General features: G+C 36.3%; 2 protein-coding genes across 2 annotated transcripts; both read left to right on the forward strand.

The window, feature by feature from the left end:
* Positions 1-35,169: 35,169 nt before the first annotated feature.
* Positions 35,170-37,131, forward strand: LOC127242565 (uncharacterized). The gene is made up of 5 exons (XM_051262146.1): positions 35,170-35,312; positions 35,469-35,637; positions 36,148-36,318; positions 36,416-36,712; positions 37,015-37,131. Exons 1-5 carry the CDS (start codon positions 35,170-35,172, stop codon positions 37,129-37,131), a joined length of 897 nt encoding a protein of 298 aa, XP_051118103.1.
* A 2,499-nt stretch (positions 37,132-39,630) lies between these two features.
* On the forward strand, positions 39,631-40,125 carry LOC127242566 (uncharacterized). Its single transcript, XM_051262147.1, has one exon. The coding sequence runs from the start codon at positions 39,631-39,633 to the stop codon at positions 40,123-40,125; it is 495 nt and encodes a 164-aa protein (XP_051118104.1).
* Positions 40,126-72,089: the final 31,964 nt, after the last annotated feature.

The following is a 72,089-nucleotide window of genomic DNA, read 5'->3' on the forward strand; positions in this document are numbered from 1 at the left end:
TGGCTCAATAATTGTGGAGAAATCAACGTTACCAAACAAGTGTTGGTGGGAATCGAGCTATAAGGTTACAAGGATAAGGTAAAATGCGATGTAGTTTCAATGCAAGCATGTCATATTTTGCTTAGGAGACCATGGAAATTTGATAAAGAATTTGTACATGATGGCCGCCGTAATCGATATACTTTCACACATGTCGGATGGACCATAGTTCTAAAGCCATTGAGTCCTCGGGAAGTAAATGAAGATCAAAATACTTGTACAAGCAGTTTTCCGCTGAAGCAAAAGATAAAAAGAACCAAAAGAAAGACGACAAGATGGTGAGCTATGTTGCTGAATCAACTCGACGTGAGGAGTCCAATTTAAGTCCTCCTTAGAATCACCTGCAACAAAAGGTACTCCGCATACAAGTGCATCTACTCTTTTATATAGCCTAACTACCCCACAACCTCTCAAATCTTCATTCTCACCAATAAATACATCTACCCCGAGCCACTCTCAAATACTCTACCCTTCTACTCAAAAATCAAACACGAGTATAGTGATTTAGGGTGAAACCAGCTGGAATCTCAAACACAAGAGTGAGAGGTCTAATCTTTTTATGTGTATGAATGAAGTTTTATTCTCAGAACATGGAGTTCATTGTTTGCTATTACTTTCTAAACCTACTTATTTTTCCATGAATAACTCTAACAAACTTCCATCTAGTTTTGCTAACTTATTACAGGCGTATGATGACGTTTTTCCTGATGAAGTACCCCATGGTTTACCAACCACTCATGGAATTGAGCACCAAATTGATTTTGTCCCGGGAGCATCAATTCCTAATTGGTTAGCCTATCGAGCCAACCCGGATGAGGTAAAAGAAATACGAAGGCAAATGGAGGATCTACTGAGCAAAGATTGGATTCGTGAAAGCCTAAGTCCTCGTGTTGTACTTGTCCTATTGGTGCCAAAAAAAGATGGAGGTTGGCGCATGTGTGTGGATTTCCGAGCCATCAACACTATAATAGTTAATTATCATCATCCCATTCATAGATTAGATGACATGCTTGATAATTTGTGCAGTTCTGAATTTTTTCAAAAATTGATTTAAAAAGTTGTTATCACCAAATTCGGATGAATCAAGGTGGTGAATGGAAAACTGCCTTCAAGACTTCATTTGGTCTATATGAGTGGTTAGTTATGTCATTTGGACTTACTAATGCCCTAAGCACGTTCATGCGATTGATGAATCATGTTTTAAGGAATTTTATAAATAAGTTTGTGGTAGTATACTTTGATGACATACTTGTTTATAGTACTTATATTGAAACGCATGTTGAACATTTACAAGCAGTTTTAGATGTTTTACGGGCTGAGAAGTTATATGTTAACTTAAAAAAATGCGACTTTTGTGTCAACAAGTGTAACTTTTTGGGTTTTATTGTAGGAAAAGATGAAGTATGTGTAGATCCTGCGAAGGTTGCAGCCATCCAAGAGTGGCCTACACCTACTAGCGTACGTGTTGATGTCTGCAGTTTCCATGGCCTTGCAAGTTTCTACCATCGATTTGTGCGGAACTTCAACACTATTGCAGCGCCCTTAACTGCAATTACCAAAATAGAGGATAAGTTTGAGTGGAAAAGTGAACAACAAAATGCTTTTGATACTTTGAAATTGGAACTTACATGTGCACCGGTACTTGCTTTACCTGATTTATATAAACCGTTTGAACTTGATTGTGATGCCTCTGGTGTAGGTATTGGTGCCGTCCTCTCGCAAGAAAAGAGACCCATTGCATTTTTCAGTGAAAAGGTACATGGCGCTGCGTTGAATTAATCAACCTATGATAAGGAATTGTACTCCTTAGTGCGGGCCCTGCAAACATGGCAACATTAGTTACGTCCTCGTTAGTTTGTTGTGTACACTGATCATAAAGTCCTCAAGCATATCGAATCCCAAAGTAAGTTGAGTAGGAGACATATCTGATGGATCTCCTTCATTGACACCTTCCCCTATGTTGTTAAATACAAAAAAGGTAAGGAAAACATCATTGCAGATGCATTGTCACGCAGGTATGCACTTATTACCACACTTGAGTCTAAGCTATTAAGTTTTTCGTATTTGAAAGAATTATATGCAATTGACCCTGATTTCTCCAATATATTTCCTAAATGTAATTCTCATGCATTTGAAAGGTATCATGTACATGAAGGGTATTTGCTGCAAGAAAATAAATTATGTGTGCCTAAATGCTATTTGGGAGAATTGTTGATTTGGGAAAGTCATTCGGGGGGTTTGATGGGACACTTTGGTAGGAACAAGACACTTAACTTGCTGTAGGAACATTTTTTTTTGCCACGAATGAAAGCCGCAATTCGTCGGTGTACAACGTGCCTCTCGTTGAAGTCTGTTGTTCATCCACACGGTTTGTATACTCCACTACTTATTCCTGAATTCCCTTCGGTTGATATTTCTATGGATTTCATATTATGTTTGAATAGGTCTGGTAAAAATTCAATATTTGTTGTGGTTGATCGATTTTAAAAAATGACACATTTTATTCCATGCACAAAAACCACTGATCCTTCGCATGTTGCTTCATTATTTTTCAAAGAGGTTCTTAGATTGCATGGAGTTCTAAGATCCATTGTTTATGATTGGGATTCTCGATTTTTAAGTTATTTTTTGAAAACACTTTGGGCTAAATTAGGTACAAAATTAATGTTTTCCATATCACACCACCCACAAACTGATGGTCAAACATAAGTTGTTAATCGAACTGTGGGTAGCTTGTTAGGTGCCTTAGTTAATGAGAATTCGAAGAGTTGGGAAGAATGTTTAGCTCATGCTGAATTTGCATATAACCGTACGATTTATAGCTCTACGAATTGTTATCCATTTGAGGTTGTTTACGATTTTAACCCATTAACTCCTCTTGATCTTATGTCATTGCCACGCAATGAGCATGTTAGTTTTGATGGCAGAAAAATGGCTGAATTTGTCCAACAACTTTATTCTCAAGTTCGGGATAACCTACGAAAGGCAGTTGACAATTACGCAAAACAAGCTAACTGTGGGCGCAAGAAAGTTGTATTCGAGATAGGAGATTGGGTTTGGCTACACTTAAGGAAGGAAAGATTTCCAGAATTGCGAAAGTCAAAACTTACTCCCCGTGGCGATGGGCCTTTTCGAGTGTTGGGAACGCGTTAATGATAATGCCTATAAACTTGAACTCCCAGGTGAGTACCAAGTTCATGCTACTTTTAATGTTTCTGACTTAAGCCTTTTTTATGCAGCAGATGAATATCTTGTTCGGGAGAACAAGAAAGCTTTTCAAGAAGGAAAGAATGACAAGGACGTCCAATCTTCAAGCATTCAAATGCCCGTGGGACCTATCACTCGAAGCCGAGCTCGTCAGTTTCAAAAATCCGTCACTACATTAATCGGACGATTTTTCATGGAGAATCAATTTAATGATGATATTTGGAGACCACTTAGCCATCACCTGACGCTCCTTCAATGGGACCCGCAAGAATCTCAATTGAAAGATCAAGATAATCGCTAATCATGGAAAATTATCAAGGGAATCATCATTTATGGAGGCTTCTAGAAGTTACCTTAATATATATTTCCTTTTATTATAAGTTTTCATGTAGTACAATTTCATACCTAAAACTTTTCTATTTATTTATTTCGTTACAGTTAGACTTACCTTTTGGTTTGTTTCCTTTAATATTTGTTGCCTTTTATTTTCCTTGCCTATCATTGTAATGGGAATTTTTTACATCTTGAATCGAATTTCACTTTTATAGTTTTCTAGTGTTAGGGAGTGATTTCCTCGCATTTAGAGTCTCAAATCGGGTCTTTAGAGTGATTTCATCGGTTTGTGGCTTCCAATCCTTTGCAGTGGGATTTAGCTTATTGTTTGTGTTTTATCTATGGATTGATTTCAGGTCCGAGACTTATTCTCGTAGTTGGTTATCATTCATACTAATTCACATTCTATGCACTATATTTTCTTCTTCCTTCTCTTTTCTTTTATACATATTCTTAATCCATTTGTTATATTGAACTTTGTAGGTAAGAAAATTATATTGGTTATAATTATACACGGTCAGAGTGTATCATAACGTACGATTAATAACCTCCAAAATGAAATATTAGAAGAAATTGATTAATTCTTACAACAACCATAAACATCAATAGGGACAGAACTATTACAACGGCAAAAACAACTTGTGAATTAGAAAAAACCTTGTGTGATTACACTAACGTAACATTCTCACGTACTAAACCTTGTCTAATTTCATCACTGGATGACATATTCTCGCTTTTATACATCACTTGTCATCCGCAGACATCCATCCACCATCGACTGTTGCTGTGTAGTAACAATTTCCACAAGCAGATCAACCTTGATCAATGAAGCCCCAATAAATTTTACTTCACTTGTTGTATTCCCTTTCGGTAGCATATAGTTTGTTTCTCATGATCCACTTTTACTAACATTCGGCATACTCAGGTGTACTTTTGCATAAATGATCATTTAAATATTTGAAATAAAATATATACTAATTTAATTTCATTATTACAATAAGATTGTGAAAATAATTGGTACTAAATAATTGGACTCATATATATCACTACAAATCTGAATTAGTTATTCTAATATGTCTGAATTCTTTATTTTCTTAATCTTATTTTATTTCTAATAAATGATATTATGAGTCACAATTATATAACGCACTGCATTGCACCTGACACAAATTCCGAAAACTCACCCCCATTTTCTGTGTAAAAAGAAAAAATAATTCAAAATTATTTTTTCTCTTTTAGCCTCTGCTCAACAACAAGCTAGTTTCTGCCCAGCATCTACCCAACCTTCTGATTTCTTCAAGCAAAATTGTATGTTTTCTTTATTTTATTTTTTTTTAATTGAAAGATTTTAGATCATTATTGTTTCCTTTAGAAATCACCTATCTTTTATAAGTTTTTTTTGTTTTTGTTTTCATATGAAACTACTGTAAATATTAATGGAAATGGGTTCTGACGGATGTGAACCCAAGCGTTGCCTAGACCCAACACCTCTAAACCAATGGAGACTCGAACAATTTGGCTAGAAACTCCGGTCGGTTTCGGAAGCCACGAACCCAAGGAATCAACCCAAGGACCCCATTTGAGAATGATACGCATATAAAGGGTAACCCTCGCTCACACACTAATTCCAATATAATAGAACAAAGATAAAAACTTTAATTGATATCAATTTTAAGGTGTCTAACAAGTGAACCCAAGTGCCTTATTTATAGGGGAGGCTAGCTTGGAAAAAGACTCTACAACCAATGTGGGACAAAAAATATATATTATTTATATCCCACTAATTAAGTAAATAAGAGATGTCCACTTAGAGAGTATTTGACAAATAGTTTTTTGAAGAGCTTTTAGCTTATTGAATAACTTTTAGCTGTTTGACCAGTCAAAAAGCTAATTTAGATGTTTGGTAAATTAGCTTTTTGGAATAGCTTTTTGGAATCCAAAAAGCTAGTTTCTGAAAAGCTAACTTACCCAGTGTTTTGAAATAGCTTTTTCTGTAAATTTTTTTTATTCCTTATATGCCCTTAAAAATTTATTATAAATTTTACACAAATAAATATATTTTGATTATTTATTTATTATATTAAAATATTTTATTATATTATAGTTTACTTTTATAAAATTTTTATATAAAAATTATTTTAATTGTAAAATATAAATTTATTAAAATCAACATAAAATAAAAAATATTAATATTAATAATTTATTTTTTTATTAAAATTACATTATATAAATTTTATACTAAAAATAAATTAAATTTATTGAAAATTATAAATATAATGAACTAATCGATAACTAACATAATAAATATATACACGAAAAATTTATTATTTTATATTTTACATTATTTTCAATAAAAAAAACTATTTATATATTTTAATAAAAATATATTATTTTTTAAATCTAACTGTAATAAAAATAAATACTTTTATAACACTTTTAAAATTTTCAATAACTAATAACAAAAAATTTTAAACATTCTAAACTCAAAAAAATATAATTGAATATATTAGAAACAAGAATAAAATAGAAATGTCCTCAATTGTCATTTTATGTATAAACAACTAATATCAGACAGTTGTTTTACCAAACATTTTAATACAAACAGCTAATCGAATCAGCTAGTCAAACCAGCTAATTGAATCAGCTAACAACTATCAGCTAATTGAATCAGCTAACAGCTAACAACTATTAGCTAATTGACAAACACGTCCTTAATTAGATTGATGGGACCCACTTTATTAAATAAAATAAAACACCTCTTATCCCACATGGGTAATGATGTGAGTAGAAACTCCAATGGGTGTTATAAATTGTGGTCTTCAAGGGTGGATGCACTCCAATATTGATAACGCTCTTCCCATTGGCCTCCATGCTTCAACTTTATGCATGTTCTCCTCTTCCAAGTATAGAATTAATGTCATAATATTAGTTTGAAACTTCTTGCACGGTTTCGAGTAATCGGACCTGGTGGTAGTGTAGGTTCATCGTCGCTTTTGAGACCTTGTCATCCCCCCCTTCTTGAAAAATTGAGTCCCCCATTTTCATAGCTTGTTCATCACCTACATCAAAAGGACTTAAGTCAGCAACGTTCAATGTGCTATGAACTTGGTACTCACCCGGTAGCTCAATACGATATGCATTGTCATTGATGCGTTCCACTACTTAGAATGGCCCGTCTCCTCTTGGGCTCAGCTTAGACTTCCGTTTATCGGGAAATCTATTTTTTCTCAAGTGCAACCACACCTAATCGCCTGGATGGAACACTGCATGCTTTCGACCTCTGTTAGCACTTTTAGCATACCGAGTGTTTGATTTTGCAATGTTATCCCGAACCTTTGAATGCATCTCCTTCACAAATTCAGCCAGTTTCCTGCCATCACTATTAAAATACTCATTGCTAGACAATAGTAACATATCCAAAGGTGTTAGAGGATTAAAGCCATAAACAACCTCAAAAGGAGACATGTGTGTCGAAGAATACAACGTACGATTATATGCAAATTCAGCGTGAGGCAAACATTCTTCCCAACTTTTGCAATTCTTTTTTATCAAGACACGAAGTAGGTTCCCTAAGGTTCTATTCACTGTTTCACTTTGACCATCCGTTTAGGGATGATGAGATGTAGAAAATAGCAACTTAGTTTCCAATTTAGCCCAAAGTGTCTTCCAAAAGTAACTAAGAAACTTTGTATCCCTGTCCGACACAATTGTCTTAGGGACACCATGCAATTTCAAAACATTATGAAAGAATAGATCTACAACATGAGATGCATCATTGGTTTTCTTACATGCAATGAAATGTGCCATTTTTTAAAATCTATCAACCACGACAAAAATCGAATCATTTCCTCTCCTAGACCTAGGCAATCCTATAACAAAATCCATTGAAATATCAGTCCATGGTGCTTCTGGAATAGGTAAGTGTGTATAGACCGTGCGGTTGTGCATGTGACTTTGCAATCTTAAAAACAACACATTTATTCACATAAGACTCCACATCATGCTTCATTTTAGGCCAATAATAGTGTTCATGCAATACACTTAATGTCTTATCACGCCCAAAATGACCCATTAAGCCTCCCTCATGTGCCTCAACCACTAACACATCACGAAGTGAACACCTAGGTACACACAAACGATTCACACGAAACAAATACCCATCGTGCAAGTAATAATCACCATAGCCATGCGTAGCACATTTTGCAAAGATATCAAACAAATCAACATCATTCACATAAATATCTTTTATGAATGCAAATCCCATAAGCTTAGATTCTAACAAGGTTAGCAACCCGTACCTTCTTGATAGCGCATCAACTACAACATTTTCCTTTCCTTTCTTGTATTGAATCGAGTAAGGAAATGTGTCCACGAATGCTACCCATCATGCATGCCGCTTGCTAAGCTTTTGTTGACTCTTTAAATGCTTTAATGATTCATGGTCAGTGTGAACAATGAATTCTTGTGATCGTAAATAGTGCTGCCATGTTTGAAGTGCACGAACCAACGAGTACAATTCTCGGTCATACGTCGAATAGTTGAGGGCAGCCCCACTCAGCTTCTCACTGAAATACGCAATCGGCTTCTTTCCTTGCATCAAAACAACTTCAATCTCAATTCCTAAGGCATCACATTCCAATTCAAATGGCTTAGTAAAATCAGGTAGAGCTAAAACATGAGCATTAGTAAGTTTTCTCTTAAGCAAATTGAAAGATGCTTGTTCAGAAACTTCCCAATCAAAGTGTTTATCTTTCTTTGTAAGATCAGTCAGTGGTGCTGCAATGGAGCTAAAATCTCGCACAAAGCGGCGGTAAAAGCTTGCAAGTCCAAGGAAACTACGAACTTCCTTGATCGTTTTAGGTGTTTGCCAATCCCGAATAGCTTGTGTTTTAGCTTCATCCACACTTATCCCTTCGGCACCTACAACAAAACCAAGAAAAATACATCTTGATATTCCTGCAAAAGAGGAGCAACATTGGAAGGGAGTTCCATTAGCTCTTACTTAGACAAATAAACAGGTTTAATCAAAAGTAAATAAGAACTTCCCTCGTGAACTTTCAAATTTTTTGCCTCTCTCAAGCTCACAAGCATTTTTCCTTCAAGCTCACTCTTGCGTTGTTCACTCACTTGCTCACTTTTGTCACTCTTATTTTTTTCGCTCTCACTTTTCTCACTCTCATGCTCATTTTTTTCACTCTTATTTTTTTCACTCTTTTTTCTTTCTCTATTTTCTTTGGCTTCTTCCAAAAATTGGCGATGCATGTACAGTTGGTTTTCATGGACATCCATTGGAGACAATGGCTTCAAACATATCTTTCTACTCCCAAATTCAAATTAGTATCTATTCAAATATCCATCATGATGAGCCTTTCTATCAAACTACCATGGTCTCCCAAGTAATACGTGACAAGCGTGCATCGGTAGCACATCAAATACGACTTCATTCTCATAATTTTTTATCTTGATAGGAACCGTCACCTGCTTGTTCACATTTAACTCTCCGCAATTGCTAACCCACTGCAATTTGAATGGTTTGGGGTTGGGGTGTTGTTAGCAAATTCAATTTTCGAACAGCAAGTTCACTTACAATATTTGTGCAACTCCCACTATCAATAATGAGGCTACACACTTTGCCTCCAATTATGCAACGAGTTTGAAAGAGATTTTCTCGTTGTTCCTCATCAAAGGTCCTTGACATAGTGCTTAAGGCTCGTAAGATAACCAAACTCAAACCAACACCAGAATCAGAGTCATCATCCGTGTTTTTTTCCTCATTTACTCTTTTATCAACCCCCTCCTCATTTTCAGATTCTGTTTCGTATTCCCCAAACTTATTGAGGATCATCGTTTTTTTGTTTGGGCATTGGCTTGCAATGTGGCCTCGACCTTGACACTTGAAGCAAATGATATCTCGATTCCTCGGCTTCTCCGGATCAGCTCCAACATGCTTGTTTCGTGGTGTGTCATCCTTGATAATATCTTTTTCTTTACCGAACCCTTGGGCCACTTGGGTTTTGTCATCCTTCTTGGTATAATTTGGTATGAAGGGCTTCGTACCAAATGTTTTTTTTTTTGTTTGCCCTTACGCTTCAAGCTCTTCTCAATAGTAATAGCACATTCCACCAATTCATCAATATCATCAAAACGATACGATTCCACTTTATCAGAAATGTCTCGATTCAGCCCCATCAAGATCCTCGCTACCGTGGCTTGTTGACTCTCTCGAACATCAGCCTGCATTAAAGTCACCTCCAAATCCTTGTAGAACTCATCGACTGTCCTATTTCCTTGCTTCATTGATTGCAGTTGAACATGCAATTCTTGCGTATACGAACTCGTCACAAATTTAGCTCGCATGACACGTGTCAACTCCTCCCATATTTGAATCATCGGTGCTCCACCTCACCTTCGATTGAGGCAAATATTGTCCCACCAATGAATGGCATAATCTTTGAACTCGGAGACCGCAGCTCGGACTTTTTGTGGACCATCCAAATCTTGACAATCAAAGATCAGCTCAATCTTCCGCTCCCAATCAAGATATGCTTTTCAATCATATTTTCCGTAGAAATGTGGGATTTGGAATTTCATAGAACGAATTGGATCATTGTCATCTCTCCTATGTGGCCCTCGTCGTGCTCGAAGGGGAACATTGCTCTCTACTTCTACATCATACTCATTCATGTCACGATCATCTTCAATAAGATCACGAACTCGTTCATGCCTTGGAGCATTCCCGGGAGGTCTTCGTCCTAAAGGTGGAATGCCATTGTGCGGACGTGGAGGGGCTGCATTCCCTTCTACCTCGATGTTTCCAACTTATTTATTCGGGCATGGAGTCCCTCAACCTCATGTCGAAGTACCCTTTGTACTTCCACCATCATATCTTTCACAAACATTTTGGGTCAAAGCTTGATACGAATGTCATATCATGTTCCTCGTCACTTCTCTCACCTGCCATAGAAAAATATACTGGAAATATATATATATATATAGATGGTTAGATAAATGATTTCCTCACCCTCTCGTGTATACCCACGTAATGTACCTCTCTGTCTTACACACGTGCTCAAATTTCACGGTCCTTGGTAAGCCCCTCGAGTTATAGTCAACTAAACTTCACATAATATAGCCAATATAAATTGACGAGTGTACCCCAAGAAGCCAAACTCAACAATAGCAACGAACCAACAATGAAAGCACAACCGCAAGAAAATCGATATCCACAAATAAATAAGTGGATACAATACTCAAAATCACAATATATTTCAAAGAGGGCTTTTCTTTTTTCTTTTTTTATTTTTTTTAATTTCTGCAGTATTTTTTTTATTTATTTTTTTTTGCAGCAGTATTTTTTTTTTTAATTTTCTGCATTTTTTTTTTTGCCCAACAATGATAAGGCTACTTACAAAAATTTAAAAGATCTTAACATAATTTAACAATATGAAATAAAGACTACTAATACTACCGGAATAAGAATTCCGATAAAAACGGGCTCTGATACCAAATTGATGACATAGCCCAAGTAACTAAACTACACTAACCGAAACTTAAAACTAAATTCAAATAAAAAAAACTAAGTAAGAAAGAAGAAGATATTACCGGTGTCCGATTCGTCAATCGATCGAATGTAAACCCAAGCGTTGCCTAGACCCAACACCTCTAAACCAATGGAGACTCGAACAATTTGGCTAGAAACTCCGGTCGGTTTCGGAAGCCACGGACCCAAGGAATCAACCCAAGGACCCGATTTGAGAATGATACGCGTATACAAAGGTAACCCTCGCTCACACACTAATTCCAATATAATGGAACAAAGATAAAAACTTTAATTGATATCAATTTCAAGGTGTCTAACAAGTGAACCCAAGTGCCTGGGAGACTAGCTTAGAAAAAGACTCTACAACCAATGTGGGACAAAAAATATATATTATTTATATCCCACTAATTAAGTAAATAAGAGATGTCCACTTAATTAGATTGATGAGACCCACTTTATTAAATAAAATAAAACACCTCTTATCCCACATGGGTAATGATGTGAGTAGAAACTCCCATGGGTGTTATAAATTGTGGTCTTCAAGGGTGGATGCACTTCAATGTTATAACGCTCTTCCCATTGGCCTTCATGCTTCAACTTTATCATGTTCTCCTCTTCCAAGTATAAAATTAATGCCATAATATTAGTTTGAAACTTCTTGGCACGGTTTCGAGTAATCGGACTCGGTGGTAGTGTAGGTTCATCGTCGCTTTTGACGAACTTGTCAAAAATAAAGTAGAAAAAAAATGTTCTAATTTAATTAATTTAGTATTATAGAAGTGATTTGCACTATTTTTTATTTGAACGTTGTGACGAAGAAGTTAGGGTTTCAAAATCATAAAATGGGATGAACCCTAGCTTTTTTATTATTTATTTTTGTTTTTTTTTTCTAATTATTATATGTAAAGTGTAAAGGTCGTTCATCAAATAAAAAATATCATCTCTTTAAAGTTATTAGAATAACTATCAAATAAAATTTGATATTTGGAGAGTAATAATATATTAGATCATGCTTCTTGTTTGATACACTGTTGCAAAAGGTTTGCAAGTTCTTTCAAATTTATTTCACCAGTAAGTTTACTTTTTCCTTAGACAAAAGAACAAAAAAATTGTTTGTATGCATATCTACCATCCATGAATGAGTCAATTTAATAATGGTTAAACGGAAATTGCATGCATTGTTATCTACAATAGTTTAACGAAATATATCAAATGTACCTTAATGATCTCTTCTTATTTAAGATAGTATATTACATACAATAATTAAATTGTCCTTTTATAAGAATATTGTATTTGCTTTAGTAAATCTGTTTTTAGACACATATCTTTGTTTGTTTATTAATGTTATTATTTTACCTAATTTATTCTCACATTAAAAATTTTAATTATGATTTACAATATTTTAGCAATCCCCTTAGTAAAGTAATATTATCAATCATGAGAATTCTAGTTGAGTCCCACCGAAATGGTAATGATTATTATTAGTTAACTCTGAAATTTAATATCCTTTACACTAGTTAGCATATATAAGTTCTTAGTTGTGTTAATTTTATTTTCTCTCAATATACATGACCTCATTATTATTATTTTTAAATCGACTATCTAATAAACCTAACATATATGCTCTCACCTTTACGAAGCTTTTATAGATCCTATTCATTTGTTGCTACTTAGAATCTACCATATGCAAATCATTAGATTTTTGCTACACTATTTGCAATCCGATCCCAGTTTGTTTTGTTAAGAAATACCAAAGTCGTATTCGTTCATTACAATTTCCATTGATGCATGAAAAAAGTTAGCAATTTTTTCTTGTAAAAGCTGCAAGTTAATCGTGTCATTCAGATTATCATACATCAGCTATGCAGTATATATGCCCTTTGATTCATTAAATACTTTCCCTTTTTCACGTATATATGTGCTCATGTTAACTATGTGTTCGGTGTTTGATAGTAGAGCCAAAAATGGAATGCAACAAAGATGAAGCCATAAGAGCCAAAAATATGGTTGAAAAGAAATTACTGGATGGAGACATTCAGGGACCCAAGACGTTGGCTTTGAAGGCTCAAAGTCTCTTTCCTGGACTCGATGGCTTGAGTCAGTTCATCGAGGTCATCAATATACATATTGCTCGTGACCGCAAAATAAATGAGGTTCCCGATTATTATAGCATATTGGGGGTCGATCCATTAGCTGATGAGGATATCTTAAAGAAACAGTACCGGAAAATGGCCTTCTCCCTTCACCCAGATAAGAACAAATCAGTAGGGGCAGACGGAGCCTTTCAAATACTTTCCCAAGCATGAACTGTACTATCGGATAAAGAGAGAAGAAAGGCGTATAATCTGAAGATAAACATACTGCCTCAGACTCATAGTGCTTCCACTAGTGCTCCACATATGGCTTTCTCAACTTCTGCTGATCCAACACGTATTCCTCCGAGACCAACAGCAAGTCAGCAATACCATTTCATTACACCGCATCTGAGATATTCACAATTCACCGCACACGGTGTTCCTTTCCGTCAGGATTACTTTTCAGGATCTGTACGGCCGAGGTTTCAAGAGAGTGGAGCTAATCCATCCAGGCCTCCTAGGAATTAATGATAATATGTCTTCAACAGGGACATCTCCACCCAACGTTTTGTCTTCAAATCCAGCTGCTCATTATCGTAATGCAGCAGACTTAGTGCAGTCAATGTCGAGTGCTAAGCAGGCAAGACCTAACACATTTTGGACATCTTGCATTTGGTTGAAGACACACTTTGAGTACCGAAACTTGTATTTGAACAAAATTTGGAGTGTCCTCGGTGCAAACAGGCTTTCCAGGGAACGGAGGTTTCTGCTCCAAATTTACAAGCTCGGGGCTCACACTGTTGGAGCATCTTCCATAACACTGAGGATCTATCAACCTTCCTGAGTCGTTTAAGAAGTGGGGCATCCAAAACAAGGGTGGAGGAATCAAAGAAGTAGAGCCATGTTGATGGTCCTCTAGGTGATTGTTCTGTTAGCAATTAGTGTAAAATTATAACGTGCTTTACATAATTTGGATACTTATGGTATTATTATGGATGTTTAGTTTCCTGCAGTAGTTTTCATCATGTTTGGTCTAGCAGACACTGACAGATGCTGAAAATTCGAAAGAGACCAAGAAGAAAGATGCTAAAGCTTTGTTCTTCATAAAAAAAGTTGTCGGATTTCTGCAGCAACCAAAGCTAAAGAAGCATGGGATGCTCATATGATCTATTTAGAGGAGCATTCAATTCCATAATATCTAACTAAATTCTTCAAGTCAACTTACTTATACGACCCCAATAAAGGCAATCGGCAATTCATATCACAATGTAGACGTCTTGTGTGAATATGTTATGATAGAACGTCACGAGCTGAAAAGAAGACATTCATTAGTATCTAAGGAATGAAATACAATTGCATCTAATAATCGTACACTTAACAAATTGTAGAAGTGAAGGATAGATGGGGAGCTGGGCACAACACTTTTGTCGCAAGCGCTGCCACCCACCAGATTATTGTCACATGAGCTCTTACTACTTGACCTCTAACTCACGCGAGCAGAAAAATGGAAAATAAACCTGGAAATCGTATTATATATCCGACTGTGATTCAGTTGATGATCTCGTCAATATTTTATGTCTCTATTGGCAAACTCAAGTTGGTTCGATTCTTTCTTGAGTTTGAAGAGAAATTTTATGAATTTTATTTTACAATATATATATAGTATATTAAATATATTTATTTTTTTTTATTTAAGAGATTCATAGGATTCTTAATTTATTTAGACAATTTATATATCAATATACATATGTACAAGTTCGTATGATTAAAAAGGAGAATTTCAATTTCATATTCCAACAATATATAGGTCTATATTTGTTGAAGGGGAACATGAACTAATGTGATATGTAGGTTTTTAAATTACTTACATGATAAAAAAAAAATTATTTTTATATGTATACTTTTATAGTAGAAGTCTAATTTGTTGAAAACATACCGTCTGTTCACTCAACGTTTTTAGACAAATTGATTTTTTTTTGTGTAGTATAAGAATCTGTGTTGGTAATATAAAAAATAATATTTTGCGTTGAATGATTGACTTTTTATGAATGTATAATATACATATTATATTAACGGATACTTCCGTATAAATCTCTTTGATCAAGTCAACTTTCATATAACTTTGCACTATTAATTTTCTTCCCATTAACTCCTCATTCTAAATTACTAATTCCTTTCGACTCTTATTATTATTAAAAAGACTTAAATACCTCTATCATGTCTAAATTTTAAATAAACGAAAAGAAATAAAATTGTTCCACCATTCTCACGTAGCATAATCGCACGTGTTGGGTAGCTGATTTGCATAAAGTTTTTGCTAAAAATTCCTAGCTCAGTTTTTTTCTCATCAATCAGGTATTCTCTAAACTTGTATGTTTTATAATATTTATTTTTTGTTTATAAGATTTGTAAGATTAATGTGTTCTAATACATTGTTGGTATTTTTTTTTATCATAATATAGCAATGTATAAAAAGAATGACGACAAGAATATTATCGTAACTCCAATAAAAGAATGAAGAAAGTGTGTTATCCAAAACTATTACCTTTCACGCCCAAAAAAAATGTTTTCAGTAGAAACCAAGGATGTTTCCGCGAGCTCAAGGAAACATATTGTGTTTCCGCTGAAAACAACAAATTCTACCAAGAAAATACTTGTTTTTGGCAAGAACACAGCATGTTTCCGCGAGCTCCGGGAAACATCCCTAGTTTCTACTAGAAACAGGTATTTTCGAGTACAGGTACAAGATTTGGAACGCTCAAGTGCAACTTTATTCCTATGTAGGTACATATTTTCTCTTGTGTAGATATAACAGCCTTCTATTGTAGGTACAACCTTTTGCATACATTTTTTGAAGATATTTCACTGTCTTATCGTGCTCGACCAATACTACTTGTTCAAAATAGTTTTTTCTCGTGTCCGACATGAAAGGTGGTGATGGAAGTGGGTTTAGGGACTGTGAAGGCACATTTGACATGTAAAATGATGTTACACCTAAGATAACATTGTAGAGTTCCGGTGAAAATGAGTATTTTTTTTTTATCTCAGATAAACTTTTATTGCAGAAGTATAGTATGTTTCCGTGAGGTGGTGGGAATGTGGTTTTGTGACACCCCGGCTCGCAAACCACGGAAAGCCAAGCGTGTCGGGATTGCAAACTGGCCCCACAGGTCAAAACGAGTCCTTTCAGTGCGCTTCTGTCCTCACTCACGCATACCCTGGGAAACTTCTGAAGAGGTCACCCATTCTCAAATTACTTTAGAGCAAGCACGCTTAACTCTAGATTTTTTCAGTAGGGCTTCCGAAAAGAAATATGCACATTTTTTATATGAGTAGTCTATTCAATCCATTTAACTTATATTCAACCTTGGATGGTCTGGCACTGGCTCATCCATGGGATTTGGCCTAGCACCAGCCCAACTCCGGGGGTATTACATCATCTCCCACTTCAGAATGCAACATCTATGTTGCACCCCAAGGATCATCAACTGCTAGGCCCATCACCACTCTGGTCAAGGACTGCGGGTTGTCACAGGTCGGCTCTGATACCAACTGTTACACCCCAGCTCGCAAGACATGCAAAGCCGAGCATGTCGAGATTGCAGAATGGCCCCACAGATCAACACAAGTCCTTTCAGCGCGCTTCTGTTCTCACTCATGCGCACCCTGGGAGAGTTTCCAAGGGGTTATCCATCCTCAAATTACTCTAGAACAAGCACGCTTAACTCTAGAGTTCTTTCAGTAGGACTTTCAAAAAGGAATGTGGACATTGTTGACATTAGTAGTCTATTCAATCCATTTTCAATCTATATTCAACCTCAGATGGCCTAGCACCGGCTCATCCGTAGGAGTTGGCCTAGCACCAGCCTAACTCCGGGGGGTATTACAGTTTCCGCAAAAAATAGTAAATTTTAAAGACAGTTGTACCTATAATAAAAGACAGTTGTACCTACACAAGCTCAAATTTGTACCTATATAAGAATTAAGTTGCACTTGACCCTCGCTAGTCTTGTACCTGTACTAGAAGACTTGTACTTCAATATCAAAGTCGATGTTTTTTTATTTTGCCACCGTATTCGGATGCAACCGTACGTATACTTCAATAAGGAGCACATATCCCCCTAGTTACAAGAAAAATTCTCAAGAATACAACGTTTATTTTCATGCCAAATGTAAATATATATGTAAAGGTAAATATAATAATTGTTTATATAAATATTCTAAGTATTGTTTATAAATATTAGTAAAATATAATGTAAATATATATGTAAATAAATATCTATTTATAAAAAGTATTTATAAATATTGTATATACAATTATATAAATTAATGTATATATATTGTAATCGTCTCGAAAATAATGTTCGCAGAAGAGTGCCTACAATAGAAGACAGTTGTACCTGCACAAGTTCAAATTTCTACATATAAAGGAATCATATTGCACTTAGCCATCGCTAGGTTTGTACACGTACTAGAAGAAAATTGTACCTCAATATTAAAGTCGAGATTTTTGGGTTTTGCCAACATATTCGGATGCAACCATACATATACTTCAATAAGAAGCACATATCCCCCAAATTACAACGCCATGTTTCATGACAAATGTAAATGTAAACACTATAATGGTATATATAAATATATATGTAAGTGTTACTTATAAATGTAAGTCAAATATAAATATAAATATATATAAATAAATATCTATTCGTAAAAAATATTTATAAATATTGTATATACAATTATATATATATTAATGTATACGTAAATGTATATATATTGTAACCGTCTCGAAGAATGGTACGTGGAAAAATATGTCTACAATAAAAGATATTTATACCTACACAAACTCAAGATTGTACCTACATAGGAATCATGTTGCACTTGGCATCTCTAGGCTTGTACTTGTACTTTAAAAGAAAATAAAATTGTACTTTAAGATCAAAGTCGATATTTTTGGGGTTTTTCACTGTATCGGATGCCACCGTACGTATACTTTAACAAGGAGTACATATCCCACAAATTACAAGAAAAAATTCCGACAATGCAACATCTTTTTTTATGCCAAGTGTAAATGTATATGTAAATGTAAAAATTGTAATTTTATATAAATATTGTTTATAAATGTTAGTCAAGTATAAATGAGAATGCATATGTAAATAAATATCTATTGGTAAAAATTATTTATATATATTGTATATAAAATTATATATATTAATGTATACACAAATAGATACATATGTATATATATGTTGTAATTGACTGCCTCAAAAATAATAGTACGCGGAAGATTGCACCTACAATAGAAGATAGTTATACCTACACAAGCTCAAAATTTTACCTACATAAATTGCACTTAAGCCTTCATAGACCTATACATGTACTAGAAGAAACTTGTACTTCAAGATCAAAATCAATATTTTTGGATTTTTCCACTGTATTCGGATACAAACGTATACTTTATCAAGGAGGATATATCCCAAAAATTACAAGAAAAAACTCCGATAATACAACGTCCTATTTCATATCAAGTGTAAATTATATGTAAATATAAAAGTTGTTATTGTATATATGAATGTATATTTTGTTGTTTATAAATATTAGTCAAGTATAAATATAAATATTTATGTAAATAAATATCTATTCATAAAAGTTTTTTATAAGTATTGTATATACAATTATATATATTAATGTATACGTAAATTTAAGAAAAATCATCGATGATATAACGTCATTTTTCATGTCAAATGCGCTTTCACCATCCTTAAACCCACTTCCATCGCCACCTTTCATGTGAGACACGAAAAAAAAAACTATTTTGAACATGACAGTGAAAGGCGGACTCAAAATACATTTCGCAATGATTGTCCGATAATCATCAACAATTATTTCTTCTATTTTCCTTCGATTACTATATTTTTTCTCCATAGATTTCCTACAAACACAAGACAATATGTATTCAACAAATTGAAAAATTTTAACATAAAAAATCAATTTATTATATTCAACAAACATACAAAATTATTATTAATGCAAGAAAATACAATCGAGACAAAAAAAACAAACAAACAAGCATATTGTGATAATATTTTGAATATTTTCAACAAAAATAACCAAACAAATAACTACATGAATATATATGAGCATATAGAATACAATAAAGAAGCAAATAATACTACAAATAAAATTAAAATTAGAGAATAACAAAAAATATAAAAAATACACACTTACTTTTGATGAAGGACCATTTTGGGCGGATGGGGCGAATGGCGGCGGGGGTTGGCGACGGCAGCGACCACGTTTGGCGATGACAGTGGTGGCGCTTTCGGTTGAACAAACACTATTACGGAAAAAGAGTATTGCAGGTTGAAGATTTTGAATATTTTTGGTAATTTTGTGAATTAGTGTTTTTGGATGAGGGTAAAAAAGAAATTTTGAAGTTAAAAGAAATATAAATATATATGTAAATGGGGTTTTAAAGAAAGAAAATAAGATGAGACAGTTTTAGAGAAGTTTTTGATGGTTTAGGTATTTATCTTCAATTTATTGTTATATTAATGTGTATGTATATTTGTATTTTTATAATAATATTTATGAGAATTTATTCAATCGAAAAATACTTAGTGAACTAATTATACATTTGCATAGCATAGGTGTATTTGGTTTGGGTATCAAGCCTAAATTTTTGGTATTTAGCCTAAGAAAATATCATTTTTGTAACGAGATTTTTTGATTCTTAAATCTACTGTTTCCGTTACTAATAACATTAGAGATAAAATTAAGGATGGAATTATGTTAGCTACGTGAGCTTTAGGGACAAAATTCCGTTACAAATATACTATTTTTTTGTAGTGTATAACTCCCCCTTGTGTTAATATAAAGTTGGCATGAAACATCCTCTTTGTCTAAAACTGATGTTTGGTTTTAAATAAAGACCTAAATTACACAAGTTTTATACAAATAAAAAAAATAAAATAACTCAAATAATTTTTTTTCAATAAAATAAATAATTCATTAATTAATCAATCATTTATTTTTATATTTTTATAAAAATTAGATAACAATTCGGCTAAAAAACTATAAAATGAAGGATTGCTCAATTATTTATTTTATTCAAAAAAATTATTTAAGATATTTTGTCTGTATAAGTAATTTAGATATTTATTTATAACCAAATATCAATTTTGGACAAAGAGAGTGTTTCGTGCAAATTTTACATTAAAACAAGGGGGTTCCACGCAATATATAAAACACAAGATGTTTTGTGCATTTTTACTAAAACACAAGGAAGTGTTATATAATTTACCTTATTTTTTTTCTTACAAAAGTATCACATCAAAATGTTATTTTAAGTTAAAAGTCAAATTGAAATCAAAATCAAACAAATTCACATTGACAATATTAACTTATATAATTGGATCGAATATTGATAAAAAAAAAAAATCATATATAAATACATTTACTATCTTAATATAGCTTAACAATTTGGGCACTTACTATCATTTTGACACCCGACGAAGAATATTATAAGTAAGAAATTCTATTGTTTTTAGTAATATTTGTGGCCCAATAGATCAATGTCTATGCCTAATTAATTATTCTTCCAACCGTTTCACTAGTGGTTCTATCTCTCCGATATCTCTCTTTAACCGGGGTTAAATTCAGAACAAAAAATAAGCAGATCGACAATGCTCTGCATACTTAGTTTCTACGAACCGCCTAATCTCTGTTAATGAATACGACGTGATCATAGGCATGGATAGTTAACCCTTCTCTCGCCCTTCCGCAACCTTGTCGAAATTTAGCTTGAACAATTCAAATCGAACATGAAATTTTTGGGTGAAGGTAGGGCGGAGAAATATGATTGGAATTTTATTAGCTAAAATAATATGCTGGAATGAAAAGAAAATAAGGAGAAAATTAGTTCGTTCGCTACACAAAACCAAAAATCTCGTATTATTAAAATAGATAAAAATATAGATGAGAAGAAATTAAGAAAATTGAGTGTATGGAATGATGGATTGTGGTATGATTGTGTATATAATATATAAAGAGATAAGATATATATATATAGGGGAAGGAAACTTCTATAAGCTTAGCGGTTACAACTGCTCATAAATAACTATTTATAAAAATAGCTACTAAAATAACTACTTATAACTTACTAATAATTATCTATTTTTTAAAAGATTCTAGAATAAAATTATATAAAACAGCAAAAAATTGGCTAATAAATAGTGCATGAATTAATGAGAGCACTTAGGAGATGGTGCAGAGTAAATGTAGCGAAATTTTGTACAGAGTTAATATTGGTTGGCGCAGTAATTGCAGGAGCTGGGAGAGTGACGGATTTAATGTAGCTGCTGCTGACCAGAGTAAATGCTCGCTGACCTGCGGAAATTAATGCGCCATTTCGCTGAAACTGAGGCAAAATTAATGGATGCCGCTGGAATTCCGTGTAGCTGCCGCTTCGCTAAATTTCAAGCAGGTATTTCCGCGCTCGCTCACCAATTCTGTGCAGCCGCTGTTCGCTTTCCGCACAGCCGCCAGCTGCCGCTTGCTTTCCGCAGATAATAAATGCGCCGCTGAGATTAATGTAGCCACAGCTGGAATTCCATGTTCGCTGCTTTCCGCGCAGAGTAAATGCACCACCGCTCACCTTCCGCGCTCACTCACTTCTGTGCAGCAGCCGCTTGCTTTCCTTGCCAATGTTGACCTTTGACCGTTGAGTTTGACTTTCACGTGTTGACTTTTGTTGACTTAAGCTAACGGTTGTTTTTCGCTTCTGAAGCCATTTTCGCTTTTTAAGGTCAATTTTGGACTCTTAAACCAGTTTTCAATCATTATTTCACCTACATAAATAAAAACATCTTATAAATATTTATTTAAATAAATAATACTTATTAAATAATATTAATTTATCCAAAATTAAATACTTAAATAGCACATAAGTAATGCCTAAAAATATAATTGAAGGAACACATCAATTAATTTAATTTATACACCAAATATATTTTAAATTATACCTAAAAACTAATAAATTAATATTTTACACATAATATACAATAAATACAATTATTAGAATAAATTAATATAAATTATACTAAAATTCGATATAAATAAATAATTAACTAAATAAAAATAAGCTATAAAATATGGCAAAATAAAGAGTTATCACCTGCTACCCAAGGCTGATCAGTTCTTCCTACCAGGCCGGACACTCACAGCATTAACTTGAGCCGGGAATGGCTCCGTATCGATCTCTATCTCTTATTTGTCGGCCAGCCGTAGGCGGCCTTCTTTGATAGCCTTTTGTACTGCGTTTTTGAAAGCGATACAGCTCCCAACTTAGTGTCGGAACAAGCCATGCCATTTCCAATAAGCTTTTCCACCCAATTCCTTGTCGGACGGCATTTTATGCCTTTCTTTAAACCAGAGCTGATTATCATTCAACAAAAAGTCGAATATTTGCTCAGTTTTAGATATATCGAAAGCGTGTTGTACCTTGGGATTGGCCTCCTTCCTCCGAGGTACTTTGAGAGCCGGGCAAGTATACGCCTTTCCTTGCGATATTTCTGCCAGAAACGTCTCATCTGGCTCCTCTGGGCAGTCTGTTTCATCCTCCTGCACTTGGACAAGATGTGCTCTGCTTCTGAATTTCTGTTGTCTAGCTACCTGGGAATCTCAGATGAGCTGTTCTGTGTTGACGGCTTTTCTAGCAAGCTGCCGGAGGTCATTGTATTCCTGTAGGGTCAATTTCTCTTGGAGCTGGAATGTCATATTATCGATAGCCATATTAACCACTTGATTTTCAGGTATCCGGACCTAGCACCGCCCCTCAGCCCTGTGGAACCTCTCCAAAAATTGTTCTACCAGTTCATCGTGTTTTTTCCATAGGTTGGTCAGGTCCGAGGCCGTCACCTCTAGCCAGCGGGCTATAAAAGCATTCGTGGGAACGCCCTTTCGAGATCTGCTCACGTGTTACACGAATTTGGCGGCAAAGACACATACTACGTAAATGCCGGCCCTGTGAGAGACAACGAGAATAGTTGGAGTTTGAACCAATTGTTGGTCCCGAACTCTCCTCCGCACTATGTTGTGAACCGACGATGTGTTCAATGGTGGACCGTGAATCCTCGTATGAGAATAACATGAATTCTAGGACCCGTGCATTCCACGGAGCGGGTGGTCAATGGCAATATGATCCGGGAATGGCCGTTAATACTGCGGCCGAGTAGGGAGCCAGATATGATCGCCATACAGCCTCCGGATTGCTTCTTCAATGACCTGCAGATTAATACTCAGTCGCGGCGGAGAAGCGATTTCAGTGTATCCTCCAGGCTGTCCTGGGCTGGTTGGATGTGAGGAAGTATTATTGATGGCCCTGTGGAGGGTGAGCCGGAGGTGGATGTCCTCAATTCCCCTCGGCTGGTACTCGTGGAGGTTTTTCCGGTGGAGGGATAAAATTTTCGAAATTGATTAAGGGACCCTGTTGTGCAGGTCCGTATCCTTGTTGTGCGGCTGGTCCGGCAGGAAGAGCTTCTTGGTATGTTGTCTGCCCCCCAAGGGGAGGGAGGCATAGCCGGAGCTGATGTACCCGAGCCCCAAGCCACTGCTACAGTCGACAAAGCTGAGCCCCATGGATTGGAGGAGCAGAAGCTATCCCCCAAGGCAGATTCGGAGGTGGGGCGGATGCCCCCGTCCCCGGAGCCGGAGAAGCGGCCAGAGGTGTTGAGGCCGTGGTCGGCCGTACCCACAGGTCAGTCGTTTCTTCTCCGGCAGTGAAATTTCCTTGACCGTTCGCCCCCGAAGGCGATGTGGGCGCGCTCACGCCATCGAAGAAATGATTGTTTTGCCATTGGGCGCTAGTGGCGTGTACCCGTTGTTCCCCGGATGTCCCTGATGTGGCGGCGGCCTTAAAATGACCTGCCCCGAAGACCGCCAAGGTCCTTCAGCCACTGTCTCATCCGGCGGATTATTATTTTCGTTTCCTTTTCCTAATATGGTTACGTTACCATACTGGAGAGTTGTTGGAGGGTGTCCAGATGCACCCCCTTGTGTTGCCTTTATCGGTGGTGCATTTTCATCATCTCTTGGATCGGCCGCTGGCGCTTTCCCTTTGCACAACTCCTCTCTCGCCCATGCGATCTCGTTTCGAATAGTTGGTTTCAAGACATCTGCGAGATATTGAGAGAGGGTCATGTCCGATTCATGGAAGGCTGCTTGAATTTCCTCGTGGATCTGAGTTTGGAGGGTGTTGGCCGAGATGGTGACCAACCTGTCCACGCCTCCCAGAGCTGCAGACGATTCATCATTGGTAACTTCTCCGAAGAGGCGTGGGGCTGAAGTTTTTCCAGCGATTTATTTTTCCTTTGACATCGTAATTTTCTCCGGCGATGGTAGCTTGTGACTCCTTAATCACATAAAAGGTACGAGACTGGTCGGAGTCCCATTAGGCGTACCAATCTGTTGTCGCTGAAATTCGGCAATGATGGCGTAATAAATCTAGGCTTGTCGAAATTGACAATAATCGGATTCCCCAGCCTACTTAAAAAAGTATTCGGGCTAAGTCTCGTTATCAAAATGAATCGATGGAAAAAATAATATAGGCGTTGCTATGTTGAATTATGAAAAAGACGAAGAAGAAAAACCGTAGAATAAAAAAATTATTAAGGAAAAACTTGAATTAAATTGGACATTTAATGCTAGCAAGAGAATAGGAAAAATAATAATAATGCATGAAGGGAAATAAATGGAATAAATTGCAGAAATGAGATTTTCCTAAAATTGCTCATTTTAAATCCACATTACTTTCTCCCCCAATAAGCCCATTTAAATTTAGGAACAACTTCTTCCACTACTCCCACTCCTCATTCATCCAGCATTAATGCTTCTCGGGCCGATTTTGTATGTTGGATCTATCTTTGGTTCAGCCGGGCTGGATTGCTTGCTCATTTTGCGTTGTTGGGTCTTTGTCTATGTTAGGATTCCCTCTAAAAAAATCCAGCATAAAATTATTTGAGGATAACAAGTCTTTTAAACAATTTATTTCATAATTAATAAACATTAATGGCGTGTTTGGTTGAGAGTTTGGAATTTGAATTTGAATTTTAAATAGTAAATTGTTTAATTTGAATAGTTATTTGAAATGTTATATAAATAAATATTTACTCTTTGAATGTATAATTAACTTTATAATATAAAAATAAAATATAGGAATTTGATATGATATTATTAAAAAATATATATAAATAGTAAAAATTTTGGAAAGAATTTAACCAAATGCAAAAATATTTAAATTATATTTAAATAATTATGATTTTAATATATTACAATTAATTTAAATTTATATCTATATTTTTAAATTTTTAGTATTATTACAAATCCTTACACAAATAACTTTCTAATATAAAAATTATTTAAGATAAAAAATTAATTTATATCTATTTATCCATAAAATATTAAATAAATAAAAATATAAAATCCATTACAATTATCATATCAACTAAATCGAGAATAATTAATTTTTCAATACACCTCTTTTTATAATAACGGTGTAAAAAAAAATATGTGGCATAGTCAACCGGGAGGAAGAGGTAAACAATAATTGCTTAAATAGTTTTCTATTTACTTGAAAACTAAATTACTTTAAAGACAAAAAAAAAAAAAAAGAAAAAAACAAAACAAAACACAAATTTTGTTTTACAATTGTAAATTTAAAATACATTATAAATGAAGTCAAATAAATACTAAGAAACTAGACAAGGATTATCTAATTAAATAATTATAAATTTAAATCGTAATGTAAATTAATTATAAAATAAATTTTAAATTCTAATAGTGAGATTTAAGTTACAAATTAACTTATTTTAGACTTTTACTAATTAAATTATAATATACGTTACTCAATTGTGTTCTTAATTAAGAAATCGATAAATAATTATTTTATAAAGATTAAGTATTATTTATATTATTTTCAAAAAAATAAAAAGATTTAGTAAATTAAAATCAGAATCAGTATCATAAAAATTAAACTAAAAAAATTTGGAAAAAAAAAAGAAATATAAACCGGCGGTTTTTAAAACAAAATCGGCATTCGAAATATTCAATTTCTGTTTGTGTTGAAAATTTTGGCCGTTCGAGACCTAAACCAATGAATCCCTAAGTAAATAATTAGTTGGTCCACTCCGTAGTCTAACCCACCGAATCGGCCCAACTTTTTTTATCCCAAGTCAATTCCATATAGCAAAAGCCCAAAACCTAACCCAATTAGTTAAGGTTTGTTATGTAGTTAAGAAGGGAGTAAGACCGATGAGTGCGAGAGATTCCAGTGAGAGTAAACCCTTTTCGTGTGCCGATTTTGGTGGGTACCGTGGCTTATAGACCTTGTTGTCTAATGTTTCCAAATTTAATGTTGGTTCAGCAGAACCATATAAACTAATACCCAGAACTCCCATTAAAAGAAAAAGAGAACCCCCCGCCATGTACAAAAAAAATTTTGTAGCCGAGTACAAGCATTTTTTTCCTCCCCACATAGATAAGAGTAGATAAACAGGAAATAATTCGAACTTCCACATGAGAAAAAAAAAAATATAAAAGATACTGTTGGAACCTAAAATTCGAAGGTTCCAAGATTATTCGTCGATTCGTCGGTGTGGGCTCCGAAAGTACTCCAAAGAGCCTGTCCGTCGTCGGATTCGAGGCGGCTCCTACGATGGAGCATGCACGGCTTCGATCTTAAACGAGGCTTCTAGCCTAAACGACCGATTTCAATGGATTTAAACTAACATCTACTAATACTTGGATAAATCTACTGGAAAACGGATAAAAATATGTTGGAAAATAAATTAAGTAAGAAATTAAGATAATCTACTAAAATCTATAGATAAACTAAAAAAAAAAAGGATAAAAGAAAATAAGGATAAGATGTATAATTCTTCTCGTGTGTGTTTTTCGTGTGCTTGTCCTATATTTATCATAATATCAAATAACTACTTATTCTACTAAAAAGGTCGTTTTACTTATTCCTTCCACTACCTCCAACTTCCTGGTAACCTCCTTCCATTACCTCCAACTGTTTGGTAACCTCTTTCCACTACCTTCAACTGTCTAGTAACCTCCTTCCATTAGTTCCCAACTACTTGATAACCTCCTTTCATCAGCTTCTAACCACCCGGTAGCCTCTTTCCATCATCTCTCAACCGCTTCCATTGCCTCTGGACCGAGTTCTACTTGCTCTGAACTTTTTCCATTGCCTCTGGACAAGATCTTCCGCTTACTCCGACTTGTTTCCATCGTACTCCTAACAGGTCTACGGGGATGTGTCCCCAACAACCTTGAGTTACATAGAATCTTCGGTTTTCCTCTTCTTAACTTGTTCCATGGAGCTTTTTAAATAAAGTATGAAAGTGCATAGGCCCTCTACTAATGTTTAGTACGAAATTATTAACTCAGGGCCAATGGAGGTAGTTATCCCATGATTTGTGGAAGTTGTTGCTTTCTATTTTGTGGAGGCAACGTCCCTTTACTTTTTGGAAGCACCGCAGTCCAATTGAGCTAGTTGTTTTTAACTCAATGGAGGCAACAATTTCTGACTTTATGAAAATATTATTCCGGGATGGAGGCGCCATAGTCCAAGGAGTTGCTGCACTAAGGTCTATGGAGGCTGCTACTTTCGGCCCTGTGAAAGCACTACAATCCAATGGAAGTTATTGCCTTCGGCTCTGTAGAGGTAGCAGTCTTTGGCTCCGAGGCTTGAAACTCTATTGTTGTTGAGCGGCTCCGTGGCCAAGGAGCTCTGGCTTCACTTTTGTCTTTCAGCCTCCTTTATGTTCGGGTGCTTTTGGACCCATATTCAATAATGTCCTCCTCAAAAGGGCTGGGCGATTGCTTCCATTTAGCCCATGTCCTTTTGCTTTGAGCCGTTCGCTTGAATCAACTGTGGTCACTTCCATTGACAAGGCATCCTTCTTGGCCATCACTTTTTGGACTTAATTTCCATCCCAAAACATCAACGCTTGATGGAGTGTCAAAGGCACACACTTGCATGCATGAATCCAATTCCGTCCCAAGAGAGCCGAATAGAATGGCCTACTATCGATCACCATGAAAGTGGATGATATTTCCTCTGTCCCCACCTGCACACTCAAAGTGATCATGCCTGCTGGTTTGTAATAATTCCCCATAAAATCGGTGAGCCGTACAAATGTAGTAATCAGATCGTCACTAGTCTTTCCGAACTTTCTGTAGGGTCTCAATTGGAAACACATTCACAGAAGCTCCACTATCCACCAGAACTTGGTCAAGCGGATAGCCATTCATCACGACCCGAATGTGCAAAGGCTTGACATGTTGGTTTTGGCCAGGCCCGAGCCTCTTAAATTCTATCATGATTATCACAGCATTCCATTCAAAGATAGGCTCTTCGTCAACGACAACTTTCTCTAACTCTTGAAATTTTTCCGGAGCTTTGAATTCTTCCGGAAGCTCTTTCACTTGTTTACTTTCTGGAAAAGAATCCACAGTCTAGTTCCTTAGCGGCTTCACAGCCTGCTTTCTTTCTGGAAGTGGCTCCCCAACTTGCTTCCTTAGTGGTTCCACAACCTGCTTTCTTTCTTGAAGCGGCTCCACAAACTGCTTTCTCTCTAAAAGCGACTCCACAACCTACTTCCATAGCGGCTCCACAAACTACTTTCTTTCTGAAAGCGACTCCGCAGCTTGCTTCCTTTCTGAAGGCAGCTCCACAGTCTGCTTCCTTTCTGAAAGCGGCTTCATAGCCTACTTTCTCTTTGAAAGTGGCTCCACAACTTGCTTCCTTGGTGGTTCCATGGCCTCATTTCTTTCTAGAAGCGGCTCTACAACTTGTTTCCTAAGCAGCTCCACAACCACTTTCTTGGCTCCATAGCCTGCTTCTTTTTTAGAGGGGGCTCCATGGCCTGCTTTCTTTCTGGAAGCGGCTCCAAAACCTGCTTCCTTAGCAGCTCTACAGCCTACTTTCTTTTTGGAAGCGCCTCTATAGACTGCTTCTTTTTTTGAGGCAGTTTTTCCATCTATTTTTCTTTTGGAGACGGCTCATGTGACCTTTCCTCCTACATACGAGCCTCTAACTTTCTTCTTTGAGCTCGCCTCTTTTGAGTCCTGGTGAGTCCCCTTATTTCCCCTCTAGTGGAAAGCTTCGGCTCATTCACAATCCATTTTTTATTCTCTTTCACGGTAGGAGGCTTTCGTGTCGCCTTGGGAATGATGGTGATCTGGTCAGCCGTGGTAACAATCCAAATTTGCTTCCCATTTGTGACTTTCACTTCTGCTATGATAGCCTCCGGCTTGGATCCTTTGTATACTTTCTTCTTTTCTGATCCTGAGGCTTTCAGACTTGGGATGGTGACACTGACATTAGGCTCCCTCTTGACCGTCTTTTGTCTTACCTTCTCCATGTTCGAACTTAAGACTTTTTCATATGTCACTCTTGTGAGGAAGGCTTTTTTAGCGGTTTCCTTCGGTCCTAGACAGACTTGAACTGAAAGTTTTGACGGCTGGGGGCTAAGCCCTTTAGCCGACATAGTATTAGAAAAAGAAATAAACCATTTGGTCGGCTTCAATGCCGGACACAAATAAGTCTTTTCATTTGCTAATTTCGTGGCCAAAACTTTTGCCTCCACAAAGTGCTTTTTCGTCTGAAGTCACTAGGGTTTCTACCGCTGAAGGCTCATTTTTATATGGAACCTCCATAGCCTCTAGAGTCTTTTTGCTTACAACCTTCTTTTTGTATGGAGCCTCCATGGTCTCTGGAGCTTGTGTCCCTGCAGAATCCTTTTCATATGGAGCCTCTGCCCTTACATCCTCATTTTCGTTAGGAGCCTCCATGGTCTCTGGAGTCTTTGCCTCTGCAAATTTTGGAGCTTCCATGGCTTCTGGAACCTCTGTCTCCGCAGACTCCTTTTCGATTGGAGCCTCCACAGTCTCTGGAGTCTCTGCCTCCGTAAACTTTGGAGCTTTCATGGCTTTTGGAACCTCTGCATCCGTAAACTCCTTTTCGACTGGAGCCTCCACAGCCTCTGGAGTCTCTGCCTCCGCAAACTCTGGAGCTTTCATGGCTTCTAGAACCTCTGCCTCCACAGACTCCTTTTCTACTGAAGCCTCCACAACATCTGGACTCTCTGCCCCTGTAGCTTCTTTTTCGTATGGAGGTGAATTTTCTGCGCTCAAAGTGGCACTAAGCTTCTTTTCAAACCTTATTTTTAAAAATGTCCTCCTTGCAATCTGCGATGACATCAACGTCCATTAGAGGCTTGGCCTCCTATTGATTTGGTGTCAGCGGCTGCACTCCGGCTGCCTGCTGATGGAAGGTTGGCGGTTGTATCTCTGCGGCCTGCCCTCCTTACCCTGTGTTTCGATGATCCCCTTCCATTGGAGATTAGCCACGTTCGGACCGTGACATTCCCATAGTGGTGTCAGCGCATTCCACATAGGTTTTCCGCTTAATCGCCCTGGCGGCATCATGCCAAATGCTGGAAATTTATTTGTCCCTCGTGGAGGCTCACCACTGCTCTTCAAAAATCCAACGACCAAGGGGTTCCAGCCCTCCACAACTTATTGGCTCCAGCGCTCCACAGGCTGTTAACTCCAGCCATCCGCAGGCTGTTGGTTCCAATATTCCAAAAACTTGTGGTTCAAGCCTTCCACAGGCTGTTGCCAACCTTCCACGGGTTGTTGGCTCCAGCCTCCGCAGGCTGTTGGAACCAGCCTTCTGCAGACTGGTGGTTCCGGCCCTCTGCAGGTTGTTGCTTCCAACTTCCTGCATGCTGTTGGTTCCTACCTGATCTTTTCTGCTCCAGCCCTAAGGCCTGAAGCATTGAATGTTCTGCAACGATTACGTAGTTTTCTTCAGGCGGTACAAATGAACCCCATGTAAACCTCGACATCACTCTTCGAAAAATCCAACTTTACGCATTAGGAAAACAACTAGGTGAACTTGACGAAGCCATGCTCAGCCAATACCTAATACTCCATTCACTGATAGATACACATGCAAGGAATTTGGTTGAGGTACTGCTCAGTGGCAGGAAGGCGAGCGCCGCACTAGAATTGTGCGTAGGAGCGCTAGAGACTCAAGCTGCAAGCCCGGGTGCAACTCAAATAGAAATTCTGAAGGCACTTGCGGTCATCACCCAGCAGAACGCGATCCTTATGGAACAACAGCTTGATACAGCGAAACGTCTCCAAAGAATGGAAGAGCTAGTGCGGTAGCTAGCAAAGAATTTAATGAGGACCCACAGGGGAGAAAAAGAAATAATGTAGGGTCCTCCCCCGTGTACATAATTTTTTGAATTGGCAAGGGTTGTACAATGGACTAATTATCAACGACACAACAATTTTTTGTAACAAGTGAAATTTATCTTTTAGAGTAAAGTCACATAACTTGCAAACACCAGATTGAGTAATCGTCCCTCGACCTTCATCAATAATGCGAATATTGAGTTAAACTAAGTAACAACATATATGACTTGTAAATATTAGTGCCCCTTTTGTTTCAAATTATCCATACTCAGTAGGGCAAACGAACTTCTGTCTATCAACTTTGCTTACAAGAGATGACTTGTAAAGAGAAATCCTTCAATATGGTTTAAGATACGATGTAAGCAAAGCAAGGAGGACCTTTCATTACAAAAGGAGCTGAAAAGGCCTAGGTGCCCAAAATCAAATAAGATCATGAGCAGACACAATATTTGTTTGAAACTCTTGGTCCAAAGAAAAATGATTCTCCACACCCTTCGGCCGAAGGCTTCCTTGATCAAAATAATAGCCCCTGCTAAGCAAACAAAGTAGACGATATCGGGATAACTTCGCTTATGTTAGATCAAATGACAAGTTTGAATGCTTAAGGATCAAATTGCCTCTATTTGAGATTCACTTTATTCCTAATCATGGCACCGATCTTAAGCAATACTTGACTGCAGTGAAGAGAACAACTCTTTGCTCACATAATTTAGTTTGTTTGAGGACGAACAAAGGTTTAGTGTGAGGAGGTTTGATGACTCCAAATATGAGCATATTCCCCGCTTGAAAAAATTATCTATTACTTGAATATCTGTATAAAAACTATCACAATACCTGATTTATGGCGTACTTTATTGATCTATCTCACTTGGCATGATCCAGAGTTGGTTTGTTGAGATTATTAACAATTTTTGCCCTTTTTAAGCGGTGATACGGGTCCAGAAAAGCTAAGGCAGATGAGGCAAGCGACAGTCATTTCCGTTCACAAGTGACGACCATCGTTCAGAAAAGCTAAGGCAAGAGAGGCAAGTGATAGCTCCTACCGCTCGCAAGCAATAGCCGCCTCCGCTCCCAAGCGACGCTCCTTCGCTCAGGCCAGAGACCAGACACCCACCGCAGCAAAGCTACGGCAACTCAATGCAAATATCGCCTAAGTGTCCAACCCGCAGCGGTACAGCCATTCAACTACCATCCAGCATAAACAAACCCGCTCAGCTACGCTGATGCCCTCCAATCATCCGGCAAGCAAGGAAGATTTGCGCCCTTACAATCCTAAGCAAGCGAAGCGAGCACCATGGGAGTTAAGGCCAGAAAATGCTTCAACAGAATAACCGCCACGAACTACCTAACTACCTAGCGGTTGGAACTACTTTCTAATTGCTTTGTAACTGCTTGCAACTGCTACTTCCACCAGCTATAAATAGGGCCAAATATATGTATGTAAAGATATACTTCAAGAGGAGTATACTAGCACTTTTTTCGCACATTCTAGTTGTCTTACTGTCTCCCGAAAGCTCCAACCCTGTAAGGGAGTTCTCAGCAGGATTGGCCAGAGGAGTTGAGATTTCTCTTCTCCCTTGGCCACCACTTTACTACTTACCTATTTTAGTTTATCGCTTAATTAAAATTTTTTAAAAGTAGAAGTTCCAGTTTTGGTAGTAAGTAATGAAATATTATTTGTTCTTCGTCATCACTTCTTCCATGCTTTTCACATTTATATAAACCCTAGTTGTAAAAGAATTTCACTTCGCTGGTAAAGAACACAGAAAGATTGATTATCCAAGCCTTGTCTTTTGTCACAAACAGTTTCATGGTAGTTCAATGAAGTTGAGTACGTGGGAACCTTGTCGACCTGCTTAATTACTGATTTAAATTCAATCTTGATTAAAAAGAGGTAACAGAAGGGTAAAGCCACTAATGAGGCAGAATTTGGGATAATTAATGGGGCATAGGCGGTGGTCTATTGGGTCGTAGAAACTCCTAATGACAGTAGGGTTTCTTTCTTATAATGTTCTGATTCTGGGTGTCATTCAAGTCTTGTTGTAAATCCCTTAAGGTCAAGTACCAGCGATCAAAATTCTTTATAATCTGGTTTATATATTTACATTACCCCCTTCCTACCGCTTCCATATTATACATATATGTTTCGATAAAACACCAGCATCACTCGCTCATTGCATTCAGGAAACCCTAGCCATTGAGTAACGCATAGTTCAGACACAACATCTCTCCATCACTCTCTACCGCTCAATCTATATAAATATATGTTGTGCCATCCGCTCATGTTCCTATCGCTCACCCATCGTTGGCACCTTGTCCGCTCACCACCGCTCCCGCTCACCCATCGCTCACTCTTTATCGCTTCCCTTTCCAACTTTCTGTAGTTTAGGGTTCAGGCCCGCTGCAAAGTGGGTCCTTTTACTACTTTTTCGCCGCTTTCATGAGATCAATACTTGATTTAAATTTTGACTTAAAATCATTGTGTTCGACCTGGAAACGCACCAGTCAAATAGTATAAATAATTATGATAAACAATTCAGGGTCTACAACCATAAATTTTTGCTTTTTATGACCGCTCACAATAATTCCTTACATCTCAATCTTTGAACAAAATTCTCTGTATTTGAACATATACAAAAATCGTGTTGTCATAATTTGGCGCCGTTGCCTGGGATTTTAAACTCAAGAAATTAAATTTTGTTAAGATCTACTGATACGTCATAATTTACCCTTAAATTCTATAATTTTGTTTCCTATTTTTTGTCTTTGAATAATGATTCTAACTTTTTCATTTGGTGTGGTTATCGTTATGTAGGGGTCCAAAGCGTTTTCAGCGTTCTACTAGTCCCACTCGTTCTTCTCGCTCACAGAGACATCTGTTCAGAGAGTTAACCATAGAAAGGATTATGGCAAACCAAGGAAATGTAACTGCTCCCTCTACTGCTGCCCCAACTTTCCAGACTGCCACTGGGACTTCTTCAAACTCAGTCACATCAGCATCATCGCAGGAGGTGCCGCTCCACATTCCCGTTGTAGTTCCAATCGTTATTCCCCATGCGCTGACACCGACTGAGGAACAGCTCGTGAGAGCGCTCAGCCGCATTCAACAAGGAATGGCTGGACAACATACGCACTTCGTCCAGGTGGAGAAGGCTCAAGCTGCTCAAGGGGCATTTATCGCTTCCCAAGTAGCTCAACCTGCCAACACCACTGCAACACCCGTCATTATTGCTCCTCCTCCACCTACTACTGAGCCTAACCAGAGGCACAAGGGACACAGGGCTGCTGATCGCCCGCTTGCCGAAGTCCCGATGGCCGTTCATTATCAGTCTCTCCTGGATAACACTTTAATTACAAGTTTTGCGCCCAGAGGCTCTGGACATTACGAGGTGAAGCCAACGCTCGTCAGCCTGGCCAGCCAGAGCCAATTCCATGGGCTGCTCAATTAAAGCCCGTATGAACACTTGTAGAACTTCAACAGGATCGTTGCCACCTCCAAATCACATGGCATCACGGAGGACGCTGCAAATTTAATATTGTTTCCCTTTTCTTTGACAATAGAGGCTAGGAAATGGTTTGACAATCTCTACCCTATTCATGCCACCTTTAATGAAGCATCGCAGGCCTTCATAAGCAAATATCATCCTATATCAAAGACCATTAGCCAGAGGAATGAAATTTTAAGTTGCAAGATTGCGAGTGATGAGACCCTTCCCAAAGCCCAGAGCCGCTATAAGCAATTGCTCCGCAACTGCCCTTATCATGAGGTCCCTGACTTCATGGAGCTGCAGATTTCTATTTAGGAATCACTCTAGAGTTAAGGATGTCCTTGGATGTTGCGGCAGGTAGCTCGCCGATGGGGCGATATGCCTCAGAAGCGAGGGCTTTGATCCAAAAAATGGCGGCCAATCAGACTAGTTGACCAGAGACCAACAGGCCGGAACCATACGGGGTCTGTACCAAGTTCCTGTGTCAGTTTCATAAGATGCACGGATTGACAGCCTGTCAGTTCAAATTAAAGAGCTGTCTAAGCTCGTGAAGCAGAACCTGAGTAACAAAGGAAAACAGACAGTAAATGAGGCCACGGTCACTGAGAAGTGCGCCTATGTAAACCAATCGAGACCGCAGGTTGCTGAGAGCTCATCTGAGAAGACTCAGAACCCAACGGAGGTATTTTCTATGGCAAACAGAAATGCTCCTCAGTTCCAGCAATTTCATAAAGGGCATGCTCAAGGGCCCGCTGGACCGCATCCTCCGCAACAATTTCAATAGCCGCAACAGGTCGCTGTGCAACAATATCATCAAGAAGGATTCTATCTACAACAACAATACTTTCAGACCCTCCCCCCCCCACTTTCCGCAGTAGGCACCTGTATTTGCTCAACCTCCCACAGCAGTTTAACAACCGCTGAGTCTGGAAGAGCTCTGGAGAAACATAGAGCGAGCGAATCAGGAGTTCCAACGCAACACGTCTGCCTCGATCAAGATGTTGGAGATTCAGGTCGGGCAGATAGATGAGGCTATGAAGCTGAAGCTGAAGGGAACGTTCCAGTTGAAACCGTCCCGAACCAAGCGTAGGCTATAGAGACAAGGAGTGGAAAGTGAACACAATCGCCACCGCTGCCAGACAAAGATACTAATCCTTCTTCTACTCCTTTTGTTGCTAATTTGCTAGTATAGGATGAAGTTAGACAAATTTCAATCGATGAAAATGGTCCATCCCAGCCGCGAGCTATACCAGCCACTCGAGTACCTGAACAGAACGAAAAGGGTCTCGCTCAGTCTGTGGCTAGGGTTCCTTTTCCTATCTGGTTTGGGAAGAAGGATGGCTCCAAGGATTTTGATAAGTTTGTGCATACTTTCCGTAGTCTTAAATTTACTATACCGTTTGCTGATGCTTTGTCGCAAATGCTACATTACGCTAAGTTCATATATAATCAACCGGAAGCGGGCATTTCCAGATGAAGCTGCAGCGGTGCAACTGGAGAGTGTGTGCATTGCCGTATTTAAGGAGGACCTCCCGAAGAAATTAAGCGATCCTGGGAGTTTTATCATGATTTTTACTATTGGCAATCTAGAACCGATTAGGGCATTATGTGATTTAGGAACTAGTATCAATCTTATCCCTTCTTCACTTTTTAGTAAATTAGGGCTTTATGAGTTAGAAGCATGGAGAACTGTAATACAGCTTGCAGATAAATCAATAAGACTTCCGAAAGGAATTATTCGTGATGTATTAGTGCAAGTAAACAAATTTATTTTCCATGCAGATTTTCCAATAATGGAAATGAGCAAAGATCGCGAAATTCCAATTATTTTGGGGAGACCTTTCCTAGCCACCGCTCAAGCAACTATTAACGTTGCTCAAGGAGAAATCACACTGAGCTTAGGTAGAGATAGAGTCACATATTCCATGAACAATGCAATGCGCCAACTGTTTTAGGTGCCATTTTTGCCACCAGATCAATAGAGATCCCGAAAATGATATTGATTTCGGGCCCGAACCAATGGTATTCGGAAACTGAACCTTGGTTTGGTGAATTTCAGTTGGCCTTAAGTGTTTCTCAAGAAGAAAATTGTGATTTTATTGATGAGTTAAATGAATTATCAACTTTTGAGAACTATATGACACTTGAAACTCTGGAAGAAATTTCAGATAATTGATCGCTTGAGCTGGACAATGTTCTGGGCTCTGGTGGGGCAAGCGATAAAGTAAAATCTCTCACTGAGTCCATTGAGAAAGCAAAGCGAGAGCCAGAGAGCGATGTCTGCATCAAAGACGAGTTGAAGAAGCTACCTGACCACCTCAAATACATATAACTTAGCCCAGAATAGACTTACCCTCTGATAATCTCCGCCTTACTACTGCCGAACAAGGAGGCCTAGCTCGTTTCACTTCTCAAAAGAAGAAAAGTGGCATTTGCATGGAAGATCAATAAAATAAAGGGAATCAGCCCAGCAGTGTGTATGCACCATATCAAGCTGGATGCTGATGCACGGCCATGCAGACAACCTCTGCAGCGCTTAAATGAAAATATGCAAGAGGTAGTTAAGAAGGAGGTAATAAAATTGTTCGATGCAGGAATCATCTACCCTATCAGTGATAGCTAGTGGGCCAGCCCAACCCAGGTGGTTCCCAAGAAAGAAGACTTTGTTGAGCAGACAAGCGACAAGGGGTGGGTTTTCATGACAAGACCTGTCACTGGTTGGAGGGTATGCATCTACTACAGAAGGTTGAATGCAGCAATGAAGAAGGACCATTTCCCGCTTTCATTCCTTGATCAATGTCTGGAGTAGCTCGCAGGACACGAATACTACTGTTTCCTCGATAGTTACTTAGGTTACCATCAGATTCCCATCAAGCCGGAGGACTGTGAGAAAACAACTTTTATATGTCCTTATAGTACGTTCGCTTATAGGAGGATGCTGTTTGGGCTTTGCAATGCTCCGGCCACCTTTCAGCGATGCATGTACCATATATTCAGCAATTTTTTGGACTCCTGCATAGAAGTTTTTATGGATGACTTATCGGTATATGGCAAGACATTTTCCAAATGCCTTAATAACCTGGATAAAGTACTTCTCCGTTGCATTGAGACTGACCTCGTGCTGAACTGGGAGAAGTGTCATTTTATGGTAAATGAAGGAATTTTCTTGGGCCATAAGATCTCAGCTACCGGAATTGAGGTAGATAGATCCAAAGTTAGTGTAATTGAAAAGATGCCGGCGCCCTCGAATGAGAAAGCAGTGAGAAGTTTCCTTGGACATGCGGGTTTCTACCGTCGCTTCATCAAGGGCTTCAGTCAAATCACACAACCGCTCACTGCACTGCTATGCAAGGAAGCTCAATTTGACTATTCGAGCGAGTGTAAAGAGGCTTTCCTCATTCTAAAGGAGAAACTAACCACCGCTCCCATCATTTCAGCACCAGTGTGGAGCGAGCCATTCGAGCTGATGACAGATGCAAGTGATTATGCCGTCGGCGTTGTTTTGGATCAAAGAGTGGATTCCAAGTTGAATGTCATTTATTATGCAAGTAAATTATTGGATTCCGCTCAGAAAAATTACACTACAACCGAGAAGGAGTTGTTTGCTATTGTCTTCGCTTTTGAGAAATTTAGGCAATATCTCATCGGAAGCAAGACCACTGTTCATACAGATCATGCAGCAATCAAGTATTTGATGGAGAAGAATGAGACAAAGGCCCACTTAATCATATCGGTGTTGTTGCTCCAAGAACTCGATATTGAGATCAAGGACAGAAAATGGAAGGAAAATTATGTTGCAGATCACCTCAGCAGATTAAGGCAGACAGAGGACATATCTCTTGGTATCAATAAATTATTCCCATATGAGAGGCTGTTTATGGTTCAAGGGAAGGAGCCATGGTTTGCTGACCTGGTAAATTTCTTGACCATGGGAAAAGAAGATATTGCTCAGTTTGGCAAAGGATTATTTTTGGGACGAACCTTATTTGTTTAACATCGGCTCAGATGGGATAATCCGCTGTTGTGTAGAGGAATCTGAGATCCCGCTGATTTTGAACGAATGTCATGGGTCCCATGTAGGAGGGCATTTCGTGCACAGCGGCCAAAGTTTTGCAGTCAGGCTTCTTCTGGCCTACCCTACAGAAAGATATTGATACCTTTGCTAAATCTTGCGAAACGTGTCAGAGATTGGGCTCTATCTCAAATCGGGATGAGATGCTCCAAAATAGAGTCTTGTTTGTGGATATTTTTTATGTGTGGGGGATAGATTTTATGGGCCCCTTTCCAAACTCAAATGGGAAACTATACATTCTGGTGGCAGTGGATTACGTGCAAGTTGGTCAAAGCGCAAGCGCTCCCAAAAAATGATTCTTGATCTGTGATCCGTTTCTTAAAATTTACCATATTCCCAAGGTTTGGGGTCCTCAGAACTGTCATAAGCGATGAAGGCATCCATTTTGTGAATAAGGCGTTGCGAACTTGCCTTCAACAATATGGTGTTCGTTAGCATCTAACTACCCCCTATCACCCACAAGCAAGCGGTCAGGTGGAACTTTCAAATAGAGAAATCAAGCATATCCTCCAGACTACAGTGAATAAAATTCGTAAGAATTGGGCGGAGAAATTGGATGATGCGCTGTAGGCATACAGAACAGCATTTAAAACTCCAATAGGAATGTCCCCATATAGACTCATGTATGGAAAAGCCTACCATCTACCTCTGGAACTCGAGCATCGCGCATATTGGGCTATCAAATATTTGAATTTTGATCTTCTTCCTGCGCAGGAGAAGTGCGCTGAACGATTGCTTGATCTGACTAAGTTCCAATACCTTGCATATGAAAGCGCGAAACTCTACAAGGAAATGATGAAATTCTATCACGACAGGAAGTTGAAGAAGAAAGAATTTATTGAGGGATCCAAGGTTCTGTTATATGATACTACGCTTCACCTATTCCCAAGGAAATTGAGATCACGGTGGACTGGGCCACATATAGTCAGACAAGTTCTGCCAAGTGGAGACATAAGAATCAGTAATGTGGACAACCCCAAGGAAAGCGATTCCTTCCTTGTCAATGGAGCAAGACTAAACGCATATATTGAAGGGCCTATTTTGCAGCGGGCCAATGCAGATATTAATCTGGTGGACGTACAGAAACTTGCTCAGTGATAGAATTGCAAATGATATACAGTAGCACCTTATATTGAAAAAAAAGCCAACTTTTATCGCTTTCATAGTTAGGATTTACAGATTTCTTTACCACATTCATAGTTAGGATTTACAGTTTTCTTTACCACTTTCATAGTTAGAGTTTACAGCTTTAATTATCGTTTTCCATAGAATAGTGGTTATTGCTTTATTAGCTAGGATTATTGTCGTTTAGAAGTAGTTTAATGCTTACTTTCGTAGGAAAAATAGTTGGAATTTTAACTTCTAACCTAAGCCTGACCCAAGTCAATCATCGCTTCGCTTGTTTCATCCTGATACATACTGGAAGAGCAGTATCGCTTATCCACTACCGCCTCCATCATCATTTGCGTGTCATACATAGGTATTTAGAACTGCTGCTTTAACCGCTCACCCGCCCTGTAACACACCCTTAAGCCTTTATATTAATATACATTGGACAAGCTTACCGCTTCGCTCACCCCTCCAGATAAGCGTTAGTGTCCTCTATAAATACCCCAATTCACAGCCATTTTCCACTTTTACCCTACAATAACTTCCTCAAGAAGCTTCAGCAACCACCATTTCTCCGCACCCTTCAATACAAAAATCTCGATTCCTCAGCCATTTTTAGCTTAATCCAAGGTAAGATTTAGGCTAACCTTGGTCTATAACCTCGATTTCATGGTTTATTTTCTCTGATTTGACGCACAATAACACAGAATCAAATATTATTTTTTTGAAAAAACTGTATGTTCTTCAACTATTGTGAAACTTTTTATATCTTTGATTTCTGTGAATCTAATTTTGTTATATGCTAGATTTAGATATAAAACTCTTTTACTTGCTTCGTATGGATCAATTTTACAATAATCTATATGTTTGGTTGTTGTTTCGTGATTTTCTCTCTCTATCACAATGAAACACTTACTGGAGTGTTCTGTTTCGTCGTGAAGGGGAGGATTTAGGGTTCAAATCACTGAGATTTAGGAAATTATTGCCTGTTATGTGAATATTATTTGCATTTTGGAACTAATAAGGTAGGATTTGTAAGTTTCCCAAATTAAACAATATAAATCTGGAAAAAACTCTAGGTTCAGAACAAGCCAGCAAAATAGATCCAAGCAAACGAGAAGCGTCACTCAAGGAGTTCGAGAAGGTTGAGGATAAAGTTATATAAAGAATTCAACAAATTAAGTCTACAGACGGCAAAATGTGGTAACTACAACCTCAGGGACTGAATTTGTGGAACTAGCACTGCCGGAGCCATACTACAAAATGAGAAGGCTATTGGAGTTAACTGAGGATTGGGGAAAGCTCGGAGACCTTAAGTCTATTCTATTCAGGAAATTCATCCTAGAGTTCCCGGTGGATTACCTCATATTCGAATACACAGAAGAAACAGAACAAAGGTACCCGGTGAGCGACTGGTGGTTGGATTACGAGGAGTTAAAAGACTTTCAGTTGAAGGAGCTTAGGAGAGAATTCACTCGCCGAGAGATTGGAGAAAAGGTAAAGGCCTTCTGAAGCGAGAAGATTTCAAAGAAGAACGCCGCCGATGCTGCCAAATCCAAGCAATATGATTATGTCCATTTTGTAAACATCTAGACAGCAGCGGCATACGAGAAGGCGAAAGCTATGGGGATCCTCTACGAGGAGGATTTGACCCCGAGAAAATCTCAGGCCCGCTCGCCGAGTGATTGAAGGAGTGAGGTCTGACCTGGTTGATCCAAAATCCCAAGGACCCAGTGGTTGTGTCATAGGTGAAGGAATTTTACGCAAATCTGAGCCAAACTAACAGTCTACAGAATGTATATGTTCAGGGAAGATGGGTAGATTGCTCAGCGAGGAAGATCAACTGGGTCCTAGGCTGGGAACACCACTATCCCACCCAGGAGATGGAGACCAAACTACAAGCAATTGAGGACTGCAGCTCACTGGAGCTGCAGCCGCTTTATAGGACATTCGCCACTGCCCTGGACTATGAAAAGAGGAACCTGAAATTCGGGTCGGTGGACGAAGAGAAAAAGGAATAGGTCAAGTGGTCGTTTAGCTGAATTATGATCACCACTCATACCACAGACATCCATCTTGATTTCCTCCTTGCCTTACGCTCGATTTTGGAGGAAAAATCTGATATTTATTTGGATGCGATCATCGGCATAGACATCTGGGCAAGAAGAAAAGTGGAACGAACACTGGGTCATGGGACCCTGATCACAGAACTATGCCGATGCGCGGGCATTAATCTGCCCACTCCAGCCCCAGACCTAAAAAAAGGCTACTGCTGCTCCGAGCGGCCTTCCACGAAGCCTGGCTGGAGTCCAAGGGGTTCACCCTCATCCCCAAACAGAAAAAGAGGAAGGCGAAAGCGGTTGTTCCTCCACCACCAAAAAGAAGAATGAAAGTTGTGGAGGAGGAAATAATTTGAGAGGAGGTGGCACCCGAAGCTGATCCAGAAGAGGCTTCTGCAGGACCAGACTCAGAACGAACCGTCTCCAATGAAACTCCCGCTGACGAGGAAGAGGAGTCCCTCCGCTTCGCTTGGGAGATAGAGGAGGACCTATTTGGTGCGGATAAGGCCAAGAGCGATAACGGAGGAAAGGCCCCGGAGACAGCCGTTGGTGAAAAGAGGTCAAAGCGGAAAGAGGACCCCACTCGGGAGCCTATCGAGAAGAAGCAAAGGGTGAAGGTAGCACTAAGAAAAAAATCCAACACCCTATTGACGAGCGACAAGGCAGGAGAAGAGGAAGGGTAAAGCGGTGGAGGAGGAAGCGAATAAGGATATGATCCCGCTGTCCAGACTTAGGAAGAGGATCACCATTAGGGAACCCACCGCTCAACCCGACCGACCCTCACCAGTGAGGCCAACAACAGAGAGGGTGCCACCCAAGCCACTAAGTCCAATTGGCGATGAGCCTGCCGGGAGCGGAGGAGCCTACTGCTGTTGGACCAGAGGAGGAGCGGGAGATTATTATCACTGAAGAAACCATCGGCAGAATCAATGTCACAGTGGAGGCTTACAAAGAACAATCCGCTGAGGTCCCCACTGCCATAACTGCTGAAGCAGCCAGTGAAACCGAAGAGGTCGAGGCAGTCATAACAACTCTTCCTATTATGCAGGTATCTCCACAAGCGACATAAACAACACTGGGGATGAAAGAAGGAGAGCCGATTCCATACAGTCCCAAAACACCAATAGAAACTGGAACACCTGTAGAAACTCTGACTCCGGCCTCAGAAAAATCAGATAAAACAATCTTCGATGAGGAGGACGATAAAGAAAAAAAAAGATTTCAGGAAGAACAAGCTCAGCTGCTCACCGCGATGCAACAGTTACAACAAAAACGACATCGTGAGCGACAGAAAAAGAGAAAGATTAAGGTGTTGGCCAAGTTGCTAAAATATCGGAAGCCGCTGACCCAAATCTAGCTGCGATATAGAAGATACGTGGAATGAAAGAGAGCAGAGCGGCTGCAGTACGAGGCAGCAAGGCGACTTGTGTTCATGAGAGATATCACTCCCGAGCCAGCACCGGATTCCAAAATGAGAACGAGCCTGTGGACATCAGTTCAGCCGAGTCTGAGGGACAGTCACCAGCACCCGCAGAGGCAAGCACATCAGCCTCCCGCGCCGCATTTGACACATTAAGAAAACGACTGGATGAACTCAACGAAAGCCATGCTCAGCCGATACCTATACTCCAATCACTGATAGATACACATGCAAGAAATTTGGCTGAGGTACTGCCCACTGGCAGGAAGGCGAGCGCCGCACTAGAATTGCGCGTAAGAGCGCTGGAGACTCAAGCTGCAAGCCTGGATGCAACTCAAACAGAAATTCTGAAGGCACTTGTGGTCATCACTCAGCAGAACACGATCCTTTTGGAACAATAGCTTGATACAACGAACAGTCTCCAAAGAATGGAAGAGCTAGTGCGGCAGCTAAAAAAGAATTTACCTCTGGGACGACGACCCATAGACGAGAAAAAGAAATGATGTAGGGTCCTCCCCCGTGTAGATAACTTTTGGAATTTGCAAGGGCTATACAAAGGACTAATGATCAACGACGCAACAATATTTGGTAATAAGTGAAATTTATCTTTATTGTATGTCTACCATAATCTAAAGCATGTGTTTTTATTTGAGATACTTTTGATACCTTGTTGTGTTAGCCCTGTAATATGTTTTGGAGTAAAGTCAGATAACTTACAAACACCAGACTGAGTAATCGTCCCTCGGCCTTCATCAATAATGCGAATATTGAGTTAAACTAAGTAACAATGGATATGACTTGTAAAGATTAGTGCCCCTTCGTTTCAAATTATACATACTCGGTAGGGCAAGCGAACTTCTGTGTATCGACTTTGCTCACAAGTGATGACTTGAAAAGAGAAATCCTTAAATATGATTTAAGACACGATGTAAGCAAAGCAGGGAGGACCTTTCATTACAAAAGGAGCTGAAAAGTCCTAGGTGCGCACAAATCAAATAAGATCATGAGCAGATACAATGTTTGTTAGAAACTCTTGATCCAAAAAAAAAAATGATTCCCGCACCCTTCGGCCGAAGGCTTCCTTAATTGAAAAAATAGTCTCTGCCAAGCAAACAAAGTAGACGATACCGGGATAACTTCGCTCATGTTAGATCAAATGATAAGTTTGAATTCTTAAGGATCAATTGCCTCTATTTGAGATTCACTTTATTCCCAATCATGGCACCGATCTTAAGCAATACTTGACTGCAGTGAACAGAACAACTCTTTGCTCTTATAATTTAGTTTGTTCGAGGACGAACAAAGGTTTAATGTGAAGAGGTTTGATGACTCCAAATATGAGCATATTCCCCGCTTGACAAAACTATGTATTACTTGAATTTCTGTATAAAAACTATCACAATATCTGATTATGGCATACTTTATTAATCTATCCCGCTTGGCATGATCCAAAGTTGGTTTGTTGAGATTATTAACAATTTTTGCCCTTTTTAAGCGGTGATACGGGTCCAGAAAAGCTAACGCAGATGAGGGAAGCGACAGTCATTTCCGTTCACAAGCGATGACCATCACTCAGAAAAGCTAAGGCAAGAGAGGCAAGTGATAGCTCCTACCGATCGCAAGCGATAGCCGCCTCCGCTCCTAAGCAATGCTCCATCGCTTAGGCCAGAGACCAGACACCCACCGCAGCAAAGCGACAACAACTCAGTGCAAATATCGCCTAAGTGTCCAGCCCGCAGCGGTACAACCATTCCACTACCAGCCAGCACAGACAAACCCACTCAGGTGCACTGCCCTCTAGTCATCCGGCAAGCGAGGAAGATCTGCATCCTTACAAGCCTAAGCAAGCGAAGCGAGCACCATGGGGGTTACAGCCAGCAACTTCTTCAACAAAATAACCGCCACCAACTACCTAACTACCTGGCGGTTGGAACTACTTTCTAACTGCTTTGTAACTGCTTGCAACTGTTGCTTCCACCAGCTATAAATAGGGTCAGATATCTTTATGTAAAGATATACTTCAAGAGGAGTATACTAGCACTTTTCGCGCGTTCTAGTTATCTTCATGTCTCCCAAGAGCTCCAACCCTGTAAGGGAGTTCTCAGAATGAATGGCCAGGGGAGTTGAGATCTCTCTTCTCCCTTGGCCACCATTTTACTGTTTACCTAGTTTAGTTTATCGCTTTAATTACAATTTTTGTAGAATTAAAAGTTCTGGTTTTGGTAGTAAGTAATGAAATATCATTTGTTCTTCGTCATCACCTCTTCCATGCTTTTCACATTTATATAAACCCTAGTTGTAAAAGTATTTCACTTCGCTGGTAAAGAACACAGAAAGATTGATTATACAAGCCTTGTCTTTTGTCACAAACAGTTTCAAGGTAGTTCAATGTAGTTAAGTACGTGGGAGCCTTTTCGACCTGCTTAATTATTGGTTTAAAGTCAATTTTGATTAAAAAAAAATAACAGAAGGGTAAAGCCGCTAATGAGACAGAATTTGGGATAATTAATGGGGCATAGGCGGTGGTCTATTGGGTCGTAGAAAACTTGTTTTGATAGTAGAGTTTCTTTCTTATAATGTTCTTATTTTGGGTGTCATTGAAATCTTGTTGTAAATCCCTTAAGGTCAAGTACCAGCGATCAAAATTCTTTATAATTTGGTGTTTATAATTACATTATACCCCCCTTCCTACTGCTTCCGTATTATACATATATGTTTCGATAAAACACCAGCATCACTCGCTCATTTCATTCAAGAAAACCTAACCATTGAGTAACGCACAGTTCAAACACAACATCTCTCCATCACTCTCTACCGGTCAATCTATATAAATATATGTTGTGTCATCCGCTCATGTTCCTATCGCTCACCCATCGTTGGCACCTTGTCTGCTCACCACCGCTCCACTCATCGTCGCTCACTCTTTATCGCTTCCCTTTCCAACTTTCTGTAGTTTAGGGTTCAGGCCCGCTGTATAGCGGGTCTTTTTACTGCTTTTTCGCCGCTTTCATGAGATCAATACTTGATTTAAATTCGCGACTTAAAATCTCTGTGTTCGACCTGGAAACTGACCAGTCAAATAGTATAAATAATTATTATAAACGATTCAGGGTCTACAACCACAAATTTTTGCTATATCTGATCGCTCACTATAATTCCTTACATCTCAATCTTCGAACAAAATTCCTTGTATTTGAACATATACACAAACCGTGCTGTCAAAGCACTACAATCCAATGAAAGTTGTTGCCTTCGACTTTGTGGAGGCAGCAGTCTTTGGCTCCGAGGCTTGAAACTCCATTGTTGTTGAACGGCTCCGTGCCCAAGAAGCTCTTGCTCCACTTTTGTCTTTGAGCCTCCTTCATGTTCGGGTACTTTTGGACACATGTTCAATAGGTCCTGAGAAGAAAGTAATTCTATTTGTCCACTGTACATTGCTAACATCAGGAAATGAAATAATCTTGAATCTCGAGTAACTGGCCATGCTGCTAAAATCGCTAAAGTGGTGATGAATCCTGTTAGTAAAATGGGTCTTAGAGTGACGAGTCGACCTTCAACCTTAAGAAGTGGCTACCTCGGGCCAATTGTACTATAGACGGAGCCGAACGTCTCGTCCCTAACGCCGGAGGGAAACAGCCGCCGGAGTCACCTCCGCCTCCGCTATCCATCGATCTGCCGGAGTTCAAAGCAGATCGGTGAAAGAACCGACAAGATCGGAGCAACCGCTATCCGTCGATCTGTGTGATGACTGGAGAAAGAAAGAAGGTCGTCGTCGTCGATCGAATTTCTTTGTGGGAAGTCTCGGCGGGCAATTTCGTACACGAACATGGGAGTATTAAACTTGAATTCTGTTTGCTCCATTTCAATTATCAAATTGGGGCTGTTTGTTTGTGTTTTGATATCTAACTCCAGATTATGCCTTTGTTTAATTTGATATGGTATTGGATTATTATTAGTTTAATTTGGGTTTTATTCGAACTTCGCTTCCGCTATTAATTGAATCGTATTTTATATACAAGGTTTGTTCGATAAATCCAAAAAATTCGGGAATAAATTCACCATAGTTTAATATTTTGATAAACCGTAATCGACGGTTTGAACCGTTTGTATAAGGTTATGCCGAAAGTTACCAATATTCAATCATCGTCGGTTAGCGACAATTTTGCCTCAAATATTGATTTTCCCAGCCCGCATACATAAAAGGTCTTCTCCTCAGCCCATTTCAGTCCCACCTCGACCTCTCTACTCCCCTTCTTCTTCCTGTAATATTTTTTCGGCGAGTTTGTGTTAATATTACGGCACGTTTCACTCTCCCTTAGTCACCCGATACAGCTCTTTTCCCCACATTTTTGTTCATAGCTCGAAAATATTGGAGCGTCATCTAATCCAAATGCAATACTTTTGTTTTAAAGTATAATTTATTTATTTTATTTTTATTATGTACAGTGTATAAATAAGTTAATATAATTTTTGATATATTTAAAGATATTTTCGTGTTATTGTTCTTCGCGTAATTTCTATATTAGTTTATATTTGATAATAATATGAAAATTAAAAATTTTATTTATTTTTATTTGTAATATTAATTTTATTTAATAATTAAATTTTTTTCTAATAGTAATACACTGGACGTAGAAACATGATACTCATGTATGAGTATTTGAATACATTAGATAGTATAATTATTTCAAATAATTTTCAATATATAGTAATAAAATATAAATATTGATGATTTAATGTGAATTTTTATAACTTTATTTCAAATATATCTGTGTGTATATATATACAAGTTTTCAGTAAATCACAACTATTTTATTTGATATTTTTTTAATAAGTTATTTTTCATTAATTATTTCTACTAAGTAATCATGTTTATAAAATTATAATTATGACAAATAATGTAATTATAATTAATAGATAGATAGATTTAATAAATAAATATGTTATGTTTATAAAATTAAGGAGCATCTTGATTTTATTTTATGTGTTCGATCAATTTTATTGACAATTCAATGGCTCATTTTAATTGGAGGTATTTTGGGTATTTTAAAAAATAATTCAATGATATCTAATTTTTAAAAAATTAATTATACTAATTACTTTCTATATATTTGGGAAGTTAATCCTGATCAAAATTAGAAATATTTGCATATAGTTATTTTTCAAAATCGTACATATTTAAAATATAATTATATATACCGTTATCACACAAATGATGTCTTCACAAAACTATTATAATGCTTTATCCTAAAATGTCCTCCCTATAGAGTTTACTGGAATAATGTTCAAATAAATGCATTATGATGTATCTTTTTAACTCCATATTATTTATTATAATATTTGTAATCACAACATTCTGCGACCTCATCACAACATAGCCACCCCTCATTTTTGCATCGGACCAAAATATATTTGTAATCCCATCTTCCTCATCGACTTCGACCTCATAGAAGAACAATGGATTTTCCAATGACTTCTAGTTAAGATGTTTCATTATAGCACCGGTCTCACCATACTTTAGACTTGCACTCCTCTTTTCTTAATCTGATTACTTAAATCAAACATAAAAAATATGAGTGTTTCCTTGTTTCCGAATGTTGTTCTCAATACATCATATGATGATCTTAAGAAAGACCCGTTTCTTTATTAATTGTAGCTACCGCCATATGAGCGGTATCTACAGTTTTATCGAAATACGCATGCGTGCGTAGGCAGGATGATGTAGTTCGTGGTTATGCTCGTCCACATATTCGATGACGGTGTATATTTGGGTATTTTTTGTTGAATTGTAACTTCAATCTTACTTCACATCCAATATGCATCTTGTATTTTTTTATTTTTTTTATCATGGATGTATATGATGGAGCGGAAACATCCTCTAAACATGTTCGTTTATTATTGGGATCAATTTTACTGCCTTTTTTTACCCTTCCTTGTTACAGTAATAGTGAATATATTGCACATGAGGATCATTTTTCATCTCTTTTTGCAATTTTTTCGCATGGAATACCCTCATCTATGCGTATATCTACAATATGACATGTACGCATTGTCGGAGCTCGAAAAAGATGTATTGGTCCAATAGTCGTCACTTGAAGAATCAAATGATTACAATGTTATAAAGCATGTTGTTTATAATAATATACTATGGTATATGAAATACAGTATTGTGTTGTCTCTCCAACGTGAATTTTGAGTGAATAAATATTTTATGCGTTTTTAGGCATTATAATTATAATAAAAATAAGGAAAAATCACAAAAATTGTCCAATATGTGGGTCAAATTATCGTTTTTAGACATGTATTTTTTAGTTTCTCAAAGTAGGACAACAACTTTTTCGCCGGCCTTATTTATGTCCTCCGGCGCCGGAAAACATCACGTTTCGCACTACAAGAAAATATCATTTTTGTAATGAGATTTTTCCGTCTTTAAATTCACTTTTTCCGTTACTAATGATATTAGAGACGGAATTAATGATGGAATTACGTTAGCTACGTGATCTTTAGCGACGGAATTCCGTTACAAATATACTATTTTTTTTGTAGTGTCCGGTCACGTGTGCAGACGTGGACTGGCTGTTGTGGACGTGTAACTCGCTGGTGCTGACATGTCAGATGACTTGGTCGTCGTTGGCAAGTGACGTGGCGGAAATTAAAAAATAAAAAATTAAAAAATAAAAAATTGAATTTAATATTTGTTGTTTTTTTGCAATTTGGCCCGATTGGACCAAATTGCAAATAAGTATGGACCAAATTGCAAATAAGTTATTTGCAATTTGGTCCAATCGGGCCAAATTGAAAAACACAACAAATTTACCACAGCCGATTGATCCATAACACACCCCCAATCGATTCTCAAGAACCCTAAATTCCCCAATCGATCCGTAAATCATCAATCTTGTCCACTACGGCCGCTCACCGCCGCTCCCTTCGCTTGCGGATATCAAATCATTTGTCTTCAACGTGATTCTTTCGTCCACACGACACGAGTGATTAGTCTTCCAATCTTGGTGAAGTTATTGATTACTGTGTGTTGCTTTATGTGTATCGATTATACATTTCAAAATATGTTGATGTTCGAAGGTAGAGCATCGTCGTTTGCACCTGGCGAGGTGGAATGCTACTGTGGAATGAAATCGGTACTGCGCACTTCATGGATGGTCGACAATCCCGGGAGGAGATTCAATTGTTGTATCAGATCCAAGGTAAGAATTTATGTTATAAATTAGTGCATACGATATAGTATAAGACGAACACTCATTGTATTACATGTGGATTATGTGTAGAGAGGAACACGCTCCGGGTGCGATTGATTTTTCTCGGTGGGAAGATCCTCCTATGTGTCCTCGAGCTAAGTATATTATCCCGGGGTTTTTGAAGAAGATGAATGATCGAGAGGCCAAAATTATGAATTTGAAGCAACAAGTTAAGAAATTGAAACTTATTGTTGTCGTATGTTGTGTTGTGCTAGTGATACTATGTCTATATATGCCATAGAAAATTTCTGTCAACAAATGTTGTGAAATGGATTATTGAAGTTGCTTGTATATTTGTTCAATTTAGTAGTTTGAATTGGTACTACCGTTTAGGCATAACGTTTTGTATTTGGAATTAGTTGTAGTAGTATAACGCCGTGAATGGAATCTATTTTATTTTGAATCGGTACTACCATTTAGGTATGTATTTCCTATTAGTAATATTGATGTTGATGAAGGATTTGGCATTGGCACTTCCTTGTTAAAATAGTAATATGGCATTACTGTCAATAAAACGTTACAAAATAGAACAAGTGCAAAAAACGTTGCAAATAGTTTTGATATTGGAACTTCTAGACTAACCTAATTTAGTGAAGTCACACACAATCAAAAAACATGCAGACCACACAATCCAACAGCATCAGACGCTGTTCATTTCAATTCATAGTCATGTACCCACCCCATCACACACATATGAAAACGCAAATCACTTATTTTGTTTGGTTGATCGAGTTGTCGTTGCCCCCTTCCGTATTCCATGCCGCTTGTTGAATTCTTTAATCTCTTCAACAAGCTGTGTCAATTGTTGTTGACGAATATACGCCGGAAGCTCGAAGAAAGGCACACCATCGTAATTGGGAGCATCCGATACCCGTTCAGGTCGGGACATTTCAGTATGCTGAAACATTGTTGGCGGTTTTAGGTTGGTGCTATCATTATTTCCAGCCAAGTTTTTTCCCTATGTCATTACGTAATTTTACCATAATTACCCCTAACATAAATAATTTCGTACCTTAGTCATTGTTGCTTGAGTGGTGATATCAGTGAATGATTTGATGACCTTGGTACCATAACGTGTCTGTAAATAAAATCAAGATCTGTGTTGTTTACATCATATACATAATGAAAATTGTAGATATGCAATATGGTGCTTAGGAACTATAGATAACATAAGAGCACTCACACTTCGTTTTGTTTGCATTGGTGCGAGCTGCTCGCCGTGAATTTTTTCCTTGGCTTTCGGAGACTTCTGCAAAAGAAAAACAAAAGATTAATCTTTACTACCAAGTCCATTTCATATAAAATAGAAGACTTGAGTTTCGGGATTTGTACCACCACAGCTGTCGGGTTCGGAGCACTATCTAGAGACTGTTGCTGTCCTCCAAGAGATGCATTGTGTGTCCTAATATTTCTCACCTAAAAATTAATAGTTCGTACATAGTTCTGAGAATGGATATTTGGTACAAATTAATTTCATTTCAAATGAAGTATGAAGTATGTTCAGACAATTGTACTTACGCTTCGCCTAGTGGGTAACATCGAAAGCCCCTTCCCTTTTTGCAGTGCAGGTTTGTCAACCTTGTTTGTCTCTACGTTTGCAACAGACTCTTGCGTTGCCAAATCTAGTTGTACCTTGATAGGTTTGGTAACAGTTTGCGATGCCTATGCAAAAATGTAATAAAATTGAAAATCAACAATAAGATCTTCTAAAGGCAAACTTTAAACCTTTCTTACCGGTGTACTTTCATGTATTGAAGTCATTCCACACGGATCCTCGAAAGTGGTATTAAATGCGGAAGTTGTGGTATTGGTGGTCACAATGCCGCCAAGTGCCCAAATCATTGCCACGACGAGATTCATATCGTGTATTGCTTAATTTTAGAAAAATGCTATAGTGATATTGCTTACTAATTTCCGCAAGTCTTTACTTTTTAAATTGTAAGAAAGGAAGGGCCATCCCCAAAGCCAAGGCGTACAAACATGGATAAACCAACAAGACAGAGTGTAGGTGTTCTTGTCACATATTATTCCAATGAAAATTTCTTCATCACTTGATTTTTTTATTTTTTTATTTTATTGCATATATTCATAAAGGAACGTGTCAAGAATAAGGAACAATGCACCTCTCAAAAATGTAATAAAATTGAAAATCAACAATAAGATCTTCTAAAGGCAAACTTTAAACCTTTCTTACCGGTGCACTTTCATGTATTGAAGTCATTCCACACGGATCCTCGAAAGTGGATTCCACACTACTCATGTAATCCAAAGCATCACGCCCCTGATTTCCAATTGTCAATATAGCGTGATTATATGGAATTCCATTAAGCTGCCACCTCCGACAAGAACAGGTCCTCTCTGCCAAGTCCACACAATGTTGTCTCCCATCCGCGCAAGATATTTGATAATGTGTGTCATTTTATTTGTTGGAATACAGTCCGACACTTTTGCTCTATTCCTTCTTAGCACTTTCATTAATTTTGGGCAAATTAACGTGTCTCCCCACCTTCTTCTGGCATGGTCTCTATTTCCTTGCAACCGCTTCATCAAATAAACCCTAATCTCCTCAAACATAGATAATATATGTTTGTCCTGGACATCTGATATTGCACTATTAAAAATCTTGCATAAATTATTGACAAGTAGGTCGCATTTTGAGAATGGCTGGAAGTGCGACCTGCTCCACTCCCTAGCCGGCTTTCCATCAAGCCACTCTCATGCCTTCTCATCTAATTCTTTTACCCCATTCATTTTAAGCTTAAAATCCTCAACAGTCGGTGCCCTAGCTGCCTTCCATAAGTTGTTTTTCAATGTTGTCCCCTTAAAACCAGAAGTCAAAAAATTATTATATAAGTGTCTAACACAGCATCAGTGCTCCCCGGAAATACATCCAATAAGGCCTGCACCAAACCCTTCTGTTTATCAGACATAAAACAATACTCATCTTCTGACTCTATCCCTAAGTCTCTTTTCACTATTATCAAGAACCAATTCCAAGTCTCCCGGTTTTCACAAAGAACACAAGCATAGGCTATTGAAAAAATACAATTGTTGGGATCAAATCCAACTGCCGACAAAAGAACACCTCCATACACAGTCCGGAGATGAAAGCCATCAACACAAATGAAAGGCCTACAACCCTCCTTGAAACCCCTTTTCAATGCATCCAAACAAATATACATCCTATCAAATATCGAATCATCACCATCCATTTCTGTCCCTAACACCACTGTCGATTCAGGATTAGCTTGCCTAACTGCATGTGCATAATCCTATAGTTGACCATACTGTTGAGTCGCATCTCCTTCCAATTCTTTCAATGCTCGTTTCTTAGCCCTATAGGCCATGTCCTTCGATATATTTACTTGTAATTCATTGATTACATCAACTCTAAACCCTTTCAATGCTCTTTTTTGGATCCGATCTTTCGCATACTTTGCACTCAGCTACTTTGTTTTCATATTCAACTCCTTAAATCTCTCCTCGCAAGTATGTTCATCATGAAAAACAGATACCTCGAAACCAATACCATCGTCCATGACAAGCACATGAATTTTCCAATTGCAATTACTATCTCCACAAACAGCATACAACATTTTCTTGTCCACTTTTGTGAACTTAACCTGTCTTCTGTTCACAACCGCGTAGGAGTTTACAGCATCTTTAAGTTCATCCCTACTCGAGAAAGCCATACCAATTTCAAATTTTGGTTCAAATAAATCAATTTCTTGGAAGCTAGGGAATGGCTTCTCTATTTTCCCCTCCTCGTCTGACTAAATCAACTCCTCAAGCTCATTTTCCGTCTCCAGCATATCTTCCTCAGACTCGTGTTCTGCGTCACCCTCACACTCAAACTCCCCTGTTTTACCCAACTTATTCTCTTGCCCCCCACCTTCCACCTCCATTCCACATTTCTCAACTAAATTATGCCCTTCTCCTAACTCACCACTCTCTTCTGACACCTCATCAACATACTCATCAAACAAACTATCATCACTTTCATCGGATTGTGAACTCATGACAAAATCACTATCACATTCAGACACTTCGCCAACTCCTACTCATTCATTTATGTCCAACTTATCCACTATCTCATCAACAAATTCATCAAATAGAATATCATCACTACCATCGGATTCTGACTCAATGTAATCACTATCTGACTTGGAGACATCATGAGTATCTATCCCTTCCCCTGGATCCACAAACACTACAAATTCCCCATTATTTTCCCCTACCTGTTCGATAGCTACTTGCCTAAGATTCTCATCTTCCACAATCAAACTAAACCTCCCATCTTTAAAAACATAAAAATTTAGCCTATTATTTTTTGAAACACCACAACTTAATGCATAATTAAGTAGACAAGATATGTCAAGAGAGTTTACATCGGTGGGGTCAAACGAGGTCTTCTTGCCCCCCACGTATTTTGTTGTAGGGGTTACGAACAACTAGCCTCCATAACATAAAGTCACTGTCACTTTGGTGTGTGTAGGTGGCCCATCGTCTACAACATCACAAGAATATCTTAAAATAACACAAAATGCCACTATATTAAATTGTAAAGCTTCACGATTAGGACCACAATAGAAAACCATTATATTTCGGTATTATTATAACCGAAAGCGACAAAAATTACACAATCAATGTCATGCCATGAAAAGCACAAACGAAGCTATGACCCACACATATTTTAAAACTCATCTAACTTAAAATATCAAAGCAAAAAAGACGAACATTACCGACTTGTGTAGTCATTTTCCATGATAGCTAAATTCGGAAATCTCACACTAGAACTTGCTCGCGAAAAAATGGTGAAATGTAGGGCTTTCTTTATGTGTTTCCACTACCTTATGGCGAGTGGCACGATAGTGAAAGACGGTAGTTAATAGAAGCAGGGATCGACGGAGGGAATTAGGGTTCTTTGAGGAATTGAGAAATAAAATAAGAAAAGGTTTATTTCTGTGGTTGCAATGGAGGGATGTATTGATCGTAGGAGGAGTGGTTGTTGTGGTAAATTTGTTGTTTTTTGCAATTTGGCCCGGCACGTGATATATTCCGACGCCGGAGGACATAAATAAAGCCGGCAAAAGAGTTACTGTCCTACTTTGAGAAACTAAAAAAATATATGTCTAAAAACGATAATTTGACCCACATATTGGGCAATTTTGTAATTTTCCCTAAAAATAATAATGGATATGATTTAATTTAAAGATTGTTTCAACTCTCCATAATTTTAGGTTATTAACTAAGGACAAACACTTTTAAATTTGGATAGGTATGATGTTCATTACCTTATAAGTTTCAAATATGATTTTACAGAGCAATCGGTTAAATTTTGTTACATAACTTGTAACTTTTAAGTGAATACTAACATAATTTTTATAAAAATAATAAGATCTAAAATCGTTCCAAAAAAATAATGCAAACCAATTTTTCTCCTTCAGCCTACATATCATTCGTACAAATATCGGATTCGATAATTCGGATAAATTTAATATATCTCATTTTACTATTGGAAGCATGCAATTCGTCAATTGTTTCGGCCATTGATTCAATAATTCATGTGTGCAATTATTGATATTTTGAGTGACTAATATGATTGATATATGTATCTTTAAAATATAATGTTCACAAGATAGAGATGTGATGTAATAAAAAATCATTAATAAGTTACTTTCGTGATAGATAAAAAATAGAAAAAACCTACCGCATTCTGCACTTTTTAATATGTTATATTTGTCCATGGCATAACGCTCCGGCTTCTCCCATATATCTTTTCTTTGATTGACGTCGGCGAAGAACGTGGAGTCCTCTTTTTGTTTTGGATATGAACTGATTGAGATTATCAATATGATCAACATCTATCCATATTTGTATTTCCTTGGTTTATGCTAAATAAAATCATTGTCATATTAATCATTTGAATGAAATTACATATTTATCACTGTTTGCAATGCCATCCGTTAATAATAATTCATCAAACGACTTTAATTTTTTAAAAATGGTTCTGAATATTGAATTCAGAAGCATATCCAGACAGCTATTTATATAATATAGGAGCTCAGTAGGCCTACTCTTTTAAAAGAATTTTTCTTAAATTTTTTACATTTTTCATTAAAAATAATGGACCGTATATTTTAATTTTTTATTTACCTTTTGTTTATATATATAAGTGGTATTCACATTATTTATTTTTTTCTTCATTTTTAATAAAATAAATTGGCAAAATAGCATAAAATTCCTCGGTGGTTTTATAAATTTGTTGAAAACCCCATCTGGTTTTAAAACTCCAAAAAACCTATTTGTGGTTGTAAAACGTTGAAGAAAAATCCTCCCCCGTTAGAACATAACGGAGAGTGTATGTTACATGCATTAAATGCGAATTTTGGTTCATAAAATGATAAATTTATATATAAAGTAACTAAAGTGACCCTCTGAATTTATTATATGCACTTTTCTCTCACCCAAAATGCAACATAGGATGTCTTCTTCTCACCCAATTGTACAGGTTCAAAATTCAGAATATATTCAATTCAAGGAATAAAAAAAACCTGAAACAGATAGATCATGTTCTCATCTTCTCCCATGTATATCTAATGTGCAGAGAAACCATGGGAATGTGATAAAGAACATAGCAACTTACAGACTTATAGTGCTAATTTTATGTTTCTTCTTCCATTCTTACAAATATTTTTTATGTTAGTTTTTAGGAGCAAAGAATTCATAATTGGGGAAGAACCGGGTGCGGCTGCAGCTGGCTGAAGAATAATTGGGGAAGAAGAAGTAAAAGAAGGAAAAAAAAAAAAAAAGAAAATTGGCGAAAAAGAAGAACAGAAAGTACATGGGGCGTGAAGAAGTGTTGGGGAAGAAGAAGAAACAAAATTGGAAAAAAAAAAAAAAAAATAACCTGGTGCGGCTGCAGCTGCGCATGCTGGTGAAGAAGAATTAAGAAAGAAAATTGGGGAAAAAGAATAAAAAAACGAACCTGATGTGGCTGGGGCGGTGCGAAGAAAAATTGGGGAAGAAGAAGGAACTCAGACAATTATGACCCAAAAGAAAGAAAAATTGTGTTAGTGTTATGAAATTAGACGCGAATGAATCTGTTTTTCACAAATTGATTGACTGGCAAACAACTCCAGCCCATTCCGACGACCGGCAACTGTGGCGGTTCTCACAGCAGCTGCTCCTCTGATGCAGCGGCAGCTTTGACTACGAACAGCGACTACGTTCAATGCTTCAGCGGCTTCCTTCCTCAGACGAATAGATAACGGGTGAATTTTTCGGCCGACGATTTTTTCACCGAACTTCTGAAAGAAAATTAGAGAAATAAGAAGAAAGAAGAATAAATAGGAGTGTACTGTGAGAGAAGAAGGAAGAAAGAAAGTAGGAGAGAGAAATAAATTTGAAAAAATATAAATAAGGGTATAACGATCCACTATGATAAAATTTAACGTTTATTATCAGTAGAATTTAGAAGAGAGTGACAAGTGTGCAATATTTTGGAAACATTGTAATTTTAGAACCACGGGGGGTTTTCAGCAATTTCGTGAAACCACATGCGGATTTTATGTTATTTTTCCAAATAAATTTATTTAAATATTCATAGTTAATATATCATAATTAACATACTTAATAAAACTAATAATTAACACAATCAATAAATATTTTAAATATATAAAATTTGATAAAATTATTAATAATATGGAACTATAATATATATATATATAAAAGAATACTTATTTATTTATTTTAAAATGAAATAATTAATTTTAATTTGCATTAAAAAAAAAAATAGAAATTCTATTATACATATATTTTAATTACATGACAACCGATTACATAATTCTAAATTTTCAACTTATAACAGAAAATTTTGATGTCTCTTTTTATATTTGTATTACTATTTTATATTTTTATTTAAATACTTTTAGATGAAAATAATTATTTGATTAAATATTTAAATAAAGTATTTTGTTCTTTAAAAAAAAGTTTCAATACTGATTTTTAATATATATTTATTTTATATTTTCGCAGAAGTCAACATTAACATAAAATATTTATTTTTATATTACTGACATACTTTTCTATACCTTACTCCTCTTATACTTTAAAATATGTTACATGAAACTCCCTCCCCGTGCAAAAATATAGATCAAAAATCATCTTCTCATTACACTAAAATTGTAAAAAATTGTTTAATGCAATATTTTTGAAAGTATAAGAGGACGTCATGCAATTTTTAAAATAAGAAAATTGAGTTTCAAAACTACAAAGGAATTATTAAAAATTTTGAAAAAAAATAATAAATAAATAAATTAAATCAAAATACTAAACAAACAAATATATTTTTACCTATCTATATATATATAAATAAATAAGATGTTGTACAACCCTAGAGAACGAACAGGAGCACGGGGTAAGTCCAGCTATTCTAAAACTTTTTTTTATTATTTTTTCATTTTTTATAATTTAAAATAATTGTAATCATTTTAAATTTGTGATTAATGGTGATTAAAATAGTAATTAATGAAATTAAAAATAAATTAGTATATTTTCTATTTTTAAATTTTTTAATAATTTAAAAATTAATCTCATAATTTTGAATTATTTAATTTTGTAATTAATGGTAGTTATATTCATAATTAATGAAATTTAAAATAGATAATTATATTTCCTTTTTTTTTGAATTTTTAAATATTTTCTTAATTCTTATTGATATAATATTTCATAATTCTTATTTATTTTAATTTTGAGTAACATTATATTAAAATTTATTTATCAGATTTTATAAAATTTATAAAATTTGAGTTTAATTTTTTATTATTATTATATGATAATAAGATATTCGATCTAATAAAAAAAAGAATTAAATTATCATATTATAATAAATTAATGTTATATAACTACATTTCAATATGTACTATGTAAGAATATTTAAATATTATATAAAATATTATTTAATTTTAACAAAAGAAAAATACGTTTAAATTGAATACTTCTAAATGAAAATTTTAAAAATATATTAAATATGAATTTTATAAAAATATGTATATATTAGATAAAAAAAAAAAAAAAGCTAAGTAAATTTTAGTTTTAAAGAATCTACAATAACATTAAATATATATATTATAATAAATTGGTATACTTAATATAATCATTAATAAACATAAGAAGTAAACTTATTGAAAATAAATAAATAAAATTAACTTTTTCATTTTTTTAAGAATTTGAATATCTAACTATAAATTTTAATAACAGTTATTTATTTTTTTATTTAAAATAAAAGTAAAAAAAATAAAGTAGATATAAAATATTCATAGTTATAAAACTAATAAATAAAATAAAATAACTCATTATATTTATATTCGAATTTGATTTCATCATATTTTTCGATCATTTTATTTCTACTTTAATTATTAAAAAAATATATCATTAATTACGATAATATTAGAATAAAAATCAACTAATATAAAAATTAATAAAATAATGTTGATAGAAAAAATAATATAAAAAAATCATAACATATAAAAATAAATAAATGTACTAAATAAAGAATAAAAAATATAAATAGGATTTATTTTTCTTAAAGCTCACTATAAGCTTTCATATGAATTTTCTCAAATATTCTATAATATTGAAAAAATTTATAAAATTAAAAACCACACAAATATGAGAATGATCCACAAAGTTACTTAGAATAAGAGTAAAATTTCATTTCTTTTATATTGTAGTTTTATTTTAACATTGATAGAATTTGTGAGTTTGTTCAAATTTTCATAGAAATTGGTCCCCTTCTTGCAAATTTAAAAAAAGAAATAAAAATAAAAAATTTTCATTTAGTTAATTTTGTATTAATAGTTGATTAATCTTAAAAAATATTTATATTTTTGTACTGAGATATTTTTCTTCAAAATAAATTATTTATACAATATAATTTTAATAATATATATCAAACCGTGCAACTCACTGATCACCGCACTAGTATTAGGTATACGTATGGATAAATAATAATAATTTTTTATTTAATTATTAATAATTTTTTATTTAATTATTAACTTTTCAATAGATAAAATATATATTGTGTAAATATGTATATATATGTATATATTCTATTTTTTAATATTAATAGAAAAATATATTGATGGAACACAAAATTTTAAATTTAAATGAAAAAAAAATACAATTAAAATAATTTCTTATAAAAATATAATATAATTGTATCTTATAACACAATCGAGGGCAAAAATGTCTATTATAAATTTTTTTATTAATAGCCTTTCTTTATATATTATATATATAGTATAACAATATTAAATTTTCATTATTTTTTTAAGGACCTGTTTGGTTTGAGGGATCAGAAAGGAAGAGATGAGATAGAAAGGGGAAAAAATTCTAATTTCTTTAGTTCAAATATTTTTTAAGAAAGATGGGAAGTGTGGGGATGAGAAAAATTGTATTAATTTTTCTTCCTTTTTAATTTTGGGGAATTTGGAGGAAAGAGAATTTTATCAAAAATACTATTTTCTCTCATCTATTTACAAGAAATTATCAATTTTTTCGTTCTTAAATTCTTTTTTTCTTGTTACTAATGATATTAGACATGTAATTAGAAATGGAATTACGTTAGTTACGTGAACTTTAGAAACGAAATTCCGTTACAAATATACTATTTTTTTTAGTGCTCCTGTCACTTCTCTTCCATACGAAGAAAACACATTATTACCATTTTAATATTCTCTTCTCCCTTCGGCTTCCCTCCCTTTCACTAAAAATTCCTTCTCACCTCCTCGAAAGTTTAGGAGGAAAGGCAATTCTAAAATTTTTCATTTTTGTTTCAATTTTTTTTAGAGGAGAGCAGAAGAAAGGGGAGGGGATGAAAGACAATCTTTTTACAAAAAAATATTCCCCTCCAATGCGAGGAAATCAAGAGGAGATAAATTTTATTAAAATTTTATTTTATTTAATTACCTATTATACTTTTTAAATATTTTACTAAAAATTTGATTACATCTTTAAATTTTTAATATTTATTTTAAATTATATAAAATAAATATTATTATATTTTGTACATAGATTTAAATTATATTATATATTTTAATCAAGTTTAATTATAATATTTTTTAACAAATCGTATAATTTAGTATATAATTATATTTATAATAATAATAATAATATTTTAATAAATAATTTTAATATAATTTAGTTTGAATGAATAGTACTTTTTAAAAAACAAACAACTTATTATTTTTCAAAAATAATTTCATCACAAACACAATATTCATTGAAGGATCTCAACTTAAATTCCAATACAATCATGCGAACGCTAGATTGTTGACAAGCAAACTGATTGCAACCAATAAACAGAGGTTTTTTAACTCAAAAACACCATGGACTCAAAGACGACAAGAGAGGCTCTCAACGGCTAGGCTAGAAAGCCCTTACGGCTTGTTCGATCATCGGCATCGCTATTGTCAAAAAATGGGGTACGGGACTCCTCTACTAGTTAGATAGTTAGGAAAGCGACCAAGCCTTCGGGCTTCTTCGGACGACCAGTGCAGGACTTTCCTCGGCCTAGAAGGGAATCATCTTGGAGCTGAAATGCTGGTGCCGGATGCGCATCTACCTGCTATTGAGATGGAAAGGCATGGCTAAATAAATAAGATTTAATCATAGTTGAAGATGAGACATATAAAAAAAGAACCTCCCCAACTCCAAAAACAGGAAATTCGTTGTAGAGTTGCTCTTGAAGCTCACGAGCCAATTGCTCATCTGCTTCAACCTGCCTTGCTCTAGCATCTTCATCCTCGGCACTAGGAGTTGATTCTTCAACTTCGACAATGCCATGTAAATTGTCCCAACTAGAAGTATATGTTGGTCCGGAAGCTTCTGCAGATGAATTAAGGCACACAATCTCTGGATCATTCGATACTGGTGTAGAAGATTCAGCACAGTTACTAGAGGCAGCTCCCTGCCTCTGCCTTTGCCTCTGCCGCGGCTTCTGCCTCTGCCTCCTAACAACTGAGTCTGATGCAGAATGTGACTCGTTTAATTGCTCTACCATAACTCTTTGATGGAGCGGTGATTCTGTAAAGTGTTGAGGACGAACATGCTCAGGAGATACCAAATTTTGAACATCTGTATAATCATTAGCATCTAGAGAAATCGGTCCTTTATCATTTCTCCCCAACCTACTTTCTCCCCAACTCGTAATCAGAGAAAAGGAATTCATATATCATCGTCAGCTGATAGAGAACAAATTTCAGTTGGGGAGGCAGATGGCCCTAGGTATTCTAGTCAACACCGAGAAAGTAGGTTGGGGAGAAATGATAAAGGACCGATTTCTCTAGATGCTAATGATTATACAGATGTTCAAAATTTGGTATCTCCTGAGCATGTTCGTCCTCAACACTTTACAGAATCACCGCTCCATCAAAGAGTTATGGTAGAGCAATTAAACGAGTCACATTCTGCATCAGACTCAGTTGTTAGGAGGCAGAGGCAGAAGCCGCGGCAGAGGCAAAGGCAGAGGCAGGGAGCTGCCTCTAGTAACTGTGCTGAATCTTCTACACCAGTATCGAATGATCCAGAGATTGTTTGCCTTAATTCATCTGCAGAAGCTTCCGGACCAACATATACTTCTAGTTGGGACAATTTACATGGCATTGTCGAAGTTGAAGAATCAACTCCTAGTGCCGAGGATGAAGATGCTAGAGCAAGGCAGGTTGAAGCAGATGAGCAATTGGCTCGTGAGCTTCAAGAGCAACTCTACAATGAATTTCCTGTTTTTGGAGTTGGGGAGGTTCTTTTTTTATATGTCTCATCTTCAACTATGATTAAATCTTACCCGTGTTTTCCTCGTGCGAAATAAACCTAAGAATTGTGATTTGGATTCGATATTGCCATTCCTATCAACCATGCTCAAATGAAACAGAAGGTTGGACAGAACTCCTTTACGCGAAAATAATCTAACGAGAAACACATTATACCAGAAATGATAAATAGATGTTTGGGAGAGAGAAGGGCATTAATGTCATTACGATTGGTGTGGGAAGTTAGTGGTAATATTTATTAGAAAGTGAAAAGTGCAATGTGTGAAAATTATTGGTGGGGACTGAACTCAAACATGAAAATAGAGGTGGAGATTTTAGTCCAATTGTCCGTAATTTAAATCTATGTACAATATATAATAATATTTATTTTATATAATTAAAAATAAAATATATAAATATTAAAAATTTGAAGATGTAATCAAATTTTTACTAAAATATTTAAAGGGTATAATAAGTAATTAAATAAAATAAAATTTTAATAAAATCTCTCCCCTCCAAATTCCCTCGAATTGGAGGGAAATATTTTTTGTAAAAAGATTGTCTCTCCTCTTTCCTAAACAAAATTGAAACAAATATAAAAAATTTTAGAATTTCCTCTCATCCTCAACCCTCGAACCTTCAAATGAGAGGAGGGGAGAAAAGAATTTAATGAAAGGGAGGGAAGACGAGGAGATGAAAGAATATTAAAATGATAATAATGTGGTTAGTTGGTATGAAAGAGAAGTGAGAGGAGGTGAGAGAAAATAATATTTTTGATAAAATTCCCCTTCCTTCCTATTCCCAAAATAAAAAAGGAATAAAAATTAATACAATTTGTCTCCTCCACACTCTTCCCCTCTTCTTAAAAAATAATTGAACCATATGCAAAAGAAATTAGAATTCCTTCCCCTTCCCCTTCCTCTTCCTCCCATTTATAATCCCTCAAACTAAATAGGGTCTTAAAAATATAATGAAAATTTAATATTGTTATACTATATATAATATAAAATATATATACAGAGAGACCATTAATAAAAAAAAAAATTATAATAGACATTTTTGCCCTCGATTATCTTATAAGATAAAATTGTATTATATTTTTATAAGAAATTATTTTAACTTTACTTTTTTTAATTTAAATTTAAACTTTTGTGTTTCCATTAATGTATTTTTGTATTAATATTAAAAACTAGAATACATATATACATATTTATGCAATATATGTTTTATCTATTGAAAATTTAAAAATTAAATATAAAATTATTATTATTTTCTTAATATTCATATGTATACCTAATACTAGTGCGGTGATCCGTAAGTTGCACGGTTTGCTATATATTATTAAAATTATATTGTATAAATAATTTATTTTGAAAAAAAATATCTTAGTACAAAAATATAAATATTCTTCAGATTAATCAACTATTAATACAAAATTAACTAAATGAATTTTTTTTTTATTTATTTTTTTAAATTTGCAAGAAGAGGGGACCAATTTCTATTAAAATTTGAACAAACTCACAAATTCTATCAATGTTAAAATAAAACAACAATATGTAAGAGATGAAATTTTACTTTTATTTTAGTAACTTTGTGGATCATTCTCATATTTGTGTGGTTTTTAACTTTATAAAAATTTTCAATATTATAGAATATTTGAGAAAATTCATATGAAAGTTAATAGTGTGTTTTAAGAAAAATAAATCCTATTTATATTTTTTATTCTTTATTTATTACTTTTTTATTATTATTATTATGATGTTTTTATATTTCTTTTTCTATCAACATTATTTTATTAATTTTTATATTTGTTGATTTTTATTCTAATATTCTTGTAATTAATGATATTGTTTTTTTTAATAATTGAAATAGAAATAAAATGATCGAAAAATATGATGAAATTAAATTCGAGTATAAATATAATGAGTAATTTTATTTTATTAATTATTTTTATAACTACGAATATTTTATATCTCTTTATTTTTTTACTTTTATTTTAAATAAAATAATAAATAACAGTTATTAAAATTTATAGTTAGATATTTAAATTCTTAAAAAAATGAATAAGTTAATTTTATTTATTTATTTTCAATAAGTCTACTTCTTATGTTTATTAATAATTATATTAGGTATACCAATTTGTTATAATATTTATATTTAATATTATTGTAGATTCTTTAAAACTAAAATTTATTTAGCTTTTTTATCTAATATATACATATTTTTATAAAATTCATATTTAATATATTTTTAAAATTTTTATTTAAAAGTATTCAATTTAAATGTATTTTTCTCTTGTTAAAATTATATAATATTTAAATATTCTTACGTAGTACATATTGAAAGGTAGTTATATAACATTTAATTTATTATATTATGAATATAACTACCATTAATACAAATTTAAATAATTCAAAATTATTAGATTAATATTTAAATTATTAAAAAATTTAAAAATAGAAAATATACTAATTTATTTTAATTTCATTAATTACTATTTTAATCACCATTAATTACAAATTTAAAATGATTACAATTATTTTAAAATTATAAAAAATAACAAAATAACAAAAAAAAGTTTTAAGAATCTCTGGACTTACCAACATCTTATTTATTTATATATATATAGATACGTAAAAATATATTTGTTTGTTTAGTATTTTGATTTAATTTATTTATTTATTTTTTTTTTGCAAAATTTTTAATAACCCCTTGTAGTTTCGAAATTCAGTCTCTCTATTTTAAAAATTACATGACGTTCTCTTACACTTTCAAAAATATTGTATTAAACCATTTTTTACATTTTTAGTGTAATGAGAAGATGATTTTTTATGTATATTTTTGCATGGCAGGGAGTTTCATATAATATTTTTTAAAGTATAAGATGAGTAAAGTATAGAGAAGTATGTCAGTAATATAAAAATAAATATTTTATGTTAATGTTGACTTCTGTAAAAATATAAAATAAATATATATTGAGAATTGTATCGAAACTTTTTTTAAAGAACAAAATACTTTATTTAAATATTTAAGCAAACAATTATTTTCATTTAAAATTATTTGTTGGGGAAGTGATTTATCGAACAAAACACATTCGAACACTTTAAAGGGCCAACTCCCGAAGCGTGGGCGGTTCACAGTTATAACTACGTTTCAACAACGAAAAACAATGTAGAACATAAAACAACAATAAGACAAGGTGTTTGTTGACCCGGTTCGATTATCAACCAATCTACATCCGGGGGATACAAATCCAGGAGGAATTCCACTAACCAGTGCTGATTAAGGACACAAACAACCACAACTCATTCAACTCTAATGCTAGTCATGGCTAACCCAGGAAAATACCTCCTAAGGTTCTCGTTGCTACAACCTCGTACTAACAACGACCACACAACAGAGAATTCCAGAGCTTGATCATTCCCTCCGGTTGGAACTCCATTAATTCCGAACACCTTCGACCTCTCCGGCGAATTTTTCTGTCAAAAACTCATTCAAAACTAAAGGGAATCGATATGGATAGATGGATAAGAGCTTCACTCAATATTCTTCTCTCTAAAGTATGATTTCCAAATCACACATTACCAATCTTCAACCCTATTCGGTAGAGTATATCACTCACATTCTTGGAATAAAAGATTCCACATTAATTTCCCTTTGCACCGTAATGGAATGAGTGAGTTTCCATGTTTTGATCTTTCCTCAAATATGTCTTTTGTCTTTTGGAAAGTCTTTGCTGCAGAAATTATGACACCATTAGTTCATATGCCAAAATAACTTAAGGAATTTCCATTCACATTCTCCCCCTTTTTGGCATATGAAACCACGAATAAAAGTGCAGGAATTAACCTACTCACGCACTCAATCATCCAAGAGTGAGTCCAACTATTACATGCCAACAAACATAAAAAGGCTACAAACAGCCTTCACAATGATATGGTTGTAATCACTTCGGACTTCCAACGAAAATAGTAACAACAGATAAAATCAACAATCAGCAAAGCAGATAGCATCAGAACTTGGCAAACTCCCCCTGAAAATATGATCTACCTATTTTCCTGCATTACTCCCCCTTCGCGGGAGCAGATGACAAAAAGAATAGGTACCTTCAATTTGTTGAGAAATGGTTACAGCAGCAACTTTATCACCGTCACCAGCAATTGTTCCAACAATATCATCAAGAATTTCAGTTGCTTCACAAACAATTTCACTTGTTCCATTTTAACGAATTCCTTCTCATTTGGTCCACTGAAAAATGCTTGCAGCAGCAACATCAACATCAGCTGCAGCACTAACATAAACAACAACAGCAACTCCGGTTGATTCGACATCAGATTTGTTGTAGCAGCAACTTCGCAGCATCAACAATGATTTGTGCAACAACACAAGGCCTAGAAATTTTTCAAAATCCAGTGTAGGACTAAAATGTCCTCCACGTCGAATCAATCCATAACCAAAACATCAACCATGGCATCAAATCTGACTCTTGCCACTGCTCAATAAAAGTCTCTTCGCAACACTTCTTCTTTTTGGATTTTTCAAAAGAATCTTTTCAAATTATTTTTATTCTCCAATATTCACCAAGAATATCCCAATTAATATAAATATATTGGAGAATTTATCAAGCCCATGCATGCAGATCAGTTAGGGAAGAAGCACATACCAAGGTCTCTTCGAAGTTATTCAAACCGATCGCCGTCGAGACTTTTTGTAAATATATCCGCCTTCTGCTCAAGTGTTCCAACATGTTGTAAATCACAGATCCCCCTCTCCACCAAATCTCTGATGAAGTGGTAACGTATGTCAATGTGCTTGGTTCTCCCATGTTGGACAGGATTTTTAGATATGTTGATGGCGCTTGTATTATCACATAGAAGAGTGAATGAGTCTTGATCAATTCCGTAATCCTTAAGCATCTGACGAATCCACATCAGTTGGGCACAGTAGCTCCCACCAGCAATGTACTCCACCTCGGCAGTGGACAGTGCAACTGAATTTTGTTTCTTCGAATTCTAGCTCATGAGGTTGTCTCCGATGTAAAACATCCACCAGTTGTGCTTTTCCTGTCATCACAATAACCTGCCCAGTCTGAATCAGTAAAGCCAATAAGGTCAAGGTTGGACCTGTTCGAGTACCACAGTCCAAGCTCTGCTGTCCCTTTAATGTATCTGAGAATCCTCTTAGCAGTCTTCATATGAGATTCCATTGGTGCCAATTGAAATCTTGCACAGACACCCACACTGAATGAAATATCTGGACGACTGGCAGTTAAGTATAGCAAGCTTCCAATCATCCTTCTATACAATTTCTGATCGACTGGTTTTCCATCTTCATCATTTAACATCTTATCGTGTTGTCCGAGGGGTGTTCTAACAACCTTTGCATCACGAAGCCCGAACTTCTCAATCATGTTTTGAGCATACTTCATTTGGCTCAGAAAAACTCCATCAGACAGTTGTTTCACTTGTAAGCCCAAAAAATAGTTAAGCTCTCCCATCATGCTCATTTCAAATTCAGCCTCCATAAATCTCACGAATTCTTTTCTCAAGAACTCAGTCGTTGAACCAAACACAATGTCATCAACATAAACCTGTGAAATCATCAGATCATCCCCTTTTAGCTTAATGAACAATGTCTTGTCTGTTGACCCACGAACATACTCCTTCTCCAGCAGGAAATTGGACAGTCCTTCATACCAAGCTCTTGGAGCTTGCTTCAATCCATAGAGAGCTTTCCTTAGACGATACACGTGATGAGGATGAAAGGGATCTTCAAATCCCTTTGGTTGTTCGACATAGATCTCCTCCTTGATCCATCCATCGAGGAATGTTGTTTTCACATCCATTTGAAATAGAGTGAATCCTAAAGAGCATGCAACAGACACCAACAATCTTACAGCCTCTATACGAGCAACTGGGGCGAATGTCTCGTCGTAGTCAACACCTTCTATTTGTGTGTATCCCTGCGCTACCAATCTCGCCTTATTTCTGGTGATATTTCCCTTTTCATCCGACTTGTTCTTGAAGATCCACTTGGTTCCAATCACATTCGTATCTACAGGTCTCTTCACCAGATACCAAACTTGGTTTCTTTCAAATTGGTTCAATTCATCATGCATGGCATTGATCCAATATTCATCCGAAAGGGCTTCATCAACTGTTTTTTGCTCCATTATAGAAACAAAGCAGTTCAAACCAGATAAATCTTTGAAGTTAATCTTTTTACCTCTGGTGACGCGTCCACCTTTTGGATCACCAATGATAGCATCTGCAGGATGGTTCGGTGGTATTCTAGAACCATATTTTCTCACTTCTGCATCAGATTCAATCTCTGCAGGTTGTCGGTTGGTTGTAGTAACATCTATTGAACAGTCTGGTTCTGACCAGTCGAATCTAACTGAACTTTCAACAGCATCACTATCACCAGTCTGATATGGTTCATTCTGAATTTCAGGAATATTCTTCTTGGTTCGATTGTTGTAAACTCTGTAAGCCCTTGAGTTCAACGAGTATCCAAGAAAAATTCCATCGTCATTCCATATTTCATATGGTGTCTTCTCTGTGTGTGGTCTGAGATACACTTGATTGACGACATAGCAAGCTGTGTTCACAGCTTCTGTCCACAGAGACTTGGCAACCCCTTTGGCATGCATGATCAACCTTGCCATCTCCTGTAGAGTACGATTCTTCCTCTCAACTACTCCGTTCTGTTGAGGTGTCTTTGGAGCAGAATATTCATGTTTGATTCCAAGCCCATCACAGAAAGTAACAAATCTCTTATTTTCAAATTCCTTCCCATGATCAGTCCTTAACCTATTGATCTTTGATTTCTTTTCATTCATGAGCCTTGTACTCAATTTTTCAAATGCATCAAAGGCTCCACTCTTTTCACGCAAGAAATCCATCCATGTATATCTGGAAAAATCATCAACACAGACAAGAATGTATTTCTTACCCCCAAGGCTACATACGTCGACTGGACCCATGAGATCCATGTGTAGTAACTCCAAACACTGGTTGCTTGAACGTTGTTCTAACGACGGATGAGCAACTCTCTTCTACTTTCCTCGAGCACAGTCACCACAGGTGGTGCTGGGCATTTTCGAAAATTTGGGTAATCCTCTTATAGCTCGGAGTTTACTGATCCTCAACAATTTCTGTGGATTAACATGACCCAACCTGGTGTGCCATAACATGGTTTCATCATCCTTCAAGATCAGTGCTTCCATCTTCAGGTATTCCAATAGGTAGCAGTTATTCTTTGATCGTACACCAGTCATGACTCGTTTCTGCTCATCATTATACACTTCACAGGAGTCCTTTGTAAACTTTACATGCAAGTTATCATCACAGAGCTTGCTTATACTTATCATATTCGTACTCAATCCTTCAACAAAGTATACCTTTGAAAGTCTTGGAATTCCTTCTTTCTCAAGAATGTCATATCCACTGATTTTCCCTCTTGCACCATCACCAAAGATAACATCACCGCTTCTGTCTTCAACAAAGTTTTTCAGCAACCCTTTTTGGTTCGTCATGTGTCGAGAGCATCCACTATCAAAGTACCATCGATCAGCTCGTGTAGATTATTGGCTCGACAGAATCACATTACATTCCATTTGCTTATAATCCATCTTAGGAATCCATACTAGTCTGACTTTGATGTTCTGCTTCAATCCTTCTGGAGGCCATCGAATGTTTCTCCCACTCATTACATCCTTGATTAACTTGTAACATCTTTCAACAATATGTCCAGGAAGTCTGCAGTAGTTGCAGTCAGTAGGTCGAGATGACTGTTTTCCAGTAACCAGATTTTTTATGAACTTGCCAGTCTCATTCTTTTTCTTGTTCCTTTCTGGTTCCTGAGTCTGAGCAGGTGCTGGTTTCTTCCCTGGAAGTGGAAGTTTGACATCTGTTAACAAACCACCCCGTACAAATGTAGTGGATTTGCTGTGTGAAGATTCACAAAATCCAACTCCTTTGTGATCACCAAAAGGTTTCCCAATTGAAAGTATTTCATCCAACTTTTCTTTTCCTTTCCGAAGACGATCATTCTCATCTTTTAGTCTCAGATTTTCATTCCTCAAGGCATCTGATATAGTTGATTTAACAGCAACATCCTTCTTCAGAACTTCGATCTCATCTTCTAATTTATCATTCTGAGCTTCCAATCGATAGATGGTATCAAGTAGCTCTTTGTTCTTCACCACAAATTTCTTTTGCTCTAACACCATCTCCTCATAGGCTTTAATCAACTCATCAGCATCAAGTTCTATGGATTCCTCTGAATCTTTATCAGTAGAAGCACCATCATCTTTAATAGATTCAGATTCATCGGCCATGAAAGCAACAACTTCATCATCTTCAGCTTGTTCCTCGACACAGACAGTTTCCTCTTCATCATT

The sequence above is a fragment of the Andrographis paniculata genome, unplaced genomic scaffold (genome assembly GCF_009805555.1).
Source record: "Andrographis paniculata isolate CXL003 unplaced genomic scaffold, ASM980555v1 Contig87END, whole genome shotgun sequence".
Taxonomy (NCBI): domain Eukaryota; kingdom Viridiplantae; phylum Streptophyta; class Magnoliopsida; order Lamiales; family Acanthaceae; genus Andrographis; species Andrographis paniculata.

Coding starts and splice junctions, on each gene's coding strand:
- LOC127242565 (XM_051262146.1), top strand. CDS start 35,170: ATGAGACCCTTCCCAAAGCCCAGAGCCGCTATAAGCAATTGCTCCGCA. Junction 35,313..35,468: donor GTCCTTGGATGTTGCGGCAG/GTAGCTCGCCGA, acceptor ACGGATTGACAG/CCTGTCAGTTCAAATTAAAG. Junction 35,638..36,147: donor AGACTCAGAACCCAACGGAG/GTATTTTCTATG, acceptor TTGCTAGTATAG/GATGAAGTTAGACAAATTTC.
- LOC127242566 (XM_051262147.1), top strand. CDS start 39,631: ATGTCCCCATATAGACTCATGTATGGAAAAGCCTACCATCTACCTCTG.